At 40.6% G+C, this 72,089-nt stretch overlaps 1 protein-coding gene and 1 long non-coding RNA gene across 2 annotated transcripts; both read right to left on the reverse strand.

Annotated features, from left to right (window-relative positions):
* Nucleotides 1–3,602: 3,602 nt before the first annotated feature.
* LOC137096909 (uncharacterized) lies at nucleotides 3,603–7,784 on the reverse strand. Its single transcript, XR_010909792.1, has 2 exons — nucleotides 7,533–7,784; nucleotides 3,603–5,004 (listed from the first exon to the last, which is right to left on the reverse strand). It is a non-coding gene; the product is annotated as an uncharacterized lncRNA (long non-coding RNA).
* Nucleotides 7,785–30,948: 23,164 nt separating this feature from the next.
* On the reverse strand, nucleotides 30,949–56,967 carry LOC132773521 (solute carrier family 2, facilitated glucose transporter member 5-like). The gene is made up of 12 exons (XM_067467029.1): nucleotides 56,917–56,967; nucleotides 51,652–51,747; nucleotides 46,587–46,735; nucleotides 43,899–44,023; nucleotides 42,141–42,293; nucleotides 41,936–42,061; nucleotides 38,786–38,973; nucleotides 36,621–36,731; nucleotides 35,446–35,547; nucleotides 34,900–34,975; nucleotides 34,642–34,769; nucleotides 30,949–31,123 (listed from the first exon to the last, which is right to left on the reverse strand). The coding sequence occupies exons 1-12, from the start codon at nucleotides 56,965–56,967 to the stop codon at nucleotides 30,950–30,952; spliced, it is 1,479 nt and encodes a 492-aa protein (XP_067323130.1). The 3' UTR covers nucleotide 30,949.
* Nucleotides 56,968–72,089: the final 15,122 nt, after the last annotated feature.

Raw genomic sequence — 72,089 nt, forward strand, 5'->3', positions numbered from 1 at the left:
GTTTTACTGTCCAAGAGAAGCTCTAAAAAAAAAAAACAACTTTCTGGTGACATCACTTCCAGTGATGTTATAATAGGATACTCAGCTATGAGGTCACACAGTACCAACCTCATTGATCACATATCTGGGCCCCTTGTTGTGACCTTACCAGAAATTATGTCTCTAGCAAGCAGGGCCGTAGCCAGAAAAAAAATTCGGGGAGGGTTGACATTTTTTTTGGGGGGGGGTGAAAATTTCAGGGGGGGGGGAGGTTGAACCCTGCCTTCTAGCTCACGCTGAAGCAAAGAGCACAGCATGGGGTAGAGCAGCCTTCAATACCCTGCAGCTCCGTGAAGGTCAACCTCCTTCACCAAGTCTGGCCTCCTTAATGAGAGCATTCACACCCCCCCCCCCAACTTGGTTGCTTCACTACATTGGCTATTGCTGCAAGTAATGACAGTGTGAATAAATTGTCAATATTTGCTTGAGATAGTGCTTAAAGTTCTGGAGGGACTCTTAATTTTTTGCATCTCATAGACTTAGCATGGGGATTCGGTTAACCAGTTAAAATTCATGAGTAAACCAGGTTTTTTTTAAAAAAATCTGAAACATTTCGGGAGGGGTTTGAACCCCTAAAACCACCCCCTCGCTACAGGCCTGCTAGCAAGGGTCTGACAAGGAGTTGCTTTTAGCTGGTGAAATAGTAACAATGACTGCCCCGGAGGACAGAGCAACAGTACAAAATGGCATTGAGGTTCTTCCCCACCAGAACCTCAAAGTGTGGTGCTCCCATTGTATATCCAGAGCAGCTCCAGAGCAGACTACTTTAGACTACACCTGGATTATTTCACCTAATTGTCAGGGTCTGCAGCCTTTCTTCCAAAGCATGGTCAAAGGCAGTCAAGCTGAAGTCTGTCCAAGGCAAAAGGAGCAAGCAAAGCAAATTCCAATGTTTGTTCCAGAAGGTCAAATGCAGAGTCTCACCGAAAAGTCCAAGTTAGAAATCTAAAGAACATGGTCCAATGTTCAGTGTACAATTGTCACCAAAGATTATTAGCTGTAGCACCAACACAGCGATTGCTTCCAGCAACAAACCATTACAAACATCAACCCTTTATGCTGTTCCTGGAAAGTCCTTACAGCTATGAGATTCTCTTTTGAGCCAGCCAATTGGACCTTTGCAGCTGGACAGCATCAATCCTAAGCTGAAGCTGTGTGGGGAGAGTTAACTCCTGCTCTTTCTCCTGAAGAGTCTCATACTCAGGTACTTCCATTCCTGGAGGATCTTGCCCCTACTCAGCAGTAGCAATGTCTACTATCAGGCTGCTCATTCACCTGGAGCTCAGATTCCTCTGCTGGGAGGAAATCCTCCTCCCCACCATCCTTTTCTTGCCCCAAGTTCCTGACACTGATGTAGATGCAACCATAATTACAGTTAGCTTGACTTGATCAAAGAAGCCATAGATTTGTGTCTGCAAAGCCTGAGCAGGGATGTTGATATCCAAAGCCTTGAAGTTCTTTCACTTCCAGAGTTGACATGGGTCAAAGTGGCATAAAATGGCAAAAAATAACAGCAAAAAGATTTAAAAGACATAGTCCAGTTAGGATAGGACAAGCTGACTAATCCTGGAGCCACACAGCTATAAGCAAGGAAGGAATACTGTTTTAAAATAATGGTAGCCCATCAAAATGCTTAAAGGCACAATCTCTCCCACTGGTGAATGGTCAAACATCACTGTCAATTGGCCTTGATGAAAGCAATAATGAATGACTCAATACGAATTCCATTTAAGATAGTCTTGCTTAGAGTACTCAGGGTGCCAGCAGAAGAATCCTGGAAGCATTCCAGAAAGAGCTTGTCAGAAGCTTTAAAACACACAAACCGCACTATTAGCTTTAGCTTGTCAGCAGTCAGTGAGCAAAGCATGGTGGAGAACAGATTAGCACTCTTTCTTCCAAATGTTTGTTCCAACTTTGAAGGTCATTGTGAGATTACCACTCTTTTCTCCTCAACGCATTTTGATTATACGTAATAGCTATCGCTCTTTAGTTTGCACTGACAAACACAGGCACAATATGTCTTTTCTGCATGCTAAAGTTAATATTTCCTGCTTAATGTGGTTATCGGGTAGCTTGGTAGCAGAACCTACAAGATTTAATCAGTCAACTCAACCACTAAAACAAAACATATATATATTAATAAATTAAGCATCAAAGTTCTTTGTGACGTATGCATTCCATGAACCAAGATTCTTTTGTCTGCCAACCCACGAAGAAACACACGAGAATAAAAGACACAACACCAATGCGTTGGATTCAAATTGGGCAACTTTTATTTAACGTTACCTATTTAAGTTCTTAACTTAACTCAAGGGTGTAAGGAACTGGTGTCACCTAACCCAGGTAGTATCACTACCTGATAATAACAATTTCCGGGCGAAGCACCTGGGTTTCGGTAATCAAACCGTATCACCATCAAGGGAAAGGAATGAGGAGTCTCTTCCAGAGCTCTTGTATCGAGACTCCTTCCCATTAAAGGCCATTAACAACACCTCACCCCTTTAAACTGTAGGTGAGTGTTTAACTTAAGGGCCTTTCACCCCTTAAGGGGTGCCCTAGGTGCACACCGACTAAAGGAATTTCCCTATCTATTTACGCCTGGCCTATTTAAAGCGTAGCCCACTTCCTCTATCTAGCCCCTAAACAGTATAGGGTAGGCAAACCCCCCCCCCCCTATAAAAACAAGAAGAGGAAAAAATTCCTACCCGGTTCCGCAGGCAACCGCACGATATACTGTTAATGGGCGGGAGTGGTGGGCCAACTTCCAGGCGCGGAATGAGCCTGGGAGGGCCTGGCCTGTGCTATCAGGCCACGCCCCCGGATGTTCTGGAGGGTTCCTCCAGAACTCCTCCCTGCCTCGTGTGAGGCAGACAAATGTTTTTTCTCTCCCCATTTCTTGGGGAGAGGAAAACTGTTGTCTGCCAACCCACGAAGAAACACACGAGAATAAAAGACACAACACCAATGCGTTGGATTCAAATTGGGCAACTTTTATTTAACGTTACCTATTTAAGTTCTTAACTTAACTCAAGGGTGTAAGGAACTGGTGTCACCTAACCCAGGTAGTATCACTACCCGATAATAACAATTTCCGGGCGAAGCACCTGGGTTTCGGTAATCAAACCGTATCACCATCAAGGGAAAGGAATGAGGAGTCTCTTCCAGAGCTCTTGTATCGAGACTCCTTCCCATTAAAGGCCATTAACAACACCTCACCCCTTTAAACTGTAGGTGAATGTTTAACTTAAGGGCCTTTCACCCCTTAAGGGGTGCCCTAGGTGCACACCGACTAAAGGAATTTCCCTATCTATTTACGCCACGGATTGGGGGCAAATGTCCATTTCGCCCCCATCCCCCACCAATTCCTCTAACACCCCTAAAATACCTTCCTGTAAATCTAACCGAAATCGTTGGTTGCCCAATTCCGAAAGACGTACTCCAAAACCCCGATACAACCTCTCGTCGTCATGAGTGATGTTTGGGTGCTCAATGTAACGACCCCTCTGATGGATCCGAACAATCACATGGCCCGAGTCACTCGTATCCTGGCTTTCTCAAGCCTTCCCATGTCGCCTCTGCACTTGCGACGAGGTATGATAGCGGACAAACGACGTGCACCCTGGGCCATGACCAACAAATCCTTCGAATGTCCGCCCGTGGATCAGAACAATCACATGGCCCGAGTCACTCGTTTTGTGGCTTTCTGAAGCCTTCCCACGTCGCCTCTGTACTTGCGACGAGGTATGATAGCAGACCAAACGACGTGCACCCTGGGCCATGACCAACAAATCCTTAGAATGTCCGCCCGTGGCTCAGAACAATCACATGGCCCGAGTCACTCGTTTTCTGGCTTTCTGAAGCCTTCCCACGTCGCCTCTGTACTTGCGACGAGGTATGATAGCAGACCAAACGACGTGCACCCTGGGCCATGACCAACGGTGGATAACCAACACATCAGGAGAAACACCCACTCCTGGTAACAAACAACAAAGGGAACACAAACCGTCCCAATGCAATGCAGTCAACGCCGCTGCATGATATAACACCTGCTCATAAACTGATGTGTGCTAAAGCCGCCAGCCAGTAATTTGCTGCAGCTCTGTAAGGCTAACTTTCCAGCCAGCAACTAAGCGGACCCGCCTTGATTGGGCTGGGGCCCTTTTGGAACAGTAACTTGTCCAGGGTTCCTTCTATTGAACTGGGCACCTCTTGGCCCACTTCTTGTGGGTTTTCCCTTGTAACAACTATTGGTTGCGTGGTTACCCTGGCATATTGCACAGGCGTGCTGATATTTACAAACCTCGCGGGCGCAAGCTCCCTGGGCCGCGTATTCCCAGCACATAGCCTTTTGCCTTTGCGGCTGTTGTGCTGGGCCTCCCTGCCGAAAGGGCTGACTCTCTTTAGTGTTCTGTATAGTATGGCCGCTATCGGCCTTCTCACCAGAAACTGCTCTGGTTGTATTCATTACCTCCATCCACAATTGACTGTCGATGAGGTCCCATCGCTTGTTAGGCATCGTGGCAGCCTCAGAACGAAAGCGGCTATCGTAAACAAGCCACGCCTGACCAGTGTAGTTGACATATGCCCCATATATTATATTATACCGTTTGCGGTGTCGGGGCCGGAGGATCTTGTTCCCTCTGATTGGGCTCCGGTTGGCTGTTGTGATCAACTTCTTGTGTCGCAGCTGCTCGGGCGGCCTCTAGAACAGACATGCGGGAGAGCAGATTTTTAAAAATTATCTTCCTGCTAGCCTGCCGCGCAGGGCGCGGCCCAGCCTCCCTCGTTGAAAGCCCCCTCTCCCTCTCAAATTTGTCCATCCTAGCCATAAGAGCATTCAATTCTTCGGCTGAAACGTCCTCCTCCTCCGATGATGATTCCCTAGGAGGGAGGGGACGCTTCGCCGGAGTCTTCTTGGCAGGTCCCTTTCCTTTAGGGCCGCCCACATTCTTCCTCGGCGTCATCCTGAAAGAAAAATTACCAGTGACTGTGTCAATAAGTATAAAGCGCCAGTAAAACAAGTTGACAATGACTTTATCACTATGTGTATATATATATATATATATATAGGGCAATGCAGAAAGGCTTAAATCTATGCCTCACCGACTGTTGTATAGTTATAACTTAAGTGACCTAAGGCTCACCTTAAGTTCCCCATGGAATAAACCACTGTTCAAGCAACTAATATGCTATTTACCAGCGTCCGCTTTGCCTAAAGGCGGAGCTCTCTAGTGCCTTCGTAAGGGAAGCCCAGGCTAGGCCGGGGCATATTGATCAACTCACATTTGCACTGAGTCTCGCTGTGAGGTTATCACAAGTTGGGGCTGACCCCAGAAGCTCACCCTGTACCCAAGTAGTCAGAGCCTACAGTTGGGCCTACTGATCAATTCTTATTTGCATTGAGTCTCACTGTGAGGCTATCACAAGTTGAGGCTGACCTCAGAGCTCGCCCGCACCCAAGTAAACAGAGTCTACCGTTGGGGCCTATGGATCTACTCACAATTGCATTTATTGCTGCTTAAGTGTTGATTTTTATTTTATATACATATGCATTGAGTCTCACTGTGATGCTATCGCAAGTTGGGGCTGACATCAGGAGCTCTCCCGCACCCAAGCAGCCAGAGCCTACCGTTGGGGCCTATTGATCTACTCACATTTGCATTTATTGATGTTTAAGTGTTGGTTTTCATTCTATATACCTATGCATTGAGTCTCACTGTGAGGCTATCACAAGTTGGGGCTGACATCAGGAGCTCTCCCGCACTCAAATAGACCGAGCCTACCGTTGGGCCTATTGATCTAATCACATTTGCATTTATTACTACTTAAGTGTTGATTTTTATTTTATATACATATGTCTTGAGTCCCACTGTGAGGCTATCACAAGTTGGGGCTGACATCAGGAGCTCTCCCGCACCCAAGCAGCCAGAGCCTACCGTCGGGGCCTATTGATCTACTCACATTTGCATTTATTGATGTTTAAGTGTTGGTTTCCATTCTATATACCTATGCATTGAGTCTCACTGTGAGGCTATCACAAGTTGGGGCTGACATCGGGAGCTCTCCCGCACTCAAGTAGACCGAGCCTACCGTTGAGTCTATTGATCTAACCACATTTGCATTTATTACTACTTAAGTGTTGATTTTTATTTTATATACCTATGCCTTGAGTCTCGCTGTGAGGCTATCACAAGTTGGAGCTGACATCAGGAGCTCTTCCGCACCCAAGTAGCCAGAGCCTACCGTTGGGGCCTATTGATCTACTCACATTTGCATTTATTGCTGCTTTAAGTGTTGGTTTTTATTTTATATACATATATATACACATACACATAGATATCCATATACATGGATACATACCTACAAACATATACATATATATATATATATATATATATATATATATATATATATATATATATACACACACACACACACACATATATACCTTTTTTTGGTATCAGAAGCTGGATCAAACAGCAGGAGCTCCCCCTCTGATCCTATTTAAAATAATAATATTATTTGGGGTGTATCAGAAGCTGGATCTAGCAGCAGGAGCTCTCTCCCTGCTCCATTTTTTTTGTTTTTTTGTTTTGTTTTGTTTTTTGGTATCAGAAGCTGGATCAAACAGCAGGAGCTCCCCCTCTGATCCTATTTAAAATAATAATATTATTTGGGGTGTATCAGAAGCTGGATCTAGCAGCAGGAGCTCTCTCCCTGCTCCATTTTTTTTGTTTTTTGTTTTTGTTTTTGTTTTTTTGTTTTTTGCTATCAGAAGCTGGATCAAACAGCAGGAGCTCCCTCTCTGATCCTATTTAAAATTATATATATATATATAATATATAATATATATATGTTGGTATCAGAAGCTGGATCTAACAGCAGGAGCTCTCTCCCTGATCCATTTTTTTTTGAGAGCTGTGGCTAACATCGGGAGCTCGCTCCGCTCCCGAATAAGAACTATCGACCTTAGGTCAGCAACCTCTGTAGCCAAGGGTATAACTCCCCTATTACCTGTGTAACGTTGTATATTTAACATCATACCTACTACATATAACACGCATCCGGCCCAAAATAAAGTAATTGAAATACCTTTCACTTTCATTTTGCCCCATGTGGCAAACGAAATTGGGCCTAACCTAAAATGGCAGCCGCCCCATCTCCCACAATGGCCTCCATCAACGGCCCGGACGGCGACCAAAATTGACGCTGCGGGCCCCGGCAGTGACGGATGCCAATTCAACACGAACCCTATTGCCAGAACCCTCAGGTAGCTCGAGGCCGGGCCCAATCCTAGGCCACGGTGACCATGCGCCAGGGAATGTCGATGGCCGGCTAGCCGCCTGCCAAGCCGCCCAGCTCCAGGCCCCTGGCCACATGTGCCCTTGTTTGCCATAACCAAGGCCTCTGTGAAGGGCCCTGAAGGGCCCAGCCTTCGTCCGGGAGGGGGGTGGGTGGGTGAAGCCTCCCTCCCCCAGGACCCCTGTACAGACCTGTAGATGCTCTTCTTATCCCCTTAACCTCTTTTCTTCTCTTCTTTGCTGAACCTCTTCAGGCTTCTTGCCTTCGCTCTTCTCTGCAACCTCTCTCCCCAACTTCCAGGCGTGGAATGAGCCTGGGAGGGCCTGGCCTGTGCTATCAGGCCACGCCCCCGGATGTTCTGGAGGGTTCCTCCAGAACTCCTCCCTGCCTCGTGTGAGGCAGACAAATGTTTTTTCTCTCCCCATTTCTTGGGGAGAGGAAAACTGTTGTGCTAATAGAGTAGTGCAGTAGTTGTGCGATGCTGCTTTCTTTGTTAGTGAATTGCAATATTGTGGTACCAAATGCCAAAATGATTCATACATGATTCGTAAATTATTCATAAATCTGAATTAATTTCTATATGGAGAAATATAAGGTACTACACTCAAGCAGAAAATACGAAATGCACATGTTTAAGATGGGTGATGTTTGGCTTGATAACAGTACATATGAAAGGGATCTAGGCGTTTTAGCAGACAACATGCCCAACATAAATCAACATTGTGATTTGCCCGTGGAGTTCTAGGCTGCGTTGATAGAAGTATAGCATTTAGTTTGAGGGACATAGCAATAGCATTCTATTCTGCTTTCTTGAAACTCAATCTGGAGAAGGGCAACCAAAATGACCAAAGGTTTGGAAGCCCTGTCCTGTCAGAAATGGTTTAGGGAGCTGGGTATGTTTAGAAATGACATCATAGCTGGTGATGTCTATGGCCCCATCTACAGTACCATATAATGCAGTTTGAAACTGCATTATATGGCAATGTAGATGTGACCATTGTGTCTAAAGTGGGTGTTCCATGTTACAATCAGCAAATGACCCAGAAAAAAGGCAGTTGTAGTAAAGGGCTGTTGAGTAGTTGCTTCAGCCAACTACATTAATTTTAAAGTAGATCTATCCTTTCAATATTGCCTGGAAATGAACCTGTAGCCAGTGCATGAACCTGATGTTGCTATTCCATATCAGACCAAAATGTCCACCATTTTTCTGTCTGAATGTGTGTAAACAGCTCCAACAGAATAGTAACTAATATTTTTAACCATAATTTGACTGAATTTTTGTGTAGCCACTGGGAAAAATATGTTACACAGATACTGGAAGCTACCCTTCGGCCTGTGTATCTATAGTTTTCTGACCTCATGCTACAGTAGTAGAGCCTTTGCATGTATATTTTTGCTCTGGTGCTTGAGCCTAGCATCATGATGGCTAGGATTACTTCAGTCACGCATAGGTTGTTATTTCTGCAACATTTGCAGTTGGCAACAAGGTTCAAGGAGAGACAATATCACACCCATCTTGTTCTATGCTACTAATCCTCAGAAATAACAGGAGAGCTCACCTTCTACCTTTGCCGGCTCAATATTGCTGCCAACCGACATGGAAGTTTGGCCAAACTATGAATGGATCCACATGGCTAAGCTCTGTCCCAAATGATTTCATTAAGCTGTGAAAAGAAAGAAATATAGTTGACATGAAAACATACTGCATAGTGCTAAAGGTGCCAGAAAGTAAGTTATTTTTCCCAAAGAAATATGATTGCTATCAAATATGTTTCTTCTGAGCTGTCACCTCTGCGGTAAGGTGAATGTCCTGCCAACTGAGCCATGCACCATCTGAGACTGGGAAAACATACTGGATTTCTAAATGTGTAGTTTCTGAATTGTTGTAAGGCATTCATGGAAGGGGACGATAGCTGGATAATGAAGAAATCTGATAGGAAGAGGACTGACTCAACGTGAATGTGGTGCTGGAAATAAATCCTAATGATACTCTGAATGACTGAAATGACAAATAAATTGATCAAAGAGCAAATCAAGCCTGAACTCTTTTAGAAGCCAAAATGGCCAAACTGAACCTATCAAACTATGAGGAGTGGATTAAAGAGCTGGGCATGTTTAGCCTACAGAAGAGAAGGCTAAAGAGACATGATGAAGGCCATGTATAAATATGTGAAGGGAAGTCATAGGGAAGAGGGAGCAAGCTTGTTTTCTGCTGCCCTGGAGACCAGTACACGGAACAATGGCTTCAAAACACAGGAAAGGAGATTCCACCTGAACATGAGGAAGAACTGCTTAACCGTGAGAGCTGTTCAGCAGTGGAACTCTCTGCCCTGGAGTGTGGTGGAGGCTCCTTCTTTGGAGGCTTTTAAATAGAGGCTGGATAGCCAACTGTTGGGGGTTGTTTGAATGTGATTTTCCTGATTCTTGGCTGGGGGTTGGACTGGATGGTGCAAGAGGTCTCTTCCAACTCAGTGATTCTATGATACTTTAGGCATACAATGAGATCACATGACTCATCATTCAACTTGATATGGTAGAAGGCCATAGGGCTACAAGTGGGTCAATTCAGCCAAGAATACTACAACAAAGTTTGTAAGACATCAGTAGAGCTCTTAATATCAGGGCAACTGGGAGGCCTCTCATTTATAGTGTAGCTGTCGTCAAAGCTGAACTGATATCAATGAACAACAGCAAGAAACACTTGTAAAGGTTGCTACTTTGGATTGCACCTCTCCAAACTTCTCAATTGCTATAGTAGCCATGGAGGTTATGAAAGAAATATTTTTCTTTAAAAAAAGCAATAGCAAAATTCTGCAAATAATTGAAAAGAAAATAAATGAGTTGGCTAAAAGTATCCATTCTTTATATTCATAAGAAAAACCAGCAAATAAGATATATGCTGCTGCCCTGAGCATGCCAAATCTTGTCTGATGTCAGGAGTTAAAGAGTTCAGCCTTGTCAGTATATAAATAGGAGACCACCTTCTATTTGTCCATCCATCACTTTATTTTTATCTCACCTTAATCTCAGGCTGGGGGCCCTTCCACACAGTCACAGAATATCAAGGCAGAAAATCCCACAATATTTGCTTTGAACAGGGTTATTTGAGTCCACACTATCATATATTCCAGTTCAAAACAGATAATGTGGGGATTTATTCAGCTTTGTGGAAGGGACCTGGGACTAAAGGTGATTTACAAAAAGAAAGAGAATGCAATAATAGCATATCCTTAGAAAGTGTTGAGACTAAAAGATGACTAAATCACTACAGAATTAAACCCAATTCAAATCTTACTTTAAGACTTGTCATTGTTGGAGTTGTTTCCGACCTAATAGCAACCCTATCTTGGGGTTTTCTTAGCAAGATTTGTTCAGAACTATGCTTGTGAAGGATAGAGAGAGTGACTTCCCCATAGATCTTAAAGCTTGGTTAGGTTCATATGTGAAGATATGTTGATCTTGGTTAGTGAGCCTGACCAAGTCCATGTTGACAATATGTAGCTGACCTCTCCACATGTTTTATACTGTTTGCTGGGATCTATCATTTATGCTATGGTAGAAATACTGTGACTGCAATATTAAGGTCAGCAATCTGAAATGAGGATTGCATATAATGCCAGATCATGAGAACATGCTCTTAAACAACACATAAGTCCTAGATACATTCTGTTCTGATCACATAGACCTCAGATAAGGCTTACGATATGATATTGCTGTGGCTTGGTTAATGTTTTGACCAATGTTATTGTTTGTTGTCCATTTGCCTTCAATTCCTGTGCAATTTTGAAAGTATTCCAGATTTGTTGTCCTGTCTGGGAGAAGGAGAAGAATCGGTTCTATATAACAATGCCAGCTCTAATGTTATAATTAAAGGGAATAAGTTATAAATTGTCTAAAAGAGAATTCTAAGTCCCTTGCCAAACTATAAATCCTAGAAACACATAGGATGGACCTATGCCAGTTAACAGTGCTATAAAATAATTGGAGCAGTGCAGTTATTTTGGCTGCATTAAAATACATGGGTTGATTGAGTCAAATCTCTCTGAATGCCTGAAATGATTCACTAGACTAGCTCTCATTCTTAGATGTGTTAATGGTGAAAAGATCAAGCCATAAAGATGTGTTGAAATGAATTGCTTTTTTGCTATAGTTCCCTTCAGATTGGACTCCTTGCACATCTTGCAGATTTCTGGTTTGATTTTCTTTCCTGCCCAGATGTCTCTGAGTTTTGTTTTTTGTTTTTTGTGATGTCTATCCTTTGTGGGTGGCTTCCTTTGGGACAGTTTGTTCTTCTCCTCTCTTCCAAGCAAGAATACTGCCAACCAAGCTAACCAGGGTGATTATGTCATTGTGGTATCACGTTGTGCTGTAGATATTTGCACTGAATAGTTAATGATCACATCAGCTTTGTTTTCTCCCTTTTCATTATGTATTTAAAGGGCCAGAATATAATTAGGTTGTTACATTGCCTCCTTTGCAGTAGGGCTATGGAACACTACTAAGACTGTTATTCTAGTTTTTCTTTGCATTTTGAGTGCTTGCTTTTCAGTTTTTAAAAAGTCGATGTATATCTTGACTTCCACATGGCAATTCCTCTCCTTGGTTTTCATCCAAAATTCCAAGGAGGTATTTAAGATGATGAACCCATAATAGTTTCACCGTCTTGGATAACTCATGTGTAGACATCATAATTAATGGTAAGGCTAGTTGTAAACAGTTTTTAGTTAATATATAGAAAGATAATCTGTTCTTCTGTTAGGTATTTTATTTTGAGTTTGTGTGTGAGAGGATATGCATACACACACACACACACAAACACACACATATGCATATTTTAAAGGCATGAATGGTCAAGCATTTGATTTAGTTGAAATAAGTCTCAGGTTTCCAGTAGGCTGAGAGGACAGCAAGAGAACAATTGTCAGAAAAGTCCAGAAGTCATTTGCAAGGCAGTGGTCCTGATAAGCAAAGTCAGCAAGAAGTAAATCAGAGTCATAAACCATGCCAGTCCAAGGCCAAGAAAACAGGAATGTTGAGAAGTATTTCCAATCACAGAAATGGCTAACTGAAATCGACAATGCTGCAAAGGAGTGGTTTAGAGATTTATAGCCAGCTGTCTGTAGGCATTTAGTTAGGTCAGCGGCTCTTACTTAACAAGCCTCTGGAATTGGTGTTTTTATTTTATCACTCTGCAAAGGTTTCAGCACCATCCACATCTGCCAACTCCTGCTGGAGAGCAGGACTCTACACTGTCTTGGCTTTCAACTCCCCAGACTCAGTGAGACCAGAATCTATAGATTTTTTGGCAATCTCCCTGATACTCTTTGCTTAGTTGGGTCAACTCCATACGGCGAGTCACTACAGTCCAGAGAAGTCAAGATAATTGCTTGCTCTTCTGTAGCTCTTCTTTCTCCTTGCCTTATTATGACTTGCATCTTTCCATCGCATGGGAAAGGAGGCCTGCCTATCAGTAACAAAACTGTAGTATCCTCTCAAGGCAACTCCCAACAGTGTGATTTGTGAGTTCTTGGCCAACCTGCTCTTTCAATTTCAGCCTTATTCTGTCTTAATTCTCAGATCTTGCTACTAGGATATCTATTGCACTTCTACAATGTCAAGAAGGTCCTGACAGAAAACAGTTCTAGCATACCCATCCCAACTCACACTCATGCTTTTCTAATTTCATGGAGATTAAAATGACCATGGTTCTTTCTATTTCTGAGATGACTTTGTGAGATATCAACATGGGAAAAGTATCAACAACTTCTCATTCTGTTTTAGGAGATGAGACAAGTTATGCAACCATCACATTCCCACCCACCCTCTTTCACACTTTGTTTTATGAACATAAAGCTTAACACATACACAGAAGCACACATCATCTTAAGTCATCAGCAGCTCTGTTGTGTTCTTCTATCTTAACCAATGCAGCAACAAAGTTTCAGGGACAGATGGGGGAAAGAGCATTTAGGGAGAGGGACTGGAGATTGTCACTTGGCATAGGCTATGTGTGTGTATTTTTGTATTTTGGGTTTTTTAAAGGTAATTTGCTCTTCTTCATGGGAAAAAAACATGCTTCTACCAGGTAGTGTAAAATAGGTCAGAAGAAACAGCAGAGTCTTAATTTGATCATGGTGGAGGAAAAAAGTGATAGTGTTTCAATTTTGGGAGTCTGAGCATCACTGTAATTCTGGGGTTTAGTGTACAAGCGTGATCACTCAGTAGTGGTGTCTTGTGTCATGAATGACTTTTCAATGACTTTAAAGCATAGGTTCTTTTTATTGCAATTTCCAGTGTGAGAAGGTATATCAGGTTACAGAAAATATTTAGACAAAGAATGACATTAGACATACAGACATACAGATTCTATGCAACTACATTGGATTCACAATTACATGGCTAACGAACAAAGGGGAATTATATTTTCACTCAACATTCACACCACATGTACACGCATTCATCCTCAGGCATTCAAATATTGCCATATCATTTTCTCCCTCCTTGGAGAAGCACCTTTGAGGCCAGACCCTGCTTCCCTGCAGCCTGCCAACACATAGTTCCATAATGTCAAAAAGTCAAAATGCCGACATGCCAAAACGTCTTCCCTAAGAACAATGCCAAGGAACAGATCTCTTTTCATACAGCAGAACCTGACTCCCTGCACAAAATCCAAGACTCCAAAAGGGCACTTCTTCCTCTTCTCTTGAGAAAAAAGCCGCAAAATATCCAGAATTGTGCTTTTGCATAGCATATCTGACACTCTCCAAATACACCATCTCTCTCTTTCCCATGTAGCAGAGCATGGCAGGTGGAACAGACTCCTTGGTCTGCCAAGCATTATTAGACTGAGTCTTTTATACGAATATTCTACTGATGTAGACCCGAAGTTGTAAATTAATTATAGGCTTCTTCCATCCTGGCTCCATCTCAGTTTCCTGGCCAGCTGTTGATCTTCTTGATTGGTGTTGATCTTATGTTGACTTCCTTCTTAACACTGTAAACGTTTCTGTTATCACTGTCCAGTTCTTATCAGAGTTTGCTTTTCAGATCTTATAATCAGGTTCTAATCCCAGTCCATTAAACAGGTAGTCAGTCATTGCAGGCCTTAATATTTTACTGATATTTCCAAAATTATCAACTCCATTCATACATCCTTCCATTCTTCCATTCATTCCCACACATCATATTAAATCCACATTTATCAAATCTGCACATTGAATTTCTGATTACACTTGCACAGATGTGTCACCTAAAGAAGAGGTTGGGCATTTTGTACATAGTAATTTGGTCTCATTTAGTACAAGTTTACAGACATTAACTGGTGCCACTGTGAAAGGGCTCACACTTGTGTATGACTACACATGTACATTTAACCATGCATTCCATTGCACATTGGGTGTTGTGGTTTAGTTACACAGCACTGCCATTCAACACAGGATAAGAAGCAAATTTAAGAGTGTTATGCTCCACAAGCCTTATTTAGGGTCTCATCCATTATCCAGTTAATGCAACATGAAATTAGAATTCAAAAGGAGTCTAACTCTATGCTTCATCGTGTTTCATTTACCATATTTATTTTGAAACCCACTTATGATGAAATCTGTAATATTCCAAAATCTGAAACTTTTTTTTTTGCTGCCAGCCACCCATGTCTACCTTTGGAAGAGGGGTTAGTCACATTCCCAGCACTTCATGAGTTTTTCCTCAAGGAGCTTTGATGGGGTAAAGAGAAGAAGGGAAGGTGAGGAGGACTCCAGGTACAAAACGCACACACTGCACAACACTTCCATATTGTCTTCTGTGATTTTTTTCCCTTTTGGAGGTAATTCACACATTTTGGGAGGTGGAGATTGTGCAATTCATGGGGCCTGGAAAGATGGAGTACAACAAGGAAAGATGTTTTGGTAATTATATGTAATACTAGAGCTACAATGTATTGTCGAAGGCTTTCATGGCTGGAATCACTGGGTTGTTGTAGGTTTTTTCGGGCTATATGGCCATGGTCTAGAGGCATTCTCTACTAGGAGAGAATGTGTCTAGACCATGGCCATATAGCCCAAAAAAAACCTACAACCCACTAGAGTTACACTTTGCCTATATCTGCTATACAAACAATTCTGCTAAGGGTTCTACTTAAAAGAAATGAAAACAACTTCAGTGTTCTGCACAATCTCCCTAAAATCTGCTTAAAAGGAAAGCTCAGTACATGGAAAATTATATCCTTAGATTGTACATATTTTGTTGATCTTTGTATATTTGCGGCATTGAATGTTTACCAAAATTGGAAGCTGCTCTTAGTTCCCCTCAGGATGAGATGGAACAAGGTAGAAATAAAGTAACTAAGTGAATAAATAAATGTGTCCTGTCTCAATTGGGTCCCATTTTCATATGCTTATCACCTGCCCAGGTAATTTGGACTTCCTCTCTGCCCAAATAATTTGGCAAAACTATTGTCAGCACCAAACAGAGGGAAAGAGAAAGAGTACTGAAATGATAACAGGTGAAAGGCAGGAGGTTTCAGCTTCTCAAACTCCAAATGCTAACGTGTGTGTGTGTATCTCCCTCATAACCAGTGTTCGTATTTTGCACATCACTCAGTGAGGGACCATAGCAAGTGAAGAGAACAGAACAGCAAACCAATGATCTCTATAAATAAAATGACTGCAGCGCACACACAAGTGTGAATGAGTTTATATAACAGTTTGGGATTTGCTGTGATATTGGTGTAGGTGGTTCTTTTCTGCTGAGAAGCAACCCAAAAGGTTAAGAGAATGCAATAATTTTAGAGATGAAAGGAAACAAGCATATTTAGGTCTCAAACAATGCTTCAGTTTTTCAGTCACATCACTCACTGTCAGGCTTTCTTTTCCCTACCTCCACCCCTTGGTACTTCATCCAACTTGACTCAAGATGGTTTCAACCAGGCATGTATTCAAAAGAAAAGATTCAATTCAATCTTGTTTTCATGCTTTGGACAGATGATTGATTGGACTTGAGCTGTGTAATCCCTGGACTTTATTTCAGAATATCTGAGACTCTATGGTCCCTTCCACACAGCTGAATAAAATCCCACATTATCTGCTTTGAACTGGAATATATGGCAGTGTGGACTCAGATAGCCCAGTTCAAAACAGATATTGTGGGATTTTCTGCCTTGATATTTTGGGTTATATTGCTGTGTGGAAGGCCCTAAGTCTGCCCAATTATTTATGTAAGTAAATGAGCCAATTATAAGAACACTTTTTAACCCAATTAAGTAATAATTGTATGCCAACTATGACAAAGGGCCCTTCCACACTGCCCTTTATCACAGGATCTGGAATACAGAGTCCCCATTGCCAGATAATCTGGGATAAACAGATAATCTGAGATCAGCTCCCGGGATATAGGGGCAGTGTGGAAGGACCCAAACTCTCACACATTTCAGAGTTGGGGGTGTTCTTGAAAGTAGAGAGATTTGTTGTTGTTAATTCATCAATCATATTTACAATTTTGCCAACATTGCTACACTGCCTTCCAGGAATATTCATGTACAACAAAACCCAATTCGCAGTGAAGTGACTATAGAAAATTAAGAGGGAAGAGATGGAAAAAATGACTTCTGATTCTTATGTTGCTGTATATCCCTTCCAGTGAGGGAGACATAATTTTATGGATCGCAGCTTGACTTGGCAAAATGATCTGAGTTATTGGGCTTGGCCTCATGTAAGCCGCTCCGAGTCCCCATTGGGGAGATGGTGGCGGGGTATAAATAAAGATTTTTTATTATTATTATTATTAATGTAGGTCTGAGGGAGGGAATTCATATCAGCTCTACATTAACCATGGAGAGTTTCTGAAGGCCCTTCCACACAGCTATAGAACCCAGAATATCAAGGCAGAACATATTACAATATCTGTTTGCATAGAATCGTAGAGTTGGAAGAGACCTCATGAGCCATCCAGTCCAACCCCTGCCAAGAAGCAGGAAAATCGCATTCAAAGCACTCTCAACAGATAAACATCCAGCCTGTTTCGAAGCCTCCAAAGAATTTCATTTTTCTGCCTAAGTGGAGCATCTTGCATATGTCCCTGTTGAATCTCATTTTTGTTAATTTTGCCCCATCTCTCTAATCTGTTAAGATCATTTTGAATTCTGCTCCTGCCTTCTGGGTAATCTGAGGCCACGCTGCTGTATATTCCATTTCAAAGCAGATATTGTGGGATTTTATTCAGCTGTGTGGAAGGGTCCTGAATATTCACCCACCTCTTCTTGAGAATTGCTATTGTAGAAGATTTTTTTTTAAAAAAAGAAAGGCTAGAATGTATTATTTCAGTCACAGATGCACAACAGTTCTGTATTCAGAAACCGACTTAAAAGCTATTCTACTCCACCATAAGAAAAGTCAACAGATTGGGCAAACAAGGTCCATTGAGGGCCCTTCCACACAGCCCTATATCCCAGAATATCAAGGCAGGAAATCCCACAATGCCATTCAAAGCAGATATTATGGGATTTTCTGCCTTGTGGAAGGGCCCTCAGTCTAGTAGACATTATTGGTAACATCTCTCTAACTAAGCAATTGATTTAGGATACCATCACAAGCATTTATGAAGTGCAGAGTGAGGGAGGTATACACACATGCCCTGACACATACATACTGCATTGGCAAAGTCCTTCTTGATGCATTATGATGTAAACAGTAAAACTTTTCAGCATATGGTCAATTTATTGGGATCAACGTATTCAGTTACTTATTGAAAGCATGTGTCCTGAAATGAATTGGAGTTCTGTTAAAGGAATCAAACCAATATTAAAAGTTCCATTTCAAGCAGATTTGACTCACTATTACATTTCCAATCATTCATGTCTTCTCTAGTGTCCATTTATTATAATATAGGCACACCTGTCTTCTATTTAATTAATTTTCTAGTTCCTTTACTAGACAAAATTAGGTTTCTTAAAAATCCTCCATGTAAAAGGAACAGTGGAAGCACCTAATAGTGGATGTAAGTCTAATACCATTTAAATCTTTTACCCCAGTTATTATGACAGGGAATCCACAAAAGGTGTGGAGGATAGTTTGAACTAGTTAATAAATGCCAAAGAATAAATGAATAATTGAATTTCACTAGCTGGGAGTTAGGTAGAGCAACAGAAGCTTCCCAAAGGTCATTAGCATTTCCTCAGGAATGGAATTTCATATTAGGGTAACAGTCGCGTTGTTTTAGGAATCAGGGATTCCCATTGGACTAAAAGAGTAATCAGAGCAAAGCCAGATGCCTGATACTCTTTCTCTCCATGTTGGGGCACACAAAGTTCGAAAAAATTGAAAAAGTAATCGGAGGTTTCAGTATTGATCTACAACAGTGCTTCCCAACCTTGGGTCCCCAGATGTTTTTGGCCTACAACTCCCAGAAATCCCAGCCAGTTTACCAGCTGTTAGGATTTCTGGGAATTGTAGGCCAAAAACATCTGGGGACCCCAGGTTGAGAACCACTGATCTACAAGGAGAGAAGCTGTTTGAATCAATGTGAACTTCTCAATAGTTTTCAAAGACATTCCATGTATGGCTCATTGTGCTATTAGAGTGGACACATCTCTTGAGGCTTTATGTTTCTGCAATTAGGAGTGAAGGTAATGGATTATTCATAATTATTGTCTTCTCCAAGCTTTCCTGTCTTCTCATGATGTGGCCAAAGTACTTCATCTTTGCCTCTAATATCCTTCCCTCCAGTGAGCAGTTGGGCTTTGTTTCCTGGCGTATGGACTGTTTTGATCTTCTTGCGTTCCAAGGCACTCCCAGATTTTTCTTCCAGCATCACATTCAAAAGCATCTATCTTCCTTCGCTCAGCCTTCCTTATAGTCCAGCTCTCACATGCATAGGTTACTATGGGGAAGATCATTGCTTTACATACTGGGTAAATTTCAGAAAGACCAATAACAGTTTTTGATTTATAGAAATAAGAAAAAAATGTGGGGAGCATCTTTATGTTGTTTTTTTTTTTTTTTTGTCATGTCAGGAGTGACTGCAAGTCGCTCTTGGTGTGAGAAAATTGGCCGTCTGCAAGGACGTTGCCCAGGGGACGCCTGGATGATTTGATGTTTTTATCATCCTTGTGGGAGGCTTCTCTCATGTCCCCGCATGAGGAGTTGGAGCTGATAGAGGGAGCTCATCCGCCTCTCCCCGGATTCAAACCTGCGACCTGTTGGTCTTCAGTCCTGCCGGCACAGGGCTTTAACCCACTGCGCCACCGGGGGCTCCTTTATGTTGTAATAACCAGTATATGATGTTGACTTCTGCATCGCGATGAGATAGTCAACAGTGGCAAGACTAAAGCATCCTCTCTTCTCAGCTGACTAATGTCACACAGGTTATATGAGGAAGAGGTAACCTAGAAAAGATCTTGGAAGGCTATAGCTACCTTGATGTCAACTAGTTTTCCCTACTATGTTTTCTTCCCCACTGCCCCAACTAATATCAAGTTGTGTTGAGGTTAGGGGAATCTAAGAGAGGACCAAGGAAGACTATAAGCTGCTATACTCACCTATTTGCTAAGGTTTCAGTTCCGGTGGATGGCAGCATGTGGAGAAAGGCCAGATGAGAAAGGAACCATGTTTGCCTCCCCACCCTTCAGACTTTCTTGTGTGGGTGGTTGCTGCTGGAAACTGGACCCCTGAGAGACCTCTTTGAAAAATGCATAGTGTTTGAAACCATCTGGCAATGAAGTGAAAATTAATTGAATGAATCATGCTTCCTTGTAAAGATGATTAATTTAACACAACACATCCTTTGTGGTGGTTAGGGATAAGGAGGAAATTTTAGGATATTCTTTGCACACCTTGAGTTTTTTCAATGATAGATGTATAAAGTTGCTACAAAAAGTAATAAGCTCATTTCTGCACACAGGAGCTCTTTTTCAGCATATTTATTGAATTTGTAGCTTTTCTTGGTTTTGAAAGAACACTTTCTCCAACTCAAAATTTCAAGTTGACACCACCAGCCCAAGCCCATTTTGCCACACCCTTTTCAAGCAAAGCAACTTTTTCTTTTCAAAACTCCTAATGGGATAATATGGTCTAGCTCTAGGAACCTAGCATATCTGTGCATAAATTGTGAACAAGCACACGAACATAAAAGACTTTACCTCATTGGTACAATCCATGAGGATTGCAGAGAAGGTCGAGAAAAGACATCAATAGTCAGAATAATAGAAGGGAGAGAGGATAAAAAGTTCCACTTGGCTCATTGTTGTAGCTATAGATAGCCAATTCATATTACGATTGTTATGAAAACAGGTAAATTGTAATACAATACACTGAATTGTATTGCATTACAGATCATTTCCACATGGATTGCTTGGCATCTCAGAACAAAAAGCAGTCATAGATAGTTGGAGGTTGCAAGGGCCATCCACCTGGCTTACAAGAATATATAACAAAAGCCTTCTTCAAAGATACTCACCCAACCTCTACTTAAACAACTCCAAATAAGAGAGTCTCTCATGTTACAAAGAGGTTCATCTTACTGTTAAATAGTTCTTTTTACAATAAAGAACCCACTGGGGTTTGCATGGAATTAGCTTTCCACCCTCGCTGCTGGGGTAGATGGTGATTTGCCATCTCTGGCGAGTAAGGCCATTCTGAAAATAGTTCTTGCAAGAACTATTTTCAGATGTAGGGCTTGCTTAAGCACAGTGCCTGCTCCAAGAACTCATTCTGATTTCAATGCTGACCCACTCTCCCATCCGCTTAACACTATTTTTTTGGGTTGCCTCTGGGGTTGGGTAGGAATCCCCCCCTGTGTTCTGGGATGGGGGGGGGGATCACCTACTATATAGTGTTTCTATATGGTTTGATTGGACGCATGGGTTTTAAAATAGGCTATCATGCAGGAAACATAGGTTGGCAGCTTGGTTCACACCTAAGGCACTCCTTTGTGGTGTAGACCAGGAATGGAAACCTTCACCTGCTGTTTAAACAACCAAAGTGAGGGCAAATGGAAATGGCCTTGGAGAGGAAGAGTTCTGGCCTCAATACATCTTCATGAGTTGCGGCAGAGTTCTCTGTGCCATTTCCCTGGATGGCCACCCTGGAAACAGAACTGTTTATTGCATCCGGAGAGCCTGGTGTATCGCCCAAGTCAGCTGAGAGGTAGGTTTTAGATGGCCACTGCCTCAGCTTATCCCACACCAAGTTCTTACCCTTTAGAAATGGTTTGCAGGTCACAAAAGTTAAAAAGCTAACATTAATAAAAAGTTGCTCATACTTATAATATATTGTTGTGTGGTCTTGTTATTTTGAAGGTTCAGGGCAATGTCTTTTCTTGAGAAATTACTGCATATAGAGATATATATATGGCTTCCCAACCATAGCAATGAAGTATAAGTTAACCTCATCGTGCACACCGAAGGCAGGTTTCAAGGCCAAAAATATGGATTTTGATACAACCCATGGATAATTTTGGGATCAATCTGTGAGAAGGGAAAGCACTGTTGCCCCATATTACCACTACCAATTCTCTACATAGGCATTCAAAAACCAGAAGCGGTTCCACTATGGAGAGTAAGGTCTCTTGGTGCTGGGTTGTTGTAGGTTTTTCCAGGCTATATGGCCATGTTTTAGAGGCATTTTCTCCTGATGTTTCGCCTACATCTATGGCAAGCATCCTCAGAGGTAGTGAGGACTGTTGGAAGTAGGAAAAAGGGTTTATATATCTGTTGACTGACCAGGGTGGGACAAAGGACTTTTGTCTGCTGGAGCTAGGTGTGAATGTTTCAACTGACCACCTTGATTAGCATTTAATGGCTTGGAAGTGCCTAGGGGGAATCTTTTGTTGGGAGTGATTTTATGTGCCTGACCCAACAAAAGATTTCCCCCAGGCACTTCCATGCCATTAAATGATAATCAAGGTGGTCAGTTGAAACAATCACACTTAGCTCCAGCAGACAAAAGTCCTTTGTCCCACCCTGGTCATTCCACAGATATATAAACCCATTTTCCTACTTCCAACAGACTTCACTACCTCTGAGGATGCTTGCCATACATGCAGGCAAAACGTCAGGAGAAAATGCCTCTAGAACATGGCCATATAGCCCGGAAAAACCTACAACAACCCAGTGATTCCGGCCATGAAAGCCTTCGACGATACATTCTCTTGGTGCTTCTTTTAGATTCTCCCAGGGGTGAAGTAAGCTTTTGTGTTTTACTACTTATCTCTGAAAAGAGATGGTTCCCTTTTCAGATTGATGTTTTGACAAAAATGCTATGAAATAATAGAAATTGTAGTTTTGCAAATTCTTTAGCCTTCTTTGCTAAAGAGTGCTCGTGTCTCACCAAACTACAAATCCATTGATTCTATAGCATGAGAATATGACAGTTAAAGTGATGTCAAACTGCATTCATTCTACAGTATAGATGAATCCTAGAACTCAGGAAAATCCCACTGAATAATCTTAGGCAAAATAACTCTCTTTAGTCTTCAGTCTCTTCAGGTTAGGAATGGCAAAATCTTTGTAAATAAATCTTGTCCAAAAATCCTTATGAAATTTTCATCATAAATTGGAATAGATTTGCAGGCAAATAAAAACAAATAGACAACCAAAGTAAGGCATCTTGTTTTTTATTTTCAGTTGACTTTTTCAGATGTTGACATGAAAGAATGAGTATGAACAGCCTTTTCTTTTTGTTTTACGAAAGGGAAAAAAAAGTTATATAATAATGCCAAATGACCGCCCACTCTCTTTCACACTCAGTTATGAAAACACAAAGTTTGACACAAACATACAAAACATAATGCATACTCTAACTCGTGATCACTTGAGTTGATTTAGTCTGTTTTTGTATTTCAAAGCTGCAACTAAGTTGGCAAAGGGGAGACTGGAATTTTATTCGACATTGTCAGTGTAGAAACTAAGATGGAGGTGATAATGACAATGACAATGGTCAAGCTGTTACTGAAAATGACCTCTCTGGATTCTACCATGTTTAACATTTATCAGCCAATCTCTAACATTCAGTTGGAGACCTCACTACCTCTGAGGATGCTTGCCATAGATGCAGGCGAAATGTCAGGAGAAAAAATGCCTCCAGACAGGCATGTAGCCGGGGGGGGGGGGGGGGGGGGGGGGCTCGGGGTGCTTCAGCCCCCCCCCCCGAAATTTTCATGGTGGTTCGCGAAAAGGCCTTATTGGTGCATTATTTAAACTGTTATGTTTATCCATATCATGATCTGATCACCATACTCAATATATCCCATATGCATGGGGTATTGGGGTAATGATACAAAAGGTTTGCTAGGCTAGACCCTCTTTCACTCAGACTCAGCCCCCCCCCCGAAACTCAGCCCCCCCAAAAGCCCCCCTGAAAAAAAATTCAGCCCCCCCCCCCCCCCCGAAACGAAATCCTGGCTACAGGCCTGCCTCCAGAACATGGCCATATAGCCCGGAAAAACCTACAACAACCCAGTGATTCTGGCCATGAAAGCCTTCAACAATACATTCAGTTGGAGATTTCCCAGCTTCAGTGGTATGGATGAGATGGGTTATCTAAATCAATTTCATTCAAGCTCCAGATCTGGTTCTGGGACACCTTGGTGAATGCCTTATGCAGGGAACTGGGTTGGGGGAATGTGTTCCTGTTCATGCTGGTGGGCCTCGCAGACCTTTGATAGTACCATTAACTATGGTGGACATCTGGATTGCCTCTAGGATGGGACTTAAGAACACTGTTCTGCAGTCCTTCTTGATCCTTCTTGGTGAACTCAGAAAATAATATGATAGGATTTCTGTTTTATGCCTTGGCTGTCAGCTTGAGGGATCCCTCCCCCCCACACACACACACACATGAAAGTACTGGGGAAAATCATCTGGAGTTTTATGGGGTTGGGGTTGCCAGTATGACAATGGTTCCCAACTCTATTTTTCCTTTTCATCTGATCCCAAGGAAGCAGACTCACAACTGAACCAGTGTCTGCTCTCAGTAATTGATTGGATGAAGGCAAACAAATTGAAACATAATCTCAACAAGTCAATCCAAAGGCTAGTCAACAGGCAGATTTAGGGATAGCCCAAGACCACAGATTAGGTATTCTCCCGGATTGACCTTTGAGCCTGGGTGTCCAGGTTTGAGGAGTGGCAAGGAGTACATTTTCGCAGCTAAATCTAGTGTGACTGTTCTTTGAGATGCTGGATCTCGAAGAACAGTGTAGCAATATAGCTCTATATGAATCCATCAGATCCCTAGAATTAAATTGTAACAAGAAGTCATAGAGAAGTGTTTTGATTCTTAAGTTTTTTTTGTGTGGGTGCCACTTCCATTTCTTAATATTGTCTCATGTGCACAGATATTACAAAATAATGCAACATATAAGGAACAAATGACTTTTTTTCAAAAATCAAATCCTATTCACCAGTTCTTGATCCTGTATTACTACTTCTGCTTACTGTCATAATTGCCTTCCTGTGGTATTGCTGGGAAGACATGGTTTACTTATTATATTTAGAGCAATCACACAGTTCCGGGTTTTAAAAAAAACAACACAAGGCAAATCTATATATATAAAAATGCTCTGTGCATAATGGGTACCTTAAAAACAAAGGAACCAACGAACAAAATCACACCAAATTTGGCAACAAAACGTCTCACTATACAAGGAGTAGCCATCACTCAAAAATTATGATTTTGTCATTTGGGAGTTGTAGTTGCTGGGATTTATAGTTCACCTATAATCAAAGAGCATTCTGAACTCCACCAATGATGGAATTGAACCAAACTTGGCACACAGGACGCCCTTGAAAAACAGAAAACACTAGAAGGTTTTGGTGGGTATTGGCCTTGGGTTTTGGAGATGTAGTTCACCTACATCTAGAGAGCACTGTGGACTCAAACAATGATGTATCTGGACCAAACTTGGCACTCATATTCCATATGCCCAACTAGGAACACAGATGGAGCTTGGGGGAAATAGACCTTGACATTTGGGAGTTGTACTTACTGGGATTTATAGTTCACCTACAATCAAAGAGCATTCTGAAACCCATGAACAATAGAATTGGGGCAAACTTCCCACACAGAACCCCCATGACCAATAGAAAATACTTAAGGCCATCCAGTCCAATTCCATTCACCAGGGGAAGAAAACGTAATCAGATACTGTTTACCCACAAGCCTAAGGAAATTACATATATTAGAAACCAACACTTTCTCATTACTTTATTTTCCAGATTACCAGACTGGGCCACAGCAACGCGTGGCAGGGGACGGCTAGTATAATTATAAAATCTAAACTAATTAGATAATGGCAGCTTGGAAAGAGTTCCAGCCCAGTTTACCTATCCGAACGTATTCTCTCCTATGAACCATCAAGGATGTTAAGATCTTCTGGTGGGGCCCTCCTCTCAGTCCCACCACTTTTGCAATCGCGTCTGGTGGGAATGAGTGACAGGGCCTTTTCTGTGGTGGCCCCTCAGCTATGGAACTTTATCCCGAGTGAGATCAGATCTGCCCCCTCCCTCCTGACCTTCAGGAGGCTAGTGAAATCCTGGCTATGGAATGAAGCATTCCCAGAATAATGGCTGAGACTGGCAATAGACTAAAGTTATTGACCACATACGCGGACTGAGTTGGACATGATTTTATCTTGGCAATTTGGCTTATATGTATTTTATTCTATATGTATTTTAATCTTTTATTGTTGTATGACGTTTTAGTCTGTATTATTAGCATTGAATCCTTAAGTGAGTCGGTCTGAGTCCCTTTACAGAGGTAGAGAAGATCGGGATACAAAAGTTTAAAATAAATAAATAAATAATAAGGGCGAGGGGTAAAGGGAAGAAGAGGTAAAGAGGAGAATCCTTCCCATGAGGTCCTTTACTGCTGTCATGCTGACATGGAAGTGAAAGGGACTCATCACATTATAGAAGAAATGTGCCAAGAGGAAGGCATGTCAATCCAACCCTGGCCGAGACCGCCTTCCATCTGGAAACTGATGTCCTCACTGCGGGAGAACATGCGGATCAAGAATAGATCTCCACAGCCACCAACGGACCCGCCACCAAGACACTAGACTTGGAAGGCCACCCTCCTTGGGCTATGAGGGAGAACCTAAGTAAGTAAGTAAGTAAGTAAGTTACTTGCCTTGTGCAATAAAGTCCTCTAGAAAAAGAAAACATCTTCAGCCTCACCTGGCTTGTGTGTTTTTCCTAATGAATACTCCCTCTTCCATCCCACCCTGCTTCTGTCTTGACCATTGATGTTACTTTATCTCATATGTCCATGTTGAAATCTGTGAAATATGTCCATGTTGAAATCTGTGAAATATCTCATATGTCCATGTTGAAATCTGTGAAATATGGAAGAGTATGACCCTATTTGTCATTTCCAGGAAGACTAGCAGGAAAGGCTGGGAACATGCCTTTCCCCGATATTGGGGACATGTAGAAGAAAAAAAATGATGACACTTTTTCAATTTGAAGGTAGAAAATTCAAATTGTTTCAAAGTTAACCAAGGAAGTTTGCAAATATTTTTCTTTATCTACTTAATCAATATTGCATCTTTTTTTTGTAAAGAAAGAAATTGTTATGTGATACACTTTAGTGAAATACACACAGATATTCACATAGAACATCATATGGATATAATTCTACCCATTCCATATGCATAGGCATAATTAATTCCTTTGGGAGATGGTCACCTTGGGAAGGGGATTGCGGATTCTGATACTTATTAAATTGATGTGCCCCAAAATAAATTGGAGCTCTGTTAAATGAATCATATAAATATTAAGAGTTCTAGTTAATAACAGCTCTGATTCATATCCTATTTTCAATCATTCATGTCTTCCACAGTGTCCATTTATTATAATACAGTCCCCCTTATCTTCTATGTAATTAATTTTCTAGTTCTTTCAGCAGATAAAATTAGGTATAAAACCCTTCTTTATACTATTATATCTTCTGCATGAAAAAAGTACTGAAAGTATCTGATTTCAGGTGTAGGATTTATACCTCCAAATCCTTCCATCAGTTGGTTTGAAAGAAGAAGAAAGATAGTAGAAAACTTGTGACAGAACAATGGTTGAGGGTGCATCTATACTGTAGAATTGATGCAGTCTGAGACCACTTTAACTGCCATGGCTCAATCCCAGAAGTTGCAGTTTGGTGTGCTACCAGCACCTTTTGGCAGACAAGGCTAGAAAACTTATAAATGTGATAACATAGCCCTGAACCATGACTGTTAAAGTGGTCTCTGGACCCATCCAGACAGGCCCTATAATGCAGGAGCTCCCGTGGTTTTACATGAAGCATCCAAACAACGTCTCTGGTAAAAACCCAATTAATTTGAGACAAAGGGGGAAAACCCAACTTTGTCCTGAATTAATTTGTGCATGGGTCCTATTGGGACAGACCCCTGGTACTACCGAGGGTCAGTCTGCACAGCCCAATTTGCTTCTTCGGCCTGGTGGGCCCGGAGAAGTGAAGAGGGAATCTATTCCTCCCCCAAATCCCCCCCCCCCCCCCGCTAAAACCTTTAAAAGAAAAGAAAAATGTACTCCTCCGCAATTATGCTTTTTGGCATGGAATGGTCCCCCATCTCTTAGTGCTACATGTCAAAAGGCATAATGGTAGCTGATTGAGTTATTTCCTATTTTAAGGTAATGGGGGGGGGGGTGTTTTGGTGCGGAAGGTACTAGGAGACCATCCAGACACCCCCTGGGGAAAGTGAATGATTTAGGGGGAGGTGTGTGGACTTTAACCCGCACCAAAGCAGGTTTTTAAAACCCTCTTTGGCGAGGATTAAAGTGCTATCTAGAAGCAGCCTCTGCAATGTGGATGCATAGCAGAATGGAGATTTCAAAGACTATTATTGCTCAACACATGAATACCACCAGTATTACCAGCAGGACCATAGCCAAGAAAAAATGGGGGGGGGGAGAGTTAAAATATTTTTTTAGCAAATCATGAAATGTAGTTGCATAATACAAAATCATTTAAACAGTATGGTTCTTTCTATATTTTATACTAGCTTGGGGACCCGGCACTGCCTGGGTAATTTGAGAGAGAGGCATTTTGCACCAAGGTTGGTCTTTATCAGTTATTTATGTGGCTCGCAGTGCTCTCAGGAAGTTAGTGAAGGTACTGCGAGTTCCATCATTCATGGTCCATCGTTCTCCAAACAGCACCAGGATGTAGAGTGGGTCATGGGAGCTCTGTGTGTCAAGTTTGGTCTTGATCAGTTATTGAATGAGGTTCACAGCGGTCTCAGGAAGTGAGTAAAGGTACTTCAAGTCCCATCATCTGTGGTCTATCCTCCCCCAAACCCCACCAGGATGTGTGGTCATGGAGGCTCTGTGTGCCAAGTTTGGTCTTGATCAGTCATTGGATGAGTGTCACAGCAGTCTCAGGAAGCAAGTGGAGGTACTTGAAGTCCCGTCATCTATGGTCTATCCTCCTCAAAACTGCACCAGGGTGTAGAGTGGGCCATTGGGGCTCTGTGTGCCAAGTTTGGTCTTGATTAGTCATTGGATGAGGTTTTCAGCTGTCTTGGGAAGTGAGTGATGTACTTCAAGTCCCATCATCCATGGCCCACCCTCCTCCAAACTGCAGTAGGATGTAGAGTGGGTCATGGGGGCTCTGTGTGCCAAGTGTGGACTTTATTGGTCTTTGTTGGGGGCCGCAGTAGTCTGTGGGAACAAAAAGGATGGGAAAGTACTAAAAACTCCATCATCCATTGTCCGTCCTCCCCCAACCCTCACCAGAACATAAAGAGGGTCATGGGGGTTATGTATGCCAAGTTTGGTCTTGATTGATCATTGGATGAGGGTCACAGTGGTCTCGGGAATTAAGTGGAGGTACTTCAAGTCCCACCATCCATGGTCAGCCCTCTTCCAAACTGCAGTAGCATGTAGAGTGGGTCATCGGGTCTCTGTATGCTAAGTTTGGTATTTATCGGTCTTTGTTGGGAGCCACAGTGGTCTGTGGGAACCAATGGATTTGAACATACTACAAATCCCATCATCATTTGTCTGTCCTCCCCCAAACTTCACCAGGACGTAAAGGGGTTCATGGGGGTTATGTGTGCCAAGTTTGGTCCAGGTCCGTCACCCGTGCTGGTCACAGTGGCCTGTGAAAGTGGCAGCCAATTAGAAAGCTGCTCATATACCGTCTTCCCTCCGCATCCAAACACTGACTTTTATTATATACATACGAGGGGTATTTTTAAAGTAAGGCCCGTTTTATTGTAGATACGAGTAGTTCACGCACATACCGCAACGAGCGCGTGTGTCGTGTACCGGCATGCCTCGGGAACAACCGTGCTCAGTTTCAGCTCTGTAGCTAACCTGTATGGTTCTGTTCTGTGCTTTAAAAATGTTTAAGACTATCAACTCACCTGCTACATGTGAGGTTCGCTCAGTGATAAGGAACCTGCCTGCTGCAGAAATTCATCAACAGATCTGTGAAGTGTACGGTGATATTGTTATGAGTGAAAACAAAGTGCGTAAGTGGGTACGACAATTCAAAGATGGCCGTGACAATGTCCATGATGAGGACCACTCCCGTCGCCCTTCTTTGATTACAGACAATTTGGTGGCTTCTGTTGAAGCGAGGATTCGTGAGAACAGGCGCTTCACAATAACAGGTCTCTCAAACGAATTTCCTGACGTGTCGAGATCAGTGCTTTACAACATTGTTTCTGAACACCTAAAGTTTAGGAAACTCTGCTCCCGTTGGGTCCCGAAACTCCTAACAGAGCACCACAAAAACCAAAGATTTGAGTGTGCGATGAAGTTCTTGACTCTTGGTTATCGGAGCAGGTGGCAAGTTTTTATGAAGAGGGTATTTTAAAATTGATTCAGAGGTATGATAAGTGTTTGAACAAACTTGGCAACTATGTCGAAAAATAGAGTGAAGTATGTACTTTCTGAAAATAAATTTCCTTTTTTGAAATAAACTTTCGTTGTGTACTTATGTTCAAACTGACCTTACTTAAAAAATACCCCTCGTAGATAGATAGACTTAATTAAATCAATTTTCCCATCTCCTTCATGGCGGGCTTCAAATCCCTCCCATGCCTTAGGCATTGCCTACCAGTTGTGGGTGGGCCAACTTAGTTGCTTCCATTATATCAGCTATTGCTGCAAGTCAAAATTTGCTTGAGATAGTGCTTGCAGTTCTGAAGGGACTTGTTTAATTTTTGCTTCTCATAGACTTAGCAGGGGGAGTTGGTTAACCAGTTAAAATTTTATGAACAGAATTCTGTTGGAAAGTTGCAATAAGAAACACTTGTCAATGCATAAGTGAATCAATTTGAGCCAATGGTTGTGTCCTATTTAGGACAAAAATAACAATAGGGATTTGAACCATGTAAGACAGCTGCACTAGTATGCAGAAATGAACTCAATACATGCAATTGTACTTTTTAGACCATCATACAATGGTCTAAAAAGTACAGTTGCATGCATACAGAACTTATTCACATGCATGATAGCAATAGGAGTCCAATCACCAAAGTGAATGCATTTGAAAGATAATGACAAAGGCTCTCTTGCTTCATATTTTTAAAGAAAAAGTCAATTTTAATTTTAAAATGAATCAATAAAACACTATATAGAACACTTCTGGAAATCTTATGCACTCATTATCTGCTTGATCTTGACCTTCTTGGCTGTCTGGATTGCCATGAGTCTCTTGATATCCACGAAGGTCCTGTTTTTTGTTTCAGGGAGAATTTTGAAGATGTAAACAAAGCAGAGAATACAGACAGGGAAGAAAAGCATGATGCTGAGGTTACCGATTCTTTTCTAGGAAGAGAAAAGGACAGTCATGAGAAAAAATGGAAGGTTCTTTGGGCCTATAATATAGCATTCGGTCCAAAGCACAGTGAATTATCAGATCTTTTAATTCCAAATCTCTGCATTCAGTCACAAGGCAAAAGGTGCACATCTCTGAGCTGTCTTGGTATATGGTAGACTCCTTCAGAAGTGAGAGGATCCCTCTTGTCCTTTGCTGAACGTAGCATTTGTTGGATTTTCTTGGTGGGTCTGTAGGTGGTTTGTATGTTGTGTTTCCTCATCAGCTTCCCTCATCAGCTTCCCCAACCATCACCCAAGTCAAAAAAGAAGCACCATTAAAGCCTTGGCAGACCGTGTAAAAAGAATCTGCGAACCCCACCTCCTCCAAGATGAACTGAACCACCTCAACTGGGCTCTCCAGGCCAATGGAGACTCCACCTCAGACATCAGAAGAGCTGCAAGACCAAGAACAAGCCACGAGAATAAAGATGAAGATCCACCCAGAGGAAAAGTGGTCTTGCCATACAACAAGGGAACTACTGACCGCATACGGAAGCTGATGAGGAATTACAGCATACAAACCACCTACAGACTCACCAAGAAAATCCAACAAATGCTACGTTCAGCAAAGGACAAGAGGGATCCTCTCACTTCTGCAGGAGTCTACCATATACCATGCAGCTGAGGACAAGTCTACATAGGAACCACCAAACGCAGCATTGCCCAAACACGAATCAAGGAACATGAAAGGCACTGCAGACTCCTTCAACCAGAGAAATCAGCCATAGCAGAGCACCTGATGAACCAACCCGGACACAGCATTTTATTTGAGAACACAGAAATGCTGGACCACTCTCACAACCACCATGTCAGACTACACAGAGAAGCCATTGAAATACACAAGCATGTGGACAATTTCAACAGAAAGGAAGAGACCATGAAAATGAACAAAATCTGGCTACCAGTATTAAAAAAAACTCAAAAATTACAACAGCAAAACAACAAAGAGGAAAAAATCAGGCACATCAAATCACCTCTCTACAAGAGTTTCCTAAAGGCATTTCCAGGCCATTCAATGCTAATCAAGGTGGTCAGTTGAAATATTCACACCCAGCTCCAACAGACAAAAGCCCTTTGTCCCACCCTGGTCATTCCACAGATATATAAACCCATTTTTCTACTTCCAACAGACCTCACTATCTCTGAGGATGCTTGCCATAGATGCAGGTGAAATGTCAGGAGAAAATGCCTCTAGAACATGGCCATATAGCCTGGAAAAACCTACAACAACCCAGAAGAGTAGAGACATCACACTGGCAACAAAGATCCGCATAGTTAAAGCAATGGTATTCCCCGTAGTCACCTACGGATGTGAGAGCTGGATCATAAGGAAGGCTGAGCGAAGGAAGATAGATGCTTTAGAAATGTGGTGTTGGAGGGAAATTCTGATAGTGCCTTGGACTGCAAGAAGATCCAACCAGTCCATACTTCAGGAAATAAAACCCGACTGCTCATTGGAGGGAAGGATAGTAGAGGCAAAGATGAAGTACTTTGGCCACATCATGAGAAGACAGGAAAGCTTGGAGAAGACAATGATGCTGGGGAAAATTGAAGCAAAAAGGAAGAGGGGTAGACCAAGGGCAAGATGAATGGTTGGTATTCTTGAAGTGACTGGCTCGACTCTGAAGGATCTGGGGGTGGTGACGGCCGACAGGTAGCTCTGGTGTGGGCTGGTTCATGAGGTCACAAAGAGTTGGAAGTGACTGAATGAATAAACAACAACACTCCTGCACAACGTGCACGTTTTTACCAGAGGCAAATGACAGGTGTTGGCATGGTTGTAAACAAAGAGGTGTGTTTAATCACATGATATGGGAATGTGAAAGAGTACCGGAGTACTGGAGAATGACTGAAGGGAAAATTAATAGAATGTTAAATCTTCAAATCATAATAGCCAATAGAAATGTATTACATGCCAGGATACCAGGAATGTGTAATGTGCAAAAGGAAAAAAAGTGGTTGACAACCTAATACTGTGTGCTCAAATTGTTTTAGTGAAAGGTTGGAAATATAAAACAGTGGACTCTGACAAATTAGTAAAACTATATAGTAAATATGCTAAATGTGGAAATAACAAATTGTAAATTGAACAATATAGACAAAAGTGAAAATGTTTAATTAAGAATATGGGGGATCCAGTTAGGAATTATTTAGAGAAAGTATTAAGATGTGGAGTGCAAAAACTGAGACTAAGACTGATATTTCAAATGTTATTTCTATAGTTTATTGTTTAAATTGTTTTCTAGGGTGGAGGGTTGGAGTGGGGTATATAACAACAATAACAATAATAACTATACTTTTAAAAAAGCACAATGCAGAGCAGAAGAGAAAACTGGTGAAAAAAGACTCTCCATGGACAGTTCCTGGGAAAAATTGGGAGCCAAATTGACAAAGAAAAAACATGGATGTGGCTCACAAATGGGACTTTGAAAAAGGAGACAGAGGGCCTGATTCTGTCAGCCCAATAACAACCCATTAGAACCAGTGCCATCAAAGACAGAATTGAAAAGTTGATGACAGATCCCAAGTGTAGACTCTGCAAGGAAGCAGATGAAACAATAGATCACATCCTCATCTGCTACAAGAAGATCGCGCAGACACACTACAAGCAGAGGCATAACACTGTTGCTTGGATGATTCATTGGAACTTGTGCCACAAATACCATCTGCCTGCGAAAAAAGAGCTGGTGGGATCACAAGCCTGAAAACGTTACAGAAAATGAACATGTCAAACTACTCTGGGATTTCTGAATTCAGACAGACAGAATTTTGGAGCACAATATTCCTCACCTCACAATCATGTTAAAAACCAAGTATGGATCATTGATGTTGCAATCCCAGGCGACAGCAGGATTGAAGAGAAACAACTGGAAAAGCTGACACAATATGAGGATTTAAAGATCAAACTGCAAAGACTCTGGTACAAGCCAGTAAAGGTGGTCCCAGTGGTGATTGGCTCACTGGGTGCAGTGCCTAAAGACCTTGGCCTGCACTTAAACACAATCGGCACTGACAAAATTACCATCTGCCAGCTGCAAAAAGCCACCTTACTGGGATCGGAATGCATTATTTGCCCATAGATCACACAGTCCTAGACGCTTGGGAAGTGTCCGACGTGTGATCCATTACAACAGCCAGCAGAGTGACCTTGTTTGCTGTGGACTCATCTTGTTGTGTTTCTAATTATTATTATTATTATTATTATTATTATTATTATTATTATTATTATTAAAAAGCAAACATTATTTGGCAAGCCAGCATCACCAGCTGAAATACCCTCTTCCTCACAAGAACTGGACAGACACCCTGTTTAGCATTTCACCTGGCCAACCTAGCAAGGAATGCTGACAAATGGCTCACTTTGTAATATAGCTTCATAGGCAAGGTTCTTGAGGAATAAAGGTGGTGGATAGACTGGGGTATCCTAAAAACAGTGCATTTTCTACTAAATTATTGGTGTGACTCACTTCTACTTCAATGAATGACATTCCTGTGATAAAGTTGCAAAGCCATTCCAAAATTCCAGCAATCATAAAGCCGGAGGAACGTGACGACTGAAGAAAGAGCTCAGTAACAATTAGATATGGAATTGGATCTGCAGGAGGAGAAAAGGTTCAAGGCACAAAGAGTCATGGTCTTGTTGTTGTTGTTGTTATCTCATCAACATCTCTTATTCTTATTGTGTACTTCACTCAAGAAGTTCAGTACATGGTCTGAAAACTTACATGGCCCAAAGGCATGCGACAAGAGGAATACACCAATCAAAATTGCACTGATATATGTCATCTGTGGGAAGCTCTTCTGTTGGATAAAGTTGAACATATGTCAGTCATATAATATACATCTAGCAAAGCTAATTGCTTGGTTCCACTTATAATAGTAAAAGTTTATTTTTAGACTGCCCTATCTCCCCAATGGGACTCAGGGTGGTTATCCTTACTTTCTTTGTTTAAATGACATAGTTTGAGTGTTATGAGTGATTGCTATTTTCCAATCAAAGTGGGATTAAATAAGATCTCAGTTCTCTTTTATTACAATGACACTATTGTAACAGCAACAACACATTTTATTTGTTACCCACCTTTTCTCATGGGTCAAGGTGGGGCACAACATAGTTAAAACACATCACCATAAAATACATACAACAAAAGGAATATATTAAAATGCATTTCTATAAAATGTACCTATTAAAATAAATGGAACAAAGGTGAAAATACAATCGTGATAGAATGTAAATTTTAAATTCATGGAATAATAATACATTTACAAACCTGCATTTCAAAAGACATGAGCAGGAGAGCTAAGGTGATGGAACAAGATAAATAGCCAATAAGAAGCACAACCCTTCGTCCCAAGTTGTCCACCAGGTATATCTAAGGAATGTAAGGGGGGGAAATGAGAAGAGAGAGAAGTGGTCATAATATGTAATGGACACACTCAGACCCTTGCTTAGTATATTGAATTGGGAGAGATTTCGTTGCTTAAAATTAACATCATTCTCTCTTGTATTAGGTTATTATTTACCAAAGGTGAGTAAATACATCCTAGAGAGCTATGTAAATCCTGCAAGTTGTTTCTGTGAGCCTCCAGACCCCATTGCATTCCCAAGCTGCCTTTTTAATGATAATAAAGGGAAGGTCTCTAGAAGTTTTAATTAAGAGCACATTTACACCAGTGTAAACCTCCGAGGCAGTCTGGGATCGCATCTGCACTTCCTCTATCCTGGTTGTGCCAGTGCCCAATTCTGACTACACAGAGGTGCCTGTAACAGCCAGGAGGTTTCACATAGTTCCATGACTGGCTAGAGAAGATGGTGGTATGCTAACATGGGCAGTATCCATCCTCTTTCCCCAATGTGATTCAATGCAGAGAAAGAGTGATAGCAGCAGTGTCATTGGACAATGAATCTATTTGGATCCAACCCAACTATCTAGGCAGTTCAAAAGCCATGTGTTTCCATCTGAAATATCCCTCAATGTAGGCTGTTTGAACTGCATTATATGGTCATTGCAGATCCATAAAATACATTTTGAGCTGCATTGAACTGCATTATTTGGATCTACACTGGTGGTATAAACAATTCTGGCCGAGATTATCTGTCAGAACATATCTCCCTCTATGAACCATCTCAGAGGTTAAGATTGTCCAAGGAGGCCCTGCTCTCAATCCTACCCCCCTCACAGGTGCAACTGGTGGAGACGAGAGACAAGGCCTTCTCAGCAGTGGCCCCTTGGCTATGGAACTCCCTCGAGAGGGAAATTACCCTCCTGACCTTCAAGAAGAAAGCTAAGGCATGGTTGTGAGATCAAGCCTTTGGACAAAGATTCCCAGTGCAATAAGGTTCTCTCAGTGCAATAATGAATAATGGAATGGCCCCTAGAATATGCCTTTGGACTGTGTGATTTGCTTATTTTAAGAGTAAGAAAGACAAGGTAGTGAAGTTTACCCCTAAGAACGTTGAGCAGCTGGTGAATGTTGTTGTGAATATACTGACATAACGAACATCCTTATCACTGCCTCTTATAGCAGTATAGGTTCTGTCTGTATAAAAGTACACCTGAAATTCAACCAGGAAAATCAAAAGTTATTTTCAAGATGGAAGTAATTACTTATCTGCCAGAGTCTTGAGGGATTGAAACACCCTATATGGAAACTTCCATTGTGACTGCTCTTAATCAAGACCTCTTCGAACAGGAGGGACAAAGAATGACTTTGGGCTTTTTGTGACCATTAATTCCTCCAAATTTTCTATACACTTTTCCTGCCCCCGCCTCTCAAAAGTGATGTGTCTCTCATGGAAACCTGTAAGAATAACTATTAATAGTTTCAAATAGGTTCTGGCCCCTATCTGCTCATGTTGCTAAATGTGAAAACAATCAGAAACCTAAAAAAAGAAACAGATGTGAACTTGGATCCATGTAGCTCCAAGAGAATTACAGGGACATAAAAATGGTAGTCAAACCCATCACAGTTCCACACCTCTGTTCTATAGGAAGGCATCGTTTTTTTTTCAATCTCTCTTTCTAATGGTCTCACTTTTGGGATCTTTTCTTTAAAATGCCCATTAGGGAGATGCCATTTTTCTTTTGTTTCCAGTGATGGTCTCAAAGAAAACTTTATCAGGTTCCCAGAGCTGCTTTGAGTCCCCTCAAAATGGAATATAAAGGAAAAAGGGAGAATGTAAGTTTAATTTAATTGCTGCAGATGTTGGAATACTAGTCCAAGAGTACAGTTGGGAAAAAAAACCTTCCAATTCATGTTTTCAGTGAGGAAACTATGAGATAGCTATTCTCATGTTGATGGAGAGTAGAGGAGCAATAGAGCAATGTTCAGCTATTTCCCTTCAACTGGGCATAAAGCATTAAAATCACCCTCAGGGACCTCCTAAGGAGACCCTTGAAAAAGCCAGAGAGGATCCAGGAAAGTAATTGGAGACATCTCTGCAGCTTTCTATGGTCTCCACTGAAATGTAAATGGATGTTTGGGGGCAGGGGATTGTCACACTGCTCTACAAAGACCTAAGTGTCCAGTTTTCTTGTCCTAATGAGCAAATGCAATCCCTCCACAATTCAGCCTCACTTGCTTTTTCACTCTGCTTTAGTCCAATAATGTTGTTCCACCTCTCTGATCCCATTTTGGTTTTGGCAGCCCAAGGAACCAAAATACCATGATTTATTACTTATTTATTTATTAACTGCATTTCTTTAGTGCTTTTCTCATGTCTGGGGGGACTCAAAGCGGTTTGCAACATAGTGAATTCAATGCCTCACACACATATATCATATATCACATATCTAAATCTATAACATATAAATGTTGGTTAAGACCATTAAATCTATAAAAATATCAAACATAGACATAAGCATGAAGCATATTATTGCTGCAATTAACAACTTGACCCCTAATTGCACCAGATCTTATGTGATCTTCAGGGTTAATCAGAGCTAGTACTTGGAAGGTTAATCAAGTGATTTGTATTTCAGAGGAAAGAACTGGCAACACCACCTGTTGGTATTCTTTGCCAAAGAAAACTCTATGAAATTCATTGGGTTGTCATAAGTTGACAGGTGATGCAAAGGCACATACACAACAGAAGCAGATCATACAAACCATTTTCAGTCACTCTACTACAATGACCAGTACTCATCTCAAGCAATACGAATAGGGCTCTTCGTTCTTTAGTTTTGGGAATTACTCAAGAGAATGTATGTTTTCTGTCATTGTTAGTGCTTAAGAATACCTGTGGCCCCCACAGAACTCAGAGATGGAAAATAGCACTGAGTTCTGTATAAAGGAGGAAGAGAAAGAAGAAAAAAGCAAAGAGAAGGGGAAGGATGGATGAAAGATAAGAATTAGAAGGTGGAAGAAGAGAAAAGAAGGATAATTACAATTATCAGGGTAATTTATGGACACACTGGTCTGCATCCTGTTAGTAGTATTTCCAGTTAAGGTGGGCCCACTGAATCAATGGTGAAAGGTGGATAAGTAATACATTGATCCCATTGATTCAATGAGACTACATGAGTTGGAGTCACCAATCGAATTAAGGCCAGTAGTACTTATTGACTATCTCCTCATTCTTCCTCTTTTGGATAGTTCTGCCTTCCTTACCGCATTGGTACCAGAAAACTGCTGCCCGGTCATCAAAACAACTATAGTAAGAACATGCCACCTCATGTTTCGCATCCTTATCATCTTCAGTGCATTCATGTGCTTGTCTGCCTTCTCAGCAACGTCCTCCTGATTAAGCTCCTGAATCTCATCTTCCACATCATCCCTTCCTCTCAGAACCTGCAAGGCTAAATGGAAGCAGAGTCAAAAAGATTTTGAATTTGATCAGGATGAGACATTTAGGCACTACACATAGTAATGTCAACAGAGCAAGACCTTGGGGCAGAGATTCAGGATGCACATATTCCAGCTTAACAAAATGAGCAAAAAAAAAATCACCAAATATGGCAGAGGCCTACAGGGAAATAGCTTACCTCCAAATGTTATGAATAACTTTCCCACATTGGAAAAGAATATCCCACTTCTGACACCAATTATGTCATGAATGACTTTTCAATAGCTTTGAAGCATAGGTTCTTTTTATCGCAATTTCCAGTATGAGAGGGTATATCAGATTACAGAAAACATTTAGACAAAGAATGACATTGGACATACAGACATACAGATTCGATGCAACTACATTGGATTTACAATTACATTGGTTAACAAACAAACAAAGGGGAATTACATTTTCACTCAACATTCACACACATGTACACGCATTCATCCACATGCATCCAAAATATTACCATATCTTTTTCTCCCTCCTTGGAGAAGAACCTGTCAGTCCAGATCCTGCTTTCCCGCAGCCTGCCAATGTATAGTTCCCTAACTCTATAACTTCAAAACACTGAAATGCCAAAACTTCTTTCCCTAAGCACAATGCCAAGGACCAGATCTCTGTTTTCCATAGAGCAGAACCTGACTCCCTGCACAAAAACCAAGACTCCAAAAGTGCACTTCTTCCTCTTCCCTTGAGAAAGGAGCCCCAAAGTGACCAGACTGCTCCCATGCAGATCTGCCACTCTCCATAGGCACACTATCTTTCTCCTTCCCATGGAGCAGAGCATAGCGGGTGGAACAGACTCCTCAGTCTGCCACAATTTGGTCATTATTAAACCGAGTCTTTTATAGGAATATTCTGTTGATGTCTCAAAGTTGTGAAATAATGATGTCTTCCATCCTGGATCCATTCCAGTTTCCTGGCCAGATGTTGATCTTCTTGATTGGTGTTGACAAACACAAGGCTTGTGTTGACTTCCTTCTTAGCATAAGAAAGGTTGCAAACATTTCCATTATCACTGCCCCAGTTCTTATCAGGGTTTCTCATTAGCAATCCCAGCAAGCAGGTAGTTAGTCTTTGCAGGCCTGGGTCTTTTACTGGTGTTTCCAAAATTATTAACTCCATACATCCTTCCATTCTTCCATTCATTCCCACACATCATTATTAAATTCACATTTATCAAATTTGCACACAAATGGTTCACCAACAAGTAAGCAAAGAAGAGATGAATGACCACAGGTTGCATGCTCATGACTTGTCTTCCCCCATTTCCAGCTATAATTTAACAAATGGGTTTAAAATGATGATCCAGAGTAACTTTTTTCATTTAAAATTGAATACAATTCCCTCTAATATTCTCCTGTAATTAATGAAAAGGGTTTAGTTGAATCAGGAATGTATTTCTGAGATGTATTTATTGTAGTTGTATGCCATCTTTCTTCAGATATAGGACCCCAGAAGCCATAAAGGTCTCAAAAGAAAAGCAGTCCTTTCCCATAAAATGTGAACAGCCATAAAATGTACAAATTTATCTAGAATGTGTGTGTGTGTGATATTACCTATGTCTTACTAGCCCTGTAATCATAATAATTAGAGGTTGTACAATGTATCAGAATTGGGCTAGTTTTTATAAATGCCCTAAGGAATTAAGTTTCCCTTCCCTGCCAGTCTAAGAAGGAAGGGCTATTTGCTGGCCCTCAGTAAAATGAGACTGGTTGGCAAAAAGTAGAGGTGTGCATGACTCCAAAAATTTATATAACCTCCTTTTAAATTCTAAAGTGTTTTGAAAAATTTCTACGGGGTCCTGGTCATATCATTAAAAAAAAACTACAAGAGCTAAGCTATACCGCTGCATAGCGGGACTTGGGACAACACTGGGACTTGCCGATTTATCCAGTGTTGAGTGGTGGGGGGTGACAGGGTCTCAATTGGGATGATTTATGCCCTCTGTTGTTCAGGGAGGAGGGAATGATCCATGTCTATCCTTGCACATGGATGACTCTAAATAAATGCTTCATTTGTTTCTTTCTGTACATAGATCTGTGCCTAGATGGTTTATGTGATTCAATCGTTGTGCATTCGTAACAACAACTGTAATACCACCCAACAATGTTGTTGTTCATTCGTTCAGTCGTCTCCGACTCTTCGTGACCTCATGGACCAGCCCACGCCAGAGCTCCCTGTCGGCCCTCACCACCCCCAGCTCCTTCAAGGTCAGTCCAGTCACTTCAAGGATGCCATCCATCCATCTTGCCCTTGGTCGCTCCCTCTTCCTTTTGCCTTCCACTTTCCCCAGAATAATTGTCTTCTCTAGGCTTTGCTGTCTCCTCATGATGTGGCCAAAGTACTTCAACTTTGTCTCTAGCATCCTTCCCTCCAATGAGTAGTCGGGCTTTATTTCCTGGAGGATGGACTGGTTGGATCTTCTCGCAGTCCAAGGCACTCTCAGCACTTTCCTCCAACACCACAGTTCAAAAGCATCTCTCTTCCTTCGCTCAGCCTTCCCTAAAGTCCAGCTCTCACATCCGTAGCTGACTACAGGGAATACCATGGATTTGACTAGGCGGATCTTTGTTGCTAGTCAGATGTCTCTACTCTTTACTATTTTATCGAGACTGGACATTGCTCTCCTCCCAAGAAGTAAGCGTCTTCTGATTTCCTGGCCACAGTCTGCATCTGCAGTAATCTTTGCGCCTAGAAATACAAAGTCTGTCACGGCCTCCACATTTTCTCCCTTTATTTCCCAGTTGTCAATCATTCTTGTTGCCATAATCTTGGTTTTTTTGATGTTTAGCTGCAACCCGGCTTTTGCGCTTTCTTCTTTTACCTTGATTAGAAGGCTCCCAACAATAATTTCTAATAATCACTGAATGGTATGATGTTGTGAGAAAGACCAATGTGGGATTAAATATTTTCACTCTCTTTACCTTCTATTGCTTTTTCCTCATTCTTCTTCTGAATTAGTAGATACCTTGGACTTTCAGGAAGGAAAGGCAATATCACACTTTGACACAATGGGAAAATTCCAGCAAGACCCATCAATATAGGCCATCCTAGGAAACACAATGGTGAGAAAGCGTAATTAGTAATAACTAATTTGCCACAAGTCAGTTGTGTAGCTTTCTGAGTTACCTGATGATGCCTCCAGGAGACGACTGTGAGCAAGTGCCTGAGCAAACAGAACCCCAATGGTTAGAAATAAGTGAGGCACCATGACAATGCTACCCCGCAGACTTCTGGGGGCGATCTCACCAAGGTACAATGGAACACCGGTAGAGACCATACCTGGTTAGAAGATAAATAAAGTGAGAACACACAGTATAAATGTAACATGTTGTCAACCCCCCCCCCCCACCACCACCACCACCCTTATATTTCTTGGGATATAAGGGACCCCAATGATTCATTCTTCTGAGATGTTTTCAAAATGCAAGTCTGCCCTTCCCATTGTACTGTATAAGAGGCTGACTGAATTTATGCTGAAATGTGTTGCCTGCCCCCATAGGTAAGGAGAAGTTGCCAATCTTTTCATCTTAATTGAGTTAGGGCACATGTGAGTTTAAAGCAAATGCACGGTTATTAATTACGTTACAGTGAAGACATCTGCCCTTGCGCTGTGCTACTCTGCTGCTGAGTATGCATGCCCAGTGTGGAACACATCTCACCACACTAAAACAGTGGATGTAGCTCTTAATGAGACATGCCGCATTATCACGGGGTGTCTGCGCCCTACACCACTGGAGAAATTACACTGCTTAGCTGGTATTGCACCACCTGACATCCGCCGGGAAGTAGCAGCCAATAGTGAAAGGACCAAGGCAGAGACACCTCCAGCTCATCCCCTGTTTGGGTATCAGCCAGCATGTCAATGACTTAAATCAAGAAATAGTTTTCTAAGATCTACAGAGACACTCGCTGGAACACCTCAGCAAGCGAGAGTCCAAAAGTGGCAGGCTCAAACCCAGAACCTCAACCAATGGCTGATACCAAATGAGAGACTCCCCCCTGGGCACACAGAAAACTGGGCGACTTGGAAGGCACTGAACAGACAGCGCTCTGGCACCATGAGATGCAGAGCCAACCTCAAGAAATGGAGCCACAAAGTGGAATCCACGACATGCGAGTGTGGAGAGGAGCAAACCACTGACCACCTGCTGCAATGCAACCTGAGCCCTGCCACATGCACAATGGAGGACCTTCTTGCAGCAACACCAGAAGCACTCCAAGTGGCCAGATACTGGTCAAAGGACATTTCATCAACTACCAAACTCACACATTTTGTATTTTGTCTATTTGTTGGCTTCGTTCTGTTAGAAATGTAATATAATTGACTGGTTGCCCTGACACGACAAATAAATAAATATATTACGTTGCCGATAAAGGTGTTTTTTTTTTGTTTTGTTTTTAAATAAAACTGATATGAGGGTTGTGGTTTTTTTTTTTTCTCTTCCTTTCATTATTCATACATTCCTTTTATTACCACCCCTTCCACCATTTGTTTCTCACTCCACAAGAGAGAGAAGGAAGAGGAAGAAGAAAAGTCCAATTTTTTCAAGTGCTTGTGCGGGAAACCAATATGTATTGCCAAAGCCTTGCCAGGTATTTTGTGGCAGGATTCCTCACTCCCTGTGAGCCAACCTATTTTTCAGTTTGGGAAGGTGACCTGTCTTTTCAACAGTGCCATCTCCAGCCAAAATGTAAAAGAACAGCTATGCTCCTGGATCTCTTTTCGATGTTTCTATGTCGTTTATTTGAACTGTATATCCGTGTACTTATTCATCTTACACAGCCCAGCCTTGCAATACAAATTTCAGATGGATTGCAATACTAGACAGCACCCTCTTAAAAATCAGGTTACAAAGTAAAATGCTAACTGTACAAACTTCTCACCTGCGCACATCCCAGTGTACGTGCGGGCAAACATAACGTATTCAAAGGCACCTATGTAATGGGAGGAAGCCATGAACAGAGCAGAGAGGAGGGCCAAAAAATTAGCCAGCAACAAGGTACCTTTCCTAAAAAGACAGAGAGGGGGTGGGTGTGGAGATGCCGATTAATATATTATAAAAAGAGCATTGACAGTATTCTTGACCTTTATATGAATAAGTTATTTCCAATTTATTTGTTCTGGGGAAGCACAAGTAATTGCATCCAAACTCCTGTGCAAGTGTGAGCTCTCTGTACAGTGTATAGTCTTACTTCCATGGCCATAAAGGACTCTGAAGCTGCTCTGTTACAGCTCAGGAGGGCCCTGGAGCCATTTGGCTTTCCAAAAGGCTAGGCAGGGTGAAGGAGTATTGGAGACACCACGAACAACACATCACCAACAGTAAGCAGATTCCTCCCAGAGGCTTACTGGTTACATATTGATGGTGACATGGTATGGCACCCAAATGACATCACCAGGAATGGGACAATGCCAGAAAGCTTTCAGAAGGGAGCTGTTGAAGCCCCTTCTGGTGATGAAGCCATGGGTCTGTTGGCAGTAAGATCAATGGATCAGCCAAAATTCAGCCTGATCCAGCTATTTAAACCTCCCAAACTTTAGGAAGACAGTCCAATTCAGTGTTCCATAGATGCGAATTAGTAGCTGGGTGTACTGGTTCTACTGAGAACCCAGTAGCTGAGCAGCACTTATTTTAGCGCCAGGATTGTGGTGCAGCTGGCTAAGTGTCAGCTGCATTAAGATCACTCTGACCAAAAGGTCATGAGTTCAAAGCCAGCCCGGGTTGGAGTGGGTTTCCAACCAATTGTGTCTAGCCTGTTGTCGACCTTTGCAACCCAAAAGACAGTTGCATCTGTCAAGTAGGAAAATAAGGTACCACCTTAAAGTGTGGGAGGCTAAATTAACTGATTTTTGAGGCCATAAAGAAGACTCCAGCAAAAGCATTCCAGCGGGGAAGCATGTGAGGAATGTGGAAGTGCTTCATCAGCGTCGCAGATGGACAATGAAAGCGACAGCTCCCCTGGTGGCCAGAAAAAGTTAAATAGCCTCTGTGTATGTCTGTATATGTTTGTATGTCAAAAATTGGCATTGAATGTTTGCCATATATGTGTACACTGTAATCCACCCTGAGTCCCCTGCAGGGTGAGAAGGGCGGAATATAAAAGCTGTAAATAAATAAATAATAAACATGATCTGGGACTTGAACAAGCATTAGCCACATATTGTCTCTACAAACAAGCCCTATTCCACAGACAACGCAACTATATGAGAATGTGCGATTTCTCAAAATGGATATGCTGCGAAACACTGTGGCTTTGTACTGTTGAAGGCTTTCATGGTCGGAATCACTGGGTTGTTGTAGGTTTCTAACCTGGCTACCAATATTAAAAAACTCTAAAATTACAGCAGCAAAACAAAAGAGAGGAAACAATCAGGGACAGCTAATCAGTAATCACCTCTCAAAAAAAATTCCCCCAGGCACTGACAAGTCACACCAAAAAATCTGCCAGGCCATCAAATGCTAATCAAGGCGGTCAGCTGAAACATTCACACCTAGCTCCAGCAGACAAGAGGTCTTTGCCCCACCCTGGTCATTCCACAGATAGATAAACCCAATTTTCCTAGCTCCAACAGACCTCACTACCTCTGAGGATGCTTGCCATAGATGCAGGCGAAACATCAGGAGAGAATGCCTCTAGACCATGGCCATATAGCCCAAAAACCCCTACAACAAACCATTGTGGCTTTGTTTCCATGAAAATGTGTTTTATTGGTCTTTTATTGTGATTTCTTTTTTACAATTGAATGTTTTATATTTATCTGTATTGTTTAATTTAGTGTCTATTTTTCTGGCACTGAATGTTTTCCTTTTAGGTTGTAAACCACCCTGACTCCTTATGGGGAGATGGGGTGGGATATAAATAAAGTTTGTTTGTTTGTTTGTTTGTTTGTTTGATGAACATGCTGCTTGTTGTAGCAGTTCCAGCTTGAGAACTTGAGGAGTGAAAAAAAGTCACCTGGGAAAATGATTATGGGGTGTGGGAGCTAGAGGAATATTTGAGAGGTTTCAGGGGTTCTACTGTTACCACCCATAATTCGAAATAAGTAGGTAGAACTAAATCTGGAACCTTCTGAGCAATAGCATGTACTCCACCCATGAGTTACAGCCATTTCCATTCTATATATTAGAAAAGCTAATGGTTCAAATCGATTGAAACCAAATAAGGACAACAGCTGCAAAAAATGGAGGATGTGTTACCAATTTTCATTAGCTACTTGAAAACCAACATTTTTAAGGAACAGAATTTTAATGGACCATTGTGGCTTCTGGGTATGTCCATTCAATAAACCACTATACTCAATGTCCAGTAAAACCTAAAGGAGTTGTGACATCTGCCATTTCCTTAAATCCCTTCCCATTGGTTCCTGTTGCTGCAGAGATATATGGGGCAGTTATGGAAGACAATGTCATTGCATCTTTCATGGCGATAAACTGTACTCCATGCACCGGGAGACAACAGGTTATGGTTAAAGGAGGAAATGTAGGCAAGATGTGGCAGCTGGCGCTTCAAAGGACCACCTCATTTGGCTAGGACCAGCTCCGTTCAATCTACAAAATGTCATTTCCATACCTGCCAATTCTGTCGGTCACACAGGTACCCACAATTGCCCCGAATATACCTCCAAGTGGGAATGCACCTATGATGACTGACAAAGTGAGCACATCAGGTCCTCCAGAGGACGGTTGACCAATTGATATGTTATAAAATTTTGCCACAAGCTAGGAGAAGAACACACAAGAATCATGTTAGAATATTTCCCCACTACAGAAAAATACTAAAGTTCTACACTACCATATAACGCAGTTTGAATCCGCATGAATATGGTCAGTGTAAACTCATATAATTCAGTGAAACTGCATTGAACTGCATTATATGAGTCTACACCACATTATATGACAGTATAAATAGGGCCCAAGAGGTGGCAAGCTTGTTTTTCTGGAAAAGATTCCATCTAAACAGTAGCAAGCACTTATGTATTGTAAGGATTGTTGGCAGGGAAAAATATGGCCTTGTAGGATGGTCAAATGCCCATCTTTGGATGGGCATCTTTCAGAAGTGCTTTAGTTGTGTATTCTATCATCATCATCATCATCATCATCATCATCATCATCATCCCCCTGATGAGTGCCACCTTGTCATGGTGGGGGGCTTAACTGCTCCAAGTTGAGAGCTGAGCTGCCGGTAGTGTAACTAACATTATTATTATTATTATTATTATTATTATTATTATTATTATTATTGTCATGGTGGGGAGCTTAACTGTTCCAAGTTGAGAGCTAAGCTGCCAGTAGTGTAACTACCAGCAGGTCCAACCAAGCCAGAGAGGTCTCAGCTGAGGAGTGGAACCAAGAGCACCTAACCCATTAGCATTATGGAGAAACAAACCAAAACGAAGTCTATATTGGCTCAGTTGACGCCCAGGATAAAAAGGATCGTGGTGGATGCTGCTGATTCTGGACATCCATTGACAAGTGGGCTACAGAATCAAAATACAAATGAACAATCACAGAAGCGGCATAAATATACAATGCCAGAAAACCGCACAGTTATGAAACACTATTACAAATCAGAACCTCAAAAGTGTGACTACCAAAAAAGGATATATCAATTGTGGAAACAAGAGTACCCTGACTCGCAGATAACTGAAACCCGACTGACTGATCAACGAAGATTCATAATCAGAAACAGTGTTCAATGAAGTTGAACTCAAAGAAATTCAGAAAATCTGCAAAACAAATGACCATCAAGTCACAGCACAGACAGTAGCAGAGACTCCAGCAACATTTGGAACTCTGGAACAGACTGAACCAGAAGAAAATGTGGAGCTTTTGAAAGAATTTGAAGAACTGGCATCTGAGGCACTTGTTGAACTACCAGGAACATTGACAGCAAGACAACAAGAGCTCAAGGATAAAATCATGGCTCATGCTGTATCGAATGCAATAAGAAAGTGACTCCCAACTTTAAAAACAGTGCCTAAGAGACAACTGGCATCTCTCATGAAGGATGTGAATAGATTACTTTCTACTGTCCAAATAACATCAATTGAACAAACAAACCAGTTTGCCTACAGTACAGCAGTGATAGTAACAGAAGAGCTTGGGCTCCTACAACCAATGCAGCTCCTGAGAAAATCAACTGGAAAACCAAAATGGAAGGTCAGGTTGGAGTTGAAAATCAAAAATCTACGATCAGATGCAAATAACCTGAAAAATATGAAGGAGAAGAAATTGAAGAATGACAAAATCAAGCAATATCTGATCAGAAAGTACTGGCTGAACACCAGAAAAATTGAAGAAGCTTTGGAAATTGTGAAAGAACAAATTACAGCAACAGCCAGAAAAATTGAAAGATACGATGCCAGAGTCATCCAGTGCAGACAAAATCAACTGTTTCAATCAGACCAAAGACGGTTCTACCAGAGTCTGAACCAAACAACAGACACAGTAGTCATAAAGCCTGGGAAAACTACAACAACTAAGTTTTGGAAAGAACTTTGGGAAAATAATAAGAACTACAACAAAAACGCTGGGTGGATAAAGGAGTTTGAAGAAAAAATATCACAGAACAAAATGGAACAGATGGAAATAACAACTGAAATGATCAGCAAACGAGTGCAAAAAGTCAAGAACTGGACATTGCCTGATAGTGATCAACTGCATGGATTTTGGCTAAAATATCTGACTAGCCTACATGGAAAAATGGCCCAACAATTCAGTGTGATGCTGCAAAAAAGAAGTATCAGTGAATGGTTGACAACTGGGAGGACATATCTGATACAAAAGGTTCCAGCAAAAGGAGCAGCACCAGGAAACTTCAGGCCGATAACATGTCTGCCCACTATGTTTAAATTATTGACTGGCACCATAGCTGACAGAATTCAAAATTATCTTGAAGAAAATAACATCTTGCCAGATGAACAGAAAGGCAACAAATGGAAAAGCAGGAGAACAAAAGACCAGTTATTAATTTACAAAATGATTCTGGAGAACTGCAAAAGTCGAAAAACCAATCTTCACATGACGTGGATTGACTACAAAAAAGCCTTTGACTCACTCCCACATCGTTGGATCATCAAGTGCCTAGACACCATCGGGATTTGTAAAAACGTCAGCACTTTTATTGAAAATAGGATGAAGCACTGGAAAACTGAGCTGTTTGCTTGAAATGAAAACTATGGGCTTGTCAACATCAGATCCTCACAATGTTAAAAATTACAGGCCAATTTCATTACTGAATAATGATTACAAAATCTTTGCAAACATCATAGCCAACAGATTAAAGAGTTTTTAAAAGACAAAATAAAAGAAGATCAAACAGGCTTTTTGCCCAATAGATATATGTGAGATAATATAAGAACGGTACTAGATTTAGTAGAATACTATGAAAGTAACCCACAAAGAAAGTTAGGACTATTATTCCTTGACACTGAAAAGGCGTTTGATAATACCAGATGGGAATTTATGCTTCAGATTGTAAGAGAAATGGATATAGGATTTTACTTTACAAATGCAATAAAGACTGTCTATTCTAATCAGAAAACTAATATGATAGTAAATGGCCGTGATACAGAAAGTATACAAATACAAAAAGGTACTAGACAAAGGTGCCCCTTATGCCCTTTATTGTTTATAATGGTGTTGTAAGTATTGCTAGAAGAGATCAGAAAAGATTGGGAATTTAGGGGCACAAAGGCAGAGTTCAAGGTCAAGACGTTTGCTGACGACTTGGTTTGCATAATAGAAAATCTGATAAAGAATATCTCAAGGAAAGAGGATTCACCATACAGGTATAATAGGTTAATTTGTGTAAACATATGAGAAAACCAAGAAGATAGAGGAAACACCCTGTGGAATGGACCGGAAGACAATATTTCCCCCTCCCTCTTTCCACCCCTTTTAACCCTTAATCATCCCCCTACCCCATCATCCCATCTCCTTCCCAATTTTATTGTATTATTATTAAAAACCTTATGCAATAAAATGATTAAATTAACAAAAAGATTATAGAAACTAATAAATGATTGGGGATACGGATACAGATCATGTCTCATGGGCACAATTTGGAAAAAGACCTTAAAATATATAAGGAGGCCCGTTGACCTCAACCATGGTATGTTGGGGAAAATGGCAATATAAACTTCCAATAAATAAAATAGACAAACTCCCAATAGGATCCATAGAGGTCAGAAAACCTCAGTTATACCGGAATATGTTAAAGAAATTGAAACAACATGGTAAAACAAAGATAAAGGACTTATTGAAATCTGGCAGAACAGTAATATGGTGGGAGAAGATAAAAGATAAGTGCAGGCACAGAAATTGGCTGCTATGGGGAGGGTTGTATTGTCAGCATGTGGTATACCCTAGTGGCCTCCTGCTCTTTGTTGTCAGGTGGCTCTCAAGCAGCATGCGTTGATTTAGGTCAGGCAAGACTACACCATATTAACATTTGCTGTTCCATGCAGCCACCCAAGAAGTGAGGGGTATTAATAAAGTTTATTATTCTTATTCTTAATATTATTATTATGTGAATCTAGTTCTTACAGAAGGCTAAAGTAGTACCACCATATTGGGCTGTATTGTTGGTGGGTAGTCTCCCCTAGTGGTCTCCTGCCCTTCATTTACAGGTGGCTCACAAACAGGATAGATTGGTTTAGGTCAGTCAAAACGACATTATATTTAGGTTTGCTATATTTTCATGCAGTCACTCAGGAAGTGAATCTAGTTCTTACAGAAGGCTAAAGTAGAAAAACCATGCCAGGCTGTATTGTTGGTGGATTTCCCTTCGTGGTTGATATTGGTTTCCTCTTTTGGTAAATATGAGAGACATTCAATGATGATACTTAAAAAAAAGTTCTGTGAAAATTTTAAAAATACCATATATTGTATGGTATAAATATGTCTGAAAGGATACTAGAGACAAAGCTGAAGTACTTTGGCCACATCATGAGGAGACAGCGAAGCCTAGAGAAGACAATTATGCTGGGGAAAGTGGAAGGAAAAAGGAAGAGGGGCCGACCAAGGGCAAGATGGATGGATGGCATCCTTGAAGTGACTGGACTGGGGGTAGTGACGGCCGACAGGGAGCTCTGGCGTGGGCTGGTCCATGAGGTCACGAAGAGTCGGAGACGACTGAACGAATGAACAACAACAAAATATGTCTGAAAGCTAGGAGGAATGATTCCCTTTTATGTTGTGTCATTCTCAAAAAAAATTCAAGGAGATTGCCCTTTTATTTAAAAAAAATATTTTTCATAAAGACTTTAAAAAATCTCTAAAAATCAGTGTATTGTCTAAATGTTTTGAAATTTGGTGGATAAAGAGTGGGGAATGTGTTGTACCAGTGCAGCAAGTTTGCTCTAAAATTGAGGGAAGAGAGAAGTCCCTGAACTTTCCCCACTGACAGTGAAGAATATTTATGAATATTCGTAAATTTCATAAAGTTTTGAAATTTTCAGCACCCAAACTTAAAAACAACAATTTAAAAACAATGCATCAGCGCCCACTATTTTTGGAAGGAATTTAGAACCATTGTAATGGATCACACATGCTTACTAGATAGCCTTTTTATCCCTTTTAATTCTATAATTCTATAAGCCACAGAAGTTAGTGGCATTATAGGATCATCTTACCACAGTAGGAGAGTAAGATACCCAGAAGTTGTAGCCATATTGCATAGATAAGAGACAGGAAACCACTGTAATCCAAATAAGCCTTTTTGTCAGATCCTGTAGGTAAGAGGAACAATTGCAAGAACTTAGTACAATAGTTATATTTACCAATATTAGACCAGATGTTGGAAAGGAAGCCTTGGAGGCTACTAGGGGTGTGCATTTTTTCGTTAGTCCTCATAAGTTATATCAAATTTGTTAAATTTATATTTATGATGCAATATCCGACACTTGTGCATGGCCTGTATCACAAATTTAAGAACTGAAATTTACCCCATACTTTTTTGTTTGCATTTTGTAAATCTCAGAAGCCTCCCAAAGTCAGTTTTATTTTCAGCGCAAAGAAGCAAAACAAAGCCAAAAAGGCTGCTTTTCATCTTTAAATTAATGGCCTCTCATCATTAGCAGAGAGAAAGCAAGGAACAGAGTTCACTGAGAAAGAGGCTGAAAAAGCACAGAGTTCTAGGAAATGTAGTTTAGGATGGCAAGGAGCCCTATGCAAGAGAATTCAAAATGCCCTGCCCTAAACTACATTTCCCAGTATTCTGCTTGCATCAGAAAGCTCCTCTCAGGATAGGGGACAGATTTGTCCCTCCGTAGCAACAGACAGCCAAAATTCCAATCAATTGTTGAATCTGCAAAGAGGAGGACTGAGCGATACTTGTCTTCTAGGGCTGGGCGGTTTCGTTCGTTAATTTCGTAATTCGTTAATAATTTGTTATTTTTTGGGTAAACGAAGCGATAACAAACCATCCAGGAGCAACTAAAAAACGAAACGAATTTTTAAAGCTATTTCGTAATTGTTTTGTTATTGTTTCGTTATTATTTCCGTATGTCTCTGGTGCAAGTTTTATAGTTGTTTCCCTCCCCTCTCCCTGGTTGCAAGCGGTCGGCATTTACCCCACTTCCGGGTCCCTGGCCTCTGCTTAAGTGGATCAAATTCTCCTCTCCTCCTGTCGTCACCTCACCTCGTTCCTCACTCTGGCCTGCGTGCATTGGGCAAAGAGACACAGCAATGCAGCACTCAAAGACCTGCCTGTTGCCTGCCTAACCTCTTTCCTTCTCCAGGTTAAAACTATTATATTAATTATATTTATTATTATTATTATTATTATTATTATTATTATTATTATTAAGAATGGATGGCCATCTTTCAGTACTGCTTTGACTGTCCCTTACATTCACGAAGGCAGAAAGTGGTTTGTTATTATTATTATTATTATTATTATTATTGAGAAGAAGCATTGTCAAACCAGAATAGAGATCTCATCCACCCTCCTCTCTCTCTCCTTCCCCCCCTTTCCTTCTCCAGGTTAAAACTATTATATTAATTATATTTATTATTATTATTATTATTATTATTATTATTATTATTAAGAATGGATGGCCATCTTTCAGTACTGCTTTCACTGTCCCTTACATTCACGAAGGCAGAAAGTGGTTTGTTATTATTATTATTATTATTATTATTATTATTATTATTATTATTGAGAAGAAGCATTGTCAAACCAGAATAGAGATCTCATCCACCCTCCTCTCTCTCTCCTTCCCCCCCTTTCCTTCTCCAGGTTAAAACTATTATATTAATTATATTTATTATTATTATTATTATTATTATTATTAAGAATGGATGGCCATCTTTCAGTACTGCTTTCACTGTCCCTTACATTCACGAAGGCAGAAAGTGGTTTGTTATTATTATTATTATTATTATTATTATTATTATTATTATTATTGAGAAGAAGCATTGTCAAACCAGAATAGAGATCTCATCCACCCTCCTCTCTCTCTCCTTCCCCCCCTTTCCTTCTCCAGGTTAAAACTATTATATTAATTATATTTATTATTATTATTATTATTATTATTATTATTATTATTATTAAGAATGGATGGCCATCTTTCAGTACTGCTTTCACTGTCCCTTACATTCACGAAGGCAGAAAGTGGTTTGTTATTATTATTATTATTATTATTATTATTATTATTATTATTGAGAAGAAGCATTGTCAAACCAGAATAGAGATCTCATCCACCCTCCTCTCTCTCTCCTTCCCCCCCTTTCCTTCTCCAGGTTAAAACTATTATATTAATTATATTTATTATTATTATTATTATTATTATTATTAAGAATGGATGGCCATCTTTCAGTACTGCTTTCACTGTCCCTTACATTCACGAAGGCAGAAAGTGGTTTGTTATTATTATTATTATTATTATTATTATTATTATTATTGAGAAGAAGCATTGTCAAACCAGAATAGAGATCTCACCCACCCTCCTCTCTCTCTCCTTCCCCCCCTTTCCTTCTCCAGGTTAAAACTATTATATTAATTATATTTATTATTATTATTATTATTATTATTATTATTATTATTATTAAGAATGGATGGCCATCTTTCAGTACTGCTTTCACTGTCCCTTACATTCACGAAGGCAGAAGATGGTTTGTTTCACCCCTCCTCTCTCTCTCTTTCCCCCCTCTTTCCTTCTCCGAGGTTAAAACTATTATTTAAAACTATTATTTTCACATTGCGCAACCGCGTCCACCATTTTAACGAATTGATTCGTTAATATTAACGATATTTCGTAAATACCAAACTTTTTTAAGGGAAAATTTTGTAATTATTTTAAATATCGAAACAAAAAAAAACCCAAATACAAATCGATTTTAGAAACAAATTTTTCCAGGCCTATTGTCTTCTAGTAAGTAATCTCTGTGCTGGGCTGGGAAGAAATCACTAAATGGATGGCCCTTGGCGATCCCTTCCAACTCAATATGGGAAGCATAATAATTAGTGTAGGGGCTGCATGGCCATCTGCCCTTCTGCCGGGAAGAAGTCCCCATGGGGAAATAGGGCAGGTTATAAATAAAGTTGTCGTCGTCATCATCATCATCATCATCATCATTAAGGGAGTTGGACTAGATGGCCCTTGGGCATTTCCTCCAACTCTAGGATTTTATGAAAATGTAGGATTGGTGAATATTGGTTTCTATTGGTTAATATGAGAGACATTGAATGAGACAGCTGTTGCTTAAAAGAGATATTGACAAGCTGGAAGGTGTCCACAGGAGGGTGACTGAAAGGATCAAAGGTCTGGAAACCATGAATCTCTCTGAGGATGTCTTAAAGAGCACGCAGAAGAGAAGGTTGAGAGGAGACATGAGAACCATGTTTAGATATGTGATAAGTCATGAGGAGGGAACAGTCTTGTTTTCTGCTGCCCTGGAGATTGGGACTCAGAGCAATGGGTTGAAATTACAGGAAAGGAGATTCCACCAGACCATTAGGAAGAACATCCTGACCATGCAAGATGTTCAACAGTGGAATTCGCTGCCTAATAGTCTGGTGGAAGCTCCTTCCCTGGAGCTTTTAAACAGAGGCTGGATGGGGTACTTTGATTGTGCTTTTCCTGGTAGGAGTTGGCCTAGATGCTCCATGTTGTCTTTTCCAACTCTATGATTCTATCTCTAAGATATCTCATAATGTATATGCAAATATTCCATTTTTTTTTAAAAAAAAATTAAATCCAAAACACTTCTGGTCTGAAGGAGTTTGTATAAGGAATACTCAACCTGTAAATATCACTTGATATAACACAGTGGTTCTCAACCTTCCTAATGCCACAACCCTTAATGCACTTCCTCATGTTATGGTGACCCCCAAACATAAAATTAGTTTCATTGCTATTTCATAACTGTAATTTTGCTGCTGTTGTGAATAGTAATGTAAATATCTGATATGCAGGATGTCTTTTCATACACTGGACCAAATTTGGCACAAAGACCCAATATGCCCAAATTTAAATACTATTGGGATTGGGGGAGGGTATTGATTTTGCCCTGTGGGAGTTGTAGTTGCTGGGATTATTGTTAACCTACAATTAAAGAGCATTCTGAACTCCACCAATGATGGAATTGAATCAAACTTGGCACACAGAACTCCCATGACCAAGAGAAAATACTGGAAGGGTTTGGTGGGCATTGACCTTGAGTTTTGGGGGTTGTAGTTCACCTACATCCAGAGAGCACTGTGGACTCAAACAATGATGGATCTGGACCAAACTTGGCACGAATTCTCAATATGCCCAAATGTAAACACTAGTGGGGTTTGGGAAAAATAGACCTTGACATTTGGGAGTTGTAGTTGCTGGGATTTATAGTTCACCTACAATCAAAGAGCATTCTGAACCCTGCCAACGATTGAATTGGGCCAACCTTCCCACACAGAACCTCCATGACCAACAGAAAATACTGTGTTTTCTTGTGGTCTTTGGTGACCCCTCTGACACCCCCTCACGACCCCTCCAGGGGTCCTGACCCCCAGGTTGAGAAACCCTGAACACATTACAAAAAAGAAATTACTTAATAATCTTCAGTATATGGATAGATACTAGGCCTGGGTAACAACGGAAAAATTTGTTTCTAAAATCGATTTGTATTTGGGGGGGTTTTTTGTTTCGATATTTAAAATAATTACAAAATTTTCCTTTTAAAAAGTTCGATATTTATGAAATTTCGTAAATGGTAAAAAATTAACGAATTGATTTCCGAAACAATAACGAATCGATTCGTTAATGGCGGACGCGACCGCGAAATACGCTAAAAAACCTCCAAAACCTTCTGAAGCTTCCCTCTCCCTCTGTTGTTGACTGTTGGTGTGATATTATAATTTTTTTTTTACTAATTAAACCATAAAACTGGCCCAGACATGCGGAAATAATAACGAAACGACCTCAAAACAATAACGAAACGAATACAATATCAAAATACGAAGCATTTACAAAACGTTTTTGAAAATTCGTTTTTTTAAATAATTGCTCCAGAATGGTTCGTTATCGTTTTGTAATTGAAAAAATTAACGAATTATTAACGAATTACGAATTAACGAAACGAAACCGCCCAGCCCTAATAGATACTATTCCTCCTTTTTGTGAATGTATATTATATAATTAATGCACCATGTTAACTGCCATAGTTCAATGCTAGGAATTCATGGAAGATTGATATACAACATTTTTAGCTTTCTCTGCCAAAAATTGCTGGTGCTTCAACAAACTACAGCTCCCAGGATTCCATGACATTGAGTCATGCCAAAGAAAGTGATGTCAAACTGCATTTATTGTACAGTGTAGATGCACCCAGTGACAAGGAAAAGAAGAAGGAATCAATTTCTTTTTTCACTTTATGAATTGAGTCGGTCAGAAAGACATTCCTGGTGAGCTCACCGCTTCCCTGGCTTCTTTGGAGGTTGTTGGTAACACTACACGTTTCTCCATAATGGTCAGAAATGAGGTTCACCTGACAAAGAACAAGAGGGTAATTGTAATGAAAAAACGATTAATTCTTTCACCTTTGTTAAGATAAAAGTACTTTTGAAGCTCAAGGCTTGACATTGTTTTCTACCAATAGCAGTAGTGAACTAAATGTCTCCCAAAATCTCAAAAAAAAAAAAAAATAACATGAAAGCAAGAGGCCTTTCTTGTTGTGTGCCATCATTCACACTGTCTCAGAGAACCATTCTGAGACAGTGTGGTCCTCTATTTCATCACACTAGACAAAAAATCCACTTAAAATCTGGTTTCTGCCTCCTGCAGAATTCTGGGGTTTGTAGTTCAGTGAGGCTTTTCAAGGCCCCTCCCTAAACTACAAACCCCCAGAATTCTGCAGGAGGCAGAAACTGGATTTTAAGTAGATTTTTTCTCTAGTGTGATGAGATTGGACAATGCTCCTATTAACACAGTGGTTCTCAAGCTGGGGTCCCCAGATGTTTTTGGCCTTCAACTCCCAGGAATCCTTACTGCTGGTAAACCAGCTGAGATTTCTGGGAGTTGTAGGCCAAAAAATCTGGGGACCCCAGGTTGAGAACCACTGTATTAACATATATTCATAAAGACCACTGGCAAACAATGAGTTGCCAAATTCCCGAGGAAACAAAACCAGTAGATCATGAGCTGTTCTATACCTTGACTAACAAAATCCATTACACAATCTTTTCAAAGCGGAGAGAACATAGGAAGGAACTTCCCTGGATCTTTTCAACATTTCAATAAAGCTAGACACTGAAAGCACAGGAATACATGGCTGGAACATGGGGCACCACTGAATATTTTTAAAGGCATCCACGTAATCTCAGCTTCTGTGTATAGCAATGTAAGCTAAGCAGTTAAGAAAACTGACAGGCATATATTAAATACATTTGAAATGTTGTGTTGGAAAGAGTTCTACAGTTACAATGGATGGTCAAAAAGATAAATAAATAAATCCTTGAGCAAATAAACCCTGAATTTATTATCGAAGGCTTTCATGGCCGGAATCACTGGGTTGTTGTAGGGTTTTTTGGGCTATATGGCCATGGTCCAGAGGCATTCTCTCCTGACATTTCACCTGCATCTATGGCAAGCATCCTCAGAGGTAGTGAGGTTTGTTGGAACTAGGAAAAAGGGTTTATATATCTGTGGAATGACCAGGATGAGACAAAGGACTCTTGTCCGCTGGAGCTAGGTGTGAATGTCTGAGGATGCTTGCCATAGATGCAGGTGAAACGTCAGGAGAGAATGACTCTAGACCATGGCCATATAGCCCAAAAAAACCTACAACAACCCAACCCTGAATTGTCCTCGGAAGTCAATCTGTTTAGAAACCAAAGTCAGGCTATCATCCTTTGAATCTTCCAACATCTTCACCTGACTGTTACCCCTTCCTTCTAATCCACCCCAGACAATCATGAGACAATGCAGTTCCTTAGAAAATATTATAATGCTTGGCAAGGAGAAGGAATAGAGCAGTGGTTCTCAACCTTCCTAATGCCGTGACCCCTTAATGCATTTCCTCGTGTTGTGGTGACCCCAACCATAACATTTTTGTTGCTACTTCATAACAGTCATTTTACTACTGTTATAAATCATAATGTAAATATCTGATATGCACGATATATTTTCATTCACTGGACCAAACTGGGCACAAATACCCAATGCAACCACATGTAAATGCTAGTGGGGTTGAGGGAGGATTGATTTTGCCATTTGGGAGTTGTAGTTGCTGGGATTTATAGTTCACCTATAATCAAATAGCATTCTGAACTCCACCAGCGTTGGATTTGAACCTAATTTGCCACACAGAACTCCCATGACCAATGGAAAACACTGGAAGGGTTTGGTGGGTATTGACCTTGAGTTTGGGAGTTGTAGTTCACCTATATCCAGAGAGCACTGTGGTGGATCTGGACCAAACTTGGCACAAATACTCAATATGCACAAATGTGAACCCTGGTGAAGCCTGGGGAAAATAGACCTTGACTTTTGGGAGTTGTAGTTGCTGGGATTTATAGTTCATTACAATCAAAGAACATTCTGAACTCCACTAATGATAAAATTGGCTCAAACTTCCCACATGGAATCCCCATGACCATCAGAAAATACTGTGTTTTCTGGTGGTCTTTGGCGACCCCTCTGAGACCCCTTCGCGACCCCCTCAGGGGTCCCGACCCCCAGGTTGAGAAACACTGGAATAGAGGAAGTCTTCATTGCAAGTAGATGGAGAGTCGGTATGGTGTAGCGGTTTGAGCACTGACCTACAACTGGAGATCATGATTCAATTTTCTGCTTGGCCATGGAAACTCGCTAGGAGATCTTGTCTGAAACACACACTGTTGACCTCAGAAAACATATCTTAGGAACATTTTAAGTTAGAAACAATCAAAAGTACACAACAACAACTATTGATGAAGCCAAAACCTTGAGTTTGTAGGACCTGAACAGATGAAGACTTGGCAAGGTTTCTTGAAAGTCTCTCTTTCCTAGGTTTACCCTGAGTAAAGCTGATGCTATGATAATCATTAACAAATCCACATTATTCCATGCAAAGTAGTTCCCCTGCCGACAGTTGGGAATGAATACACAACTTACAGTGGCTTTCTGTGAATGCTGAGCAAAGGAACAATAGGCTAAGCTCCACTTTCCTTTTCAATAAAGCATGCAGAATGCTCTGAGAACCAATCAGGTGAAGGATGTTGGAAGATTCTAGAGAAAGCAGTTGGGAGTTGAGTTCCATGGTTTGTCATAGTCTTAGCAAAGAAAGGAGAGTGACTGAGGGTTTGTCTACACTGCACTTGCCAAATAAAACATATTCACTGTGAACGCATAGCTAGCAGTCTTCATGATGCACAGTGATTTCTGGTTTTATTTTATTGCGGTTTTTTTCTTTATCCTGTTTTATTGTTTGGGGGGGGGGGGTTAGAAGAGAATGCTTTTGTTAAACCTAAGTAAACCACAAGTCAATATAGTGTGGTGGTTTGAATACTGGACTAGAACCTCAAAAGTTATACTCACTCGGCTTCAGAAAAAGGCAATGCCAAACCCCTTCAGAACAAACCCTGCCAAGAAAATTGTGATAGGATCTCCCTGAGATTGCTATAGGTCATAAACAACTTGAAGGCACACAACCAGAAGTAAAACCACTGACCTGATTGAATTTGCCTACATATTGATTCAGCAGGCAGTCAACTTCTAAGTCAATTTGCATACAATAGGATGCTGGCTTTCAGCCCGAGCTCTGAGGATTACCTGGGAAGGGTTCCCACTGGAGCATTTCAGCGCACCCAAATACCTGGGAGTCACTCTGGACCGTTCTCTGACCTACAAGAAGCACTGCCTGAACATCAAACAAAAAGTGGGTGCTAGAAACAATATCATATGAAAGCTGACTGGCACAACCTGGGGATCACAACCAGATACAGTGAAGACATCTGCCCTTGCGCTATGCTACTCTGCTGCTGAGTATGCATGCCCAGTGTGGAACACATCTCACCACACTAAAACAGTGGATGTGGCTCTTAATGAGACATGCCGCATTATCACAGGGTGTCTGCACCCTACACCACTGGAGAAACGACACTGCTTAGCCAGTATTGCACCACCTGACATCCGCTGGGAAGTTGCAGCCAATAGTGAAAGGACCAAGGCAGAGACATCTCCAGCTCATCCCTTGTTTGGGTATCAGCCAGCACATCAACGACTTAAATCAAGAAATAGTTTTCTTAGATCTACAGAGACACTCGCTGGAACACCTCAGCAAGCGAGAGTTCAAAAGTGGCAGGCTCAAACCCAGCACCTCAATCCGTGGGTGATACCAGATGAGAGACTCCCCGCTGGGCACAAAGAAGACTGGGCGACTTGGAAGGTGCTGAACAGGCGGCACTCTGGCACCACGAGATGCAGAGCCAACCTTCAGAAATGGGGCTACAAAGTTGAATCCACGGCATGCGAGTGTGGAGAAGAGCAAACCACTGACCACCTTCTGCAATGCAACCTGAGCCCTGCCACATGCACAATGGAGGACCTTCTTGCGGCAACGCCAGAAGCACTCCAACTGGCCAGATACTGGTCAAAGGACATTTAATCAGCTACCAAGTTTGCAAAATTTGTGGGTTTTTTATCTGTTTGTTTGTTTTGTTCTGTTAGAAATGTAATGCAATGTTCTGGTTGCGGATGACATGATAAAAAAAATCTGAGCTATTTTTTAAATCGAGGCATTTTATAGAGACCCAAATTTCCTTGAATTCTTATGTTGCGAGAAAAAATGGGATAAAAATAAATAAATAACAAATAAAGATTTCCCATTGACATAATTACAAGGAAAATGGATATTTCTGGTTGTGGGTTAGGAGAGTATGGCCCCAGACACCTTGGATAGCACACTGCACTGGCTAGGAACACTCTGGCTCATAATTTCATTCTTTTTGCCATCATATTTCATGGCCTTTTATAACTTCAGGGGTCAAAAAGTTCTTTTGCTAGATTTTGCTGTTGTTATCATTTCCCAAACATTACTTTATGGCCAGCACAAAAGCAGAAGGACTCTATCGCACCAAGAAGGATGATGGGACTGTTACAGGCTCATGAGCTACTGATGGCTTACTAGGGCTGGGAGAACCACAGAGAGAAGGCATATAGGCAACAGGCTGCACGTTGAATCAGGCAAAAGAATGCAATGCTTGAATTCCTTGCTTAATAAACTCCTAAGAATGTGGAACTATATGTGTAACAGTTATACTTACAGATCTCTGCTTATGTAACTGTGAACTGAATATGGATGTTCATGGTCCTGGACAAAAAGTACACTCATGTGCATAATGGAACAGAAAAAAGCCTAGGAAACCAAATTATAGCCAGTATCTCTTTGTCTTTTGGTCAATAAGAAAATATGCTGCAGTTCCTTGTACTCACATGGAATAATGAAATAAGGAAAAAGCTACACCTCTGGACTGGAGATAGATAGATAGATAGATAGATAGATAGATAGATAGATAGATGATAGATAGTAGGGTTCAATAGGTTTGTTTGGAAAACATTGAAATTTGGAAGAAAACATATGACTTTGGATATCCAAAGCAGATTTTGAACCATGCAGGAAAGGTGGAGGGGAAATTCAAAATTTGAACCACTTACCCATTTTTTCAGAATTATTCTGTAATGTTCGGATGTATCCCAAGGTTATTTTAATTTTCACAACCATTAAGCAACTTTGGTAAAGCCAAAAAAAGCATAAAGTAAAGCAAGGGAACTTTAAAAATCTCATTCTTTCAGCTGGCACTGCCAGAAGGGACGCAGTGGGCATGGCTAGTTACAGCCATCTTAACTGTAGTTTGGGAAGGCCAGACCCCCAATGGTAGAGATTGCAAAAGGCCCTGCTGTTAAACTACATTTCCCACAATGCACATCTGCTGAATGATGATGGCTGAGGGACCCAAAAATAGCTGTCTGTAGCAGTCATCTCTCCAGCAAAGGAGTGCCACCTTGTTGTGGTGCTGTAGCCTGAGCACCTCAATGATGTCATGAACAAAACCATGAAGGATCACCCAAGATAGGACGGACATGGCAGAGAGGTCAGACCAAGTGCGATCCCTGGGGAAGGCAATGGCAAACCACCCCAGTATTCTTGCCAAGAAAACTAAATGGACCACTACTGACAGGGAGCTCTGACGTGGGCTGGTCCATGAGGTCACGAAGAGTTAGAAACGACTGACTGAATGAACAACAACAAAGCAGTCATCTAAATCTAAAATAAACTGATTGAATCTACAAAGGAGTCTAAAGAAAGCAAGCAATAAGCAACTTTTGCAAAGCCAAGACAACATAAAAAAACCCAATGCTTTTACTTTGGCCTGATTGCCATGAACAAGGCACTGCCAGCCAGCCCTTTAAAGTCAGTAAGTAATGATAAAATAAAATGATTGATTGCATCTGCAAAAGGAATAAATGGATGAATGTATCTTGAAGGTCCCCTCCAATGCAGTAGAGGAAGCAAATGAATGTCAGGAGAGTTTGGATGGTGCATTTCTGCCCAGAAGAAGGGAGTCAGTCTAGATGTCTCTTGATGGGGTCTGTACTATGATTTCTGTTCTTCACCAATTTAACACAGTTTGTGCCACACAAACAAAGTTTCTGGAGTAGAACAACTACTAACAAAGTAAAGACCACCCAATGAAACAGGAAATAACACTTTCAAACCAAGAACAGATTTTCTTTATTATTAAAAAAAAAATTAAAAAAATTGAAAATTCACCAAAAATCCATGGAGAAGTCAAGATTATTAAATTTTGTGAGTTAACAGTGGCCCATGTGTTCTACCACTGTAGCAAGTTTCATCAGGATTGGTCTAAAAATGAGGGAGGAAGAATCTCCTAATTTTCCCCAATGCCAGTGCTGTTTTTTTTTCCTACTGCGCATGTGCATCCACATTAACAAATCAATTCAGAAGGTTTGAAAGTTTCAGAATTTTTTGCATTTTTTAAAAAAATTCAGAAGTGACTTTAGAATCAAACCACTAGTGCCCCCTACTTCCAAACTGAGTTTTGAACCATTTTTTTTACAATCAACCAAATCTGAGAGAGAGAGAGAGAGAGAGAGATGATGATGATGGATGATAGATAGATAGATAGATAGATAGATAGATAGATAGATAGATAGATAGAAAGATAGATAGAAAGAAAGAAAGAAAGAAAGATAGATAGATAGATAGATAGATAGATAGATAGATAGATAGATAGATAGATAATAGGCCTGGGTAACAACGGAAAAAATTGTTTCTAAACTCGCTTCATTTTTAGTGGTCCATCGCATTTCGTTTTTTTAAGAATTCTGAAATTTTGCTTTTAAAAATTTTGAAATTTATGAAATTTCGTAAAATTATGAATTGATTTGTTAATGGCGGATGTGATTGCGCAATATGCTAAAAAAAACCTCCAAATGGGACAGGGGGAACTTCTGAAGCTTCCCTCTCCCTCTGTTGTTGACTGTTGGTGTGATAAAACTAACAACACAACTATAAAACTTGCCCCAGACATGCGAAAATAATTACGAAATAATTACGAAATAATTACGAAATAAATTGAAAAAATATTTTCGAATCTAATTTACTCCTCACACTATTCCTGCATGGCTCAATATTGGATCGTAAGCTAATTTAAATACGAATTAATAACGAATTACGAAATTAATGAACGAAACCGCCCAAGCCTAATAGATAAACATCTTATCTTGAAATATTGAGGGGTAAGTATATTTTGAACCCCACACGGACACTGGGGAGAGAGCAATGAACAACATCCATTTTTTAAGATGTAAGTACCAGAACATGAGAATCCTGGGGAAGGACATCTTGTTTCGTATAGCTTTGTGAATGAATAAGTACAACCCAAACATCTTTAGGCATCAAATGAAAGTGAATGAGTGAATATTGTCAGGCATTCAGAATGAAAGGCTCAGAACATGGAGCATGTTCCTGGCACCTTCTCCCTATTATTACAGAGAGTAACAGAAAAGTCATTACAAATCATTTTTATAATTCACGTAACCTGACAAAAGATATATTCTGGGTTATTATAATGTTCTGAACATGTGTAATTACATTTTGCCACCTTCTCTGGGTGGTAAACACAAATCAAAATTTTACAGCTCTTACAGAGCATTTTTATTGGTCTGTATTGTGAAAACTGAAACGCCATTCCCCCCCCCCCACCCCACAAATGAGTCAAACGAGAAACAGAGTGAAGTTCCTTTCCAAGACTTCAAACAAGATGGTTGAGGACAAGGGAAAAATATAGTTTGTTAATATGAAGGCACCACCACCACCACCATAACAGATGCTACTGCTGCAACATATCAGATATGCTCGCAAAGTTCCTGTGTTAAGAACATGCAAGTGAATGCACAACCAAATGTACTATGTATGTCCTTTGAAAATTGAACCATGACTACTATGATTGAGGGAGTATAATAGTCATATCGGTAGTCAAAAAGACAAAACAAATCATTTTCAAACTTTGATTTTGGATTAGGATTTCCTTAAAATCTGGTATATATGTTTGGACACATACTTTCCATGTGAATCAGAGTTTGCATCTTACTTCACCTAAATTTTTATTTTTTTCTTTCTTTTTCTTGTTTTTTTTTTTTGGGTGGGGGGAGGGAAGGAAGGAATATTCCTCATGTCTTCTAGGGCAAGAGTCTCCCTCTTTGAAATGTTAGACATTTGAGATTGAAATGAAGATTTCATAAGGGGACAAAATGTGATGCTTCAGATTGTGGTTGAGTCTCGTTTTCTGGAGGTTTTTAAGCAAAGGCTGGACGACTTGTTAAGAGTGGTTTGTTTGCCTTTTTCCCCATAGCAGTAAGGTGGACTAGGTGGCCCTTTTGGTCTCTTCTCTATACTTCTAAGAATTCTTTTTTGAGGGACAAAGTCCACATTTTCCCCAGAGCTACATCCTTTCTCCAAGGAAAATTATTAAATTAACATTCAGAACATATATGCTAAAATATGTGGTTTGCCATGACATTGTTTTCTCCTTGGATAATGGATCAGAATTTTTGAATATGTCACAATTCAGTTATTTGTCTGACCTATCTTCTTTAGCCCCCCCCCCCCCTCATTTGTGAACTGCTAGTTCTAAGTCAGTATAGACAGTACAATGTGGGAGAGCTTAAGAGATGTTGTGACCCAATGTGCCAAGTATAGTGAAATGTTAGAGAGTTCTTTTTCAAGTTGCCAGGAAGCCTACATGATTGCTCATGAAAGTGATGACAAAGTGTAGGAAGAACAGGAATCATGCTTCATAGAGTCTGTAAAGAAAACAAAGTTTTAACTGATGAAGGAGAGACACCATTTCTGCCTTGGCCTTGATTGTGAAGTGACATACTTAAGTAGTAAAAAAGAAGACTGTGAGATGACTCCCAACAATATTTCTAGCTGCAGAGAGTACTCAAGAGATACTTTATCACCTTTTAAAGTCTGAGATCAAACTTTGAAAAGATAAGGCAGTGGTACCTTCTTCATATTCCTGGGTATGTAGGTGCCTTTAAAGCCATTAATGGACTAGTTAATCAAAATTGGAGTAGAAGACACTGACTGGGACCTTAGATCAAACGGATGGAGTGTAGCCTTCCATCCACACAGTTGGTGTCTCCAACTCTGTATATATGTACTTTTGGATGGGGTACAAAGGGCTGCATTCTAGGCCTTTTTTGTTATTGTCATGCCCTCCTCTCAGAACTCAGACAGAAAATGGGAAGAGCACTTTGACCAGTGGTCAAATCCAAGAGTAGAAACTCCCAGCAGCTACCCAATTTGAAGCTGTAAATACCACTGGCCAAACCTGAAAATAACAACTCCCAGAAGCCTCAGAAGGAAAGCACGGAGACATTGACTGTACTGAAATGCAGGGAAGAAAAGGAGAGCCTCAGAAGGTCTCCAACTGATATGCAACTACCTTGCTTCATGTCTCCGGCTCCTGTGGTTTTTGTGATTTTGATTATGGCTTAGATATCATTATTGTTTTGGATCACTCAGACAGACATCTTTTATCTCGTTGTTCAGTCCTCAGACATTTGAGTATGTTTCAGCACTCACTAGTATTTCTTTTGAAGAAGAGTCCTTAATGTTTGCTTTCTGTTTGTGTGTGTCGGAAGTGACTTGAGAAACTGCATGTCACTTCTGGTTTAAGATAATTGGCCATCTGCAAGGATGTTGCCCGGGGGGATGCCTGGATGATTGATGTTTTACCATTCTGTGGAAGGCTTCTCTCATGTCCCCATATGAGAAGCTAGAGCTCAACAGACGGAGCTTACTCTGCTCCCAGAATTTGAACTGCCAACCTATTGGTCGACCAGTCATACTAACGTCAATGATTTAACCCATTGCACCACTGGAGGCTCCTCCAATGTTATATGCAACATTGAACTACCTGTGACAATAGGACACTTTAAAGTAAACGTCATCTTCTGTTGACTCCATAGAGGAGAGACCTCTAAGTAACTCTACCCTCAACAGCAGTCTCGGGGCTTGCAGATTCTGGTTTGTGGCTTCCTTGATTGAGTCTATCCATATGGAATGTGATCTTCCTCTTCTCCTATGCCTTTCTATCTTACGAAGCATTATCATTTTTAGTGAGTTATGTCTTCTCACAATAAGGTCACTTCTGGTTGCTTCTACCAACTACCAAGCTTGCTAACTTTGTGTTTTGTCTGTTTGTTTGTTTTGTTCTGTTAGAAATGTAATACAATTATCTGGTTGCCCCTGACACGATAAATAAATAACAATAAGGTCAAAGTACAACAGCCTCAGTTTAGTCATTTTAGCTTCTATGGAGAGGCCAGTCTTTATTTAATTTAGGTTCAATTTACAAGCTATTATTATTATTTTTATTATTATTATTATTGGCTGTCCCCTGTCACATGTTGCTGTGGCCCAGTCTGTTGATCTGGAAAATAAAGTAATGATGAAGTGTTGGTTTCTGATATATGTAATGTCCTTATGCTTGTGGGTAAACAGTATTTCTTGGGGTTTCTTTGTCAATGTTGATGTGGAGAGTGTCTGGTTTGCCCACCCTGGAACATGCAACATATCGTTGTCCTCCTTTAAGGGTCCCTTTCAAACCTATGATACTATATCTCTCTGTGTGTGAATCATATCTGCCTATCATCCATCTATCTATCATATCTATCTATCTATCTATCTATCTGGCTGGATGGCTTTTTCTCAGGAGAACTTTGATTACATTTTCTTGACCTGATGAAGGGAGTTGGATTGGATGACCTTAAGTATTTTCTGTTGGTCATGTGGGTTCTGTGTGGGAAGTTTGCCCCGATTCTGTTGTTTGTGGGGTTTAGAATGCTCTTTGATTGTAGGTGAACTATAAATCCCAGCAACTACAACTCCCAAATGTCAAGGTCTATTTTTGCCAAACCCCACTAGTGTTTACATTTGGGCATATTGAAAATTCGTGCCAAGTTTGGTCCAGATCCATCATTGTTTGAGTCCACAGTGCTTTCTGGATGTAGGTGAACTACAACTCCCAAACTCAAGGTCAATGCCCACCAAACCCTTCCAGTATTTTCTGTTGGTCATGGGAGTCCTGTGTGCCAAGTTTGGTTCAATTCCACCGTTGATAGAGTTCAGAATGCTCTTTGATCGTAGGTAAACTATACATCCCGGTAACTACAACTCCCAAATGACAAAATCATTGTGTTTTGAGACGTTTTGTTGCCAAATTTGGTCTGATTTTATTCATTGGTTCTTTTGTTTTTAAGGTACTCATTATGCACAGAGCATTATTATTATTATTATTATTATTATTATTATTATTATTATTTATATCCCGTTTTCTCTCCCCAAAGGGGACTCAAAGAGGTTTGATATAAAAGCATTAGTATACAATTTAACATATACAAAAATGCAAACATTAATATAGAATTAAACACATACAGCAGCAAAAAAAGTTAAAAACCATCAAAACAGTTAAAAACCACAGCACCCCCTGACTAGATCTTAAATGCCTTAATCTTTAAAAGCCTGTCTGAATAAAAAGGTTTTAGCCTGCTGCTGGAAGGCAGTCCCAAGTTACAAATAAGATATATTCTGTGAGTTTGTTCTTCTTTATGTGTAACTCCAGCCATATGTACTAGGCTTGGGCGGTTTCGTTCGTTAATTTCATAATTCGTTATTAATTTGTATTTACATTAGCTTACGATCCAATATTGAGCCATGCAGGAATTGTGTGAGGAGTAATAAAGATTCAAAACAATTTTTTTTCAATTTATTTCATAATTATTTCATAATTATTTCAAAATTATTTTGTAATTATTTCGTAATTATTTTCGCATGTCTGGTGCAAGTTTTATAGTTGTTTGTTTTATCACACCAACAGTCAACAACAGAGGGAGAGGGAAGCTTCAGAAGTTCCTCCTGTCCCATTTGGAGGTTTTTTTAGCATATTGCGCTATCTCGTCCGCCATTAACGAATCGATTCGTAATTGTACAAAATTTCGTAAATTTTGAAATTTTTTAAAGGAAAATTTTGGAATTATTAAAAAAATGAAACACAAGGGCCCACTAAAAACAAAACGAGTTTAGAACCAATTTTTTCTGTGGTTACCCAAGCCTAATCTGTACACATTAGCTTTGGATCGAATAGGAAAGGGTTAACACTGCTGTAGTATTTGTTTTGCTGTTTGTACCCCTGTTAAGATTTCACCTCCCTCTCTGTCCCTGTGACACTTCAATTTTGAAAAAAACTGGGTTGTTGTAGAAGCAAGGATTGGTGATAAATGTTGCAATTCAGAGCAGGGAACGAGGCCCTAAGATAACTATCCACCACACTTGGCTGTGAAAAACAATCCTTTTTTATTGAAGAAAAATGGTTACAAAATAAAGGAAAAATGCAAGTCAAAAGCCACAGCAAAATCAGCAAACATGAATATAAATGGACAAAGCAAAACCAAAAGCCTCACTGGGAAATACTGGAATCTGTTAGCAATCCACTAACCGTACTTGATATCCTAGAAATCCTCCCAAACTATGGCCAGGGAACCGAGAGAACTGCCAAGGTCTTCATCAATTCTGAAACGATGCCTGAACTGAGGCAATCAGCTCGGCGTATTGCAATTAAAACTCAAGAATGGGTTCCGTGAACCGCCCTTCTGTTTTGAAGCCAATGTTTTTAATTCTTGAATTCGGGAGGATCGACGCAAACTGAGTGTTTTACTTCTGTCTTCCCAAATTTGGCCCCTTCTGTTGTCATTACAGTTAACAGGTGCAGAAGGGAGGGAAAGTTCAAGGTCTCCCTCTGAAACATTCTCAGGAACACTGGTACTTTCATTTTCCAAATCTACAGAAGTTCCTTCCTCACTAATTTCAGGAACATTGGCATTTTCCAAACCTACAGCAGTTTCTTCCTCACTAATTTCAGGAGCATTGGCATCAAAAGTTACATTTCCACTAGCATCAGTAAATATACTTTCATTAGCATCAGGAGGAACAAACAGAGAATCAGGTTCAAGTTCAAACTCAGGCTGAACCCCAACAATAAAGCTTCAGTCGAGACACCTTTCCCCATTATAATAACTCTTTCTGAAGTGAATTTCTGTTCCTGGAGTAAATTTCTCTCACTTCCTGTGGTCTCATCTCTGTTCTTAACTATGAGCCATTTGTAAGTCAGATGTTTGTAATTTGGGGACTGCCTTTGGTACAGGTTGAAGTTATGCCGCCCTGAGTCACCTTCGGGCTGATATGGGCAGGATAGAAATAATGTAAATAAATAAATAAATAAATAAATAAATAAATAAATAAATGTCTCTGAACATTATCCGTAGTGATTTGATCCGATGGGAGCCTTGAGTCTCATACATGATGAAGTGCATGCTCTCTTTCTCTATATTCCTGGGCTGAGCCCAGAGCAATCATGCCTCTCCACAATAGCATTGCCTACATATAAGCATTAGGGCTGGGTAACAATGGGAAAAAAATGTTTCTAAACTCGTTTCGTTTTTTAAAAGAATTCTGAATTTTTCTTTAATTTTTTTTTGTTATTTACGAAATTTCGTAAATTTCGAATTGATTCGTTAATGGGGGACGCGATTGCGCAATACGCTAAAAAACCCTCCAAATGGGACAGGGGGAACTTCTGAAGCTTCCCTCTCCCTCTGTTGTTGACTGTTGGTGTGATAATTTATTTTTTTATCACTGATAAAACAAACAACAACTATAAAACTTGCACCAGACATACGGAAATAATAACGAAACAATTTCGAAACGATTTCGAAACGATTTCGAACCAATTACGAAACAATTACGAAATAAATTGAAAAATTTGTTTCGATTTTTAGTTGCTCCTGCATGGCTCAATATCGGATCGTAAGCTAATTTAAATACGAATCAATAACGAATTACGAAACTAATGAACGAAACCGCCCAGCCCTAATAAACATAGGTAAATATGAGTTCCTAAAATGGATGCTAGGGCTAAATTGACCTCATATGTGGAAAAGTTGAAGATGATTGCACGAGTGAAAGGAAAACAGTCTTAGATACTCTTTTTTTTACTTTTAAAAAAGAGAATGTCTTCTCAAAAGTAACTTTGACCAATGTGGATGGAGCTTACTCTCAGATAATTGGGGGGGGGGGTGCTATTTATTGCATTATTTATATTAGGTTTCACACTTCTGATTCATTCCTGTTGAGTTTTCATTTCCAATGAATCTTGTGTGATTGTCTCACTGCTAAGTGCACAAGTAACACTCCTGTTATTAAAAAGTCAGAACACAAAGCAAGCCTCGGTCAGATTTTTTTTTTAAAAAAAAAATGGCACTTTATTCCACACAGAAGGAAAAAAAATCATAAAATCAAACATTAGCTACTTCTAATTTTTTATTGTAATTGCCTTGTATAGCACTTGCCAGATTTCTCCCTTTTCATAATAGCACCACGTGTAATTACTACCTAATCTTAAGGCATAAATAACACACCAATTAGTCTGTAATCTGTAATTATATTGTACTTAACAACTAGTTGTGTGCTTATTTGAGCTCTGTTAAATAAAATACCTTAATAAAAAACCAAAGAATGATGTAGTTTTTGAGCACCAAGCAAGTAGTCATTATCACACTTTCTTTTACCACAGTAAGCAAGTAGTCATATTGAGTACCTTTGTTTCTTTGATGTGGGTTTTGATATTTTGGCTACATGAGCACTATCACATGCTTCTGAATTTCAGAAATAGCTATTATAATCCTTTCCCCACATTTCTATCTGGATCAAGTGGAGTTCGAACTACAATTTAATGGAAAAAATACTTCAAAAGGACTGGATCCCTTCATAGAATCATAGAATCATAGAATCAAAGAGTTGGAAGAGACCTCATGGGCCATCCAGTCCAACCCCCTGCCAAGAAGCAGGAATATTGCATTCAAATCACCCCTGACAAATGGCCATCCAGCCTCTGCTTAAAAGCTTCCAAAGAAGGAGCCTCCACCACACTCCGGGGCAGAGAGTTCCACTGCTGAACGGCTCTCACAGTCAGGAAGTTCTTCCTCGTGTTCAGATGGAATCTCCTCTCTTGTAGTTTGAA

The sequence above is a fragment of the Anolis sagrei genome, chromosome 4, assembly GCF_037176765.1.
Source record: "Anolis sagrei isolate rAnoSag1 chromosome 4, rAnoSag1.mat, whole genome shotgun sequence".
Lineage (NCBI taxonomy): Eukaryota > Metazoa > Chordata > Lepidosauria > Squamata > Dactyloidae > Anolis > Anolis sagrei.

Bases quoted from the DNA above. Each gene is read 5' to 3' on its own strand.
- LOC132773521 (XM_067467029.1), bottom strand. From the start codon at position 56,967: ATGGAGAAACGTGTAGTGTTACCAACAACCTCCAAAGAAGCCAGGGAA. The intron at 51,748-56,916 runs GTGAGCTCACCA...TCTTACCTACAG, and splicing joins CCAAAGAAGCCAGGGAAGCG to GATCTGACAAAAAGGCTTAT. The intron at 34,770-34,899 runs GTAAGTTTTCAG...CTCCTCCTGCAG, and splicing joins GTCGCATGCCTTTGGGCCAT to ATCCAATTCCATATCTAATT.